Genomic DNA, 71669 nt, shown 5'->3' with positions numbered 1-71669 from the left:
GTGTGTGTGTGCATGTGTGTGTGTGTGTGTGTGGTGACAGAGGGGTGCTTCATGGAGGCAGATGTAGATGAGGTGCTCCTCCACCAAACAGTGTTGGAGTTCTGAACTTATCCACTGGCTCCTCCTTGATCCATTCTCCACTTCCCAGGAGGACTCAGGGTGTGGGAGGGGGACTCACAATGCCCATCTAGTGGTTTGACATGGCAAAGGCAGGGCATCCCCCAGTTTGCTCTCCAAGGCCAGCTTCTGTGAATTACAGCTGGCCGGTACTTTTGGACACTGCATTGTTAGATGCTCCCTATTGGCCCAGGGCTTGGCTTTGGATCTTTGACAGGAGTCCATTCTGGAGACTCCTAGCAGGATCACCACAAGACAACACTGGTCTGAAGGAGCCACCTCTGTGTATAAACAGTGTCCTCTCGGGACTGGCATGCTTTCTTTGTCCCACATCTTGGATTCTGTTCCCTTTGGCAGAACAATGCAACCTGGGCAAGGGTTCTGGGGTCCCAGCAGCCGGATAGTACCCCAGGTCTGCTGAGCTGCTCTTTTAGGTAGATAGAATATTACCTGGTCTTTGAGGAGGAAATGCTCTAGAGTTCAGGGCAGGGGGATCTGACCAGTTCTTATATGTGACAACTGAGGTATCACCCCAGCCCCAGGATGGGCATGAGGGTTCCATGCAGAGGGAATAGCGGGTATGGGCTAGATAGCTGGGGAAGAGGATGTTTCTCTAGAAGGCAGGTCTAGGTTCTGTGAATATGAAGCTAGGGAAAGGGGCAGTTTTGGCAGACGAACCCAGGAAGGTCAGGGTGTCTTTCTTTCATCTATGTGAGTGAGGGAATGCCGACAAAAAGAGCCCTAGGATTTTAATGGGAGGAGAGCTGACCTATGGGAGGGTGGGCCACTGACAGGCCATGTCTAGCCAGCTTGCTCTCAGTCTCTGCCATACCTCCAACTCACCCACAGCCCCATTCTTCCTCTTCCTCTGGGAAGCCTGCTCCTCTCCTTGTTCAGAGAGACCCTGGATGCTTTGGCCCCCAAACTCTTAGCTTTGAACCATTGCTGGGGCAAACTTGGTCTGGAGCCCACATGGTTTCAGGAAGGCTGCATCCTGATCACACCAAGAGCAGGATGCTGTGCCCTGCATGCGGGCTGTGGATCTGGCTGGGCAGTGAAGGATGAGACCTGGGTGAACCCACTTGCTGGAGGGCTGAGCAAAGACCAAAATTTCCCCTGGGTGAGTCTGCAGAGGGAGGAGGGACCTGGAGATACAGAAAGGTACCACAGGAGAGAGACTCCAAAGGGACCACATTGAAGATATCATATGATAGGGAATGGTCCACTCTAAGCTGCCTGGGCAAACAACAGCAACTGAGAAAGAGTTAACACTCACCAGGCACTCTGTGAGCTTTTAATTTGTATAAAGTGTTTCCATGTTTGTGTATGGGTATGCATGGGCAGAGGTCAGAGGTCAATGTTAGGTGTCTTCCTCAATCACTCTTCACTTTGTCTCTGCGAGGCAGGGTCTCTCTCTGAATTTGTTGGTTCAGCTAGGCTGGCTGGCTAGTGAGCCCCAGGAATCCTCCTGTCTACACCTACCAGTGCCAGGCTTATAGGTATATGTAATCATGTATGCTTTTTAAAGTAGGTGCTGGTGGTCTGAACTCAGGCAAAGGAAATCTCCCTGTAGCTTGGAGTTGGTACTTCTGTCAGATTTGAGACCATCACATCATAAGAGTGGGAGAGATGAGGCTGGAGTGATAGTTACCTTGCATGTTGCTCTTCCAGAGGACCGGTTTTGTTTCTGGCACCCACTTCCAGCAGTTCACAACCATTTATAACTGAGAGTCCTGGGGATCTGATGCCTTCTGGCCTCTCTGGTCATCTGAATTCACATGCACAGACACACACATGCAAATTAATATATATTATACACAAATGCTTTGTGTTGCCCACATCTTTATGTCTCCCTAAGGCAGCACCTGTCCAGGGAAACAGATGTCTCATCACTGGCTGCTGTAGCCATATCCTGCAGGATTACACACCCGGGGTGGGGTGGGGGGGCTGGAGGTGGCTCTCACATTCATGGAGTATACTTGCTCTGTATACATAGACGTAGGAAATGGAGTTAGATAGGCTGCTGAACTGGCTGGGTGGATAATAAGCCTGATGACCTGAGTTTGATCTTTGTGGCCTACATGATGGAATGAGAGAACCAACCCCACAGGCTGTTCTCTGACCTCCACAGTGTGCCATAGCATATGCACACACACTGAATGAATGAATGAATGTTAAAGAAGAAAAGAAGGGGAAAATATGGTTAGAAAGCACTGTAGAAATAGATTCTACCAGATCTTTTAAACCTATGTGGGCACTAATTCCCAGGAAGGTGACACCCATGGTCACACAGTAAATTGCATGCAGAAAATCTGTGTATGTGCCAAGTGTCACTGTGTCTGACTGTCACTTGGGAACTAGCTAATGTGCGGCATTTTAGGCCCTTTCTTCAGAGGGTCCAAGGCTGGGGATCTTCCTCGAGGGCCAGAAATCCGTGTGCCAGAGGTCTTCTCTCCGTTCTGGGAGTCTTTCCCTGGAATCGAATGCACTGTGTCATACAGGTGAGTCATCTCCTGAACCACACTTTGGGAAATGTGACATTTGTCCTTGGATACTCAGAATAACCAAGGTACCCTCGCAGGTGACACTAATCTGAGAGTTCAAGGCCCAGGTCGTGCCCACAATTCCTATTGACCACAGCCAAATCTGACCAAATGCACCCAATATCAAAATCTTGCAGCTGGGCCTGATGGTTCATATCTGTAATCCCAGCATTTGGGAAGCTGAGGCAGGAGGATTATCCATGAGTTCCAGCTTAGCTTGAGCTGCACCTCTCTCTGGAGGGTTCAGCCAAGACTCACACATCTGGGCATCTGTCATAGCAGCTTTAAGGGAGGATCCAGCCTCTTCCTGCAGCTGAAAGTGCCAGGGGAACCTGTCTCCCCGCTATCACAGAAAGTTCTGCTTGGGCTGGGCTTGGTATCGGAAAGAAGAAATTAACATTCACTCCTCCCAAAAGCCCAGTTGGCCACTCCAGCACCCAGAATTCCCCCACAACACAAAAGGTTGGTTTGTGAAGCTTCGTAGAGAAGTTCAAGGTCTTGCTGTGGCCGTGTGAATTCATAGGCAGCAAAAGAAAGGCGCTAGCTTGTCTGTCACTGGACAAAATACATGGAATTGCAGAGGAATCACATTGGGTGTGTGAGCTGGAGTTCCCATCTCAAACTCTGAGAGTGGTGGAGCAGGACTCACAGGGCCACACCCTTGGTATTGTTCTGTGTAATTCTCCCGTGATCATCACCATAGGTCACCAGATAAAGCTGCCAGACTAGGAGCTGGCATCTGGGTACAGGATTTGGCCCCTAAGTACAGAAAAGAACTGAAAGGCTCATTGTTTGTTTTTGAGACAATATCTTGCTATGTAGCCTAGGCTAGCCTCAGACTTGAAACCCTCCTGAGTGGCAAGATTGTAGCTGTGAGCCACCATGCCTAGTGAAGACTTCACAGGGTTGTCTCTGATTCCAGCCACTCTTGTGACCCACAATAAGGTCTACAAATACATTGAATGTCTTCACTTTCTTAGCATTTTTTAAATTTTATCTTTAATAGTGTGTATGTGTGTGTGTGTGTGTGTTAGCTTCCTGGAGGTGGAATTACAACAGTTGAGAGCCACCTATAGTAGGTTCTGGGAATGGCTCAAGTCCTCTGCAAGAGTATTAAGCCATCTCTCCAGCCCCACTTTTTCACATTAAGAGCAGGGAACCTGCTATTGAGGAACCACATGTGTCAGCCTGGGAAAAATCAGGCCACAGCTCTCTGTGGTCTGTCCCTAGAAGAACAAAAGAACAGGCACAGGCTAGAATAGTTAGGCTCCAGGGAAAAGCAAGCCTGGATCTTCTCCCTTGTGACTGCACACCATTATGGTTATGGCCCTTTCCAGTACCTGCCTCTGTGCCCTAACCTGGCTCTAAGCCAGGCTGAGTCACGACTGGAAACTTTTCACTGTCTCCTGAAAACATGTCAGAGAGCCCACTGTTCAGGGAAGTGGAGACTCGTTCCTTTATCTGCTCCAATCCCATCTTGCTATGCATGGCAGCTGTCTCTCTTGGTGCAGCACCTTATTGAAGGGAAGGCTCATTTTCCCTTCCAACCCTGCTGTGCCACCTGGAACATGATGTGTTAATCCCGATCCTCCTCCCTCTCCCTCGAGTTGTGAGGCTCTCTCTCCTAACAACGATTATTCTGAAGGCTATTTTTGTGTCAACTCCTTTCTGAGCCCACATTTAATACTTCTAACATGTAGGGTTCACATGATCTCAAAAACAAACAAACAAAAATACCCCAGGGGGCATTGGAATGGCCCCATCGCATGGATGAGGAGACGGTACATAAACATGGCAACTAGGTTTTTAATTTAGACCCTTTTAGGTCTAGAGAGCTTTGCTTCAGAGGATCCTGGTCTTCTCGACACCCAACCTTGGTCAAACAGCGGGGTGTGTCCCAGTTAGTTTGGAAAGCTTTTGACTCTGAGGAAGAAGGCTTGGCTGTCCCAATATGGGACATCAGGCACACAGAGCCATTCATTTGGAATTGCCAAGGACTCTGAGTGCTAAATAAACACCAAGTTTTCAAGTGTCATTCTTTAGATAAAAAGGAAAATAGTTCTATACTTTACTTGCTGTAGTGATAACACATAGGATATAATGAGTTATAGAAAGCATACTAAAATTAATTTAGAATTTTGGTATATAGCCTAGGTTGGCCTTGAACTTGCTGTGTAGCTCAGACTGGCCCTAAGTTCTTGATCCTCCAGCCTTAGGCTCCCAAGTGCAGGGATTGAAGACAGCTTACCCATTTGCTTATTTACTGTGACTATTAGAAAATATAAAATGATATTTGTGATGTCACTTTCTTTCTGGGAACATCCCTTTGCCCTATGGCCCTGGAACCTCTGTGTGGAAAATTTCCTAACTACAATCCTGATTGCCTTGAAGTGACATACAGCATGGGAGGAAGGGACAGGTGACTCATCTTCCTTTGCACACAGAGTCCAGGTTAGAAAGACAACACCTACAGTGTCTTTGGCCATAACTTAATAAGAAGGGAACAGGGGTTGGGGCTATGAGCCAGTACGAGAGTGCTTGCCTAGTGTGTGTGAGGCAAGAAGAAAATTAAAAGACAGAAAAGAGGCTCAGCTACTGTAAGACGTTTCTCCAATTTAAGTGACTGCCGACCAACCCAGGACTGGCATTGTAGAAAATTCTCTGTTCTTGTCTCTTCACACGAAAGAATTCAGTCCAGAGACACAGACAGTTTAAGTTTAAGGAGTTTCTTTAGCAAAGCATTCCGGAGAGACTAGAGTGGGCTGTGCCAGGATGAGCAGCAGAGTGGGTTCCGTGTTGTGACTCTGTGGATTAGAAAGATTTTTCTGAATATTTATTAGGTGAGTGGCATATTCATGAGGTAAAGTCTCTTTCCCTCCCAAATCATGGTGGATGGGAATCACAACTTTAGAGTATTTCTTCCCATGATCCTCTAGGAAAGCTCTCTAAGAAGGTCAAAAAACTGCAAAGTAAATGATACTGTAACGAAGCTGGGGCCTTTGGGGATACAGACTGTTCCGTAGAGCAGAGCACGTGTGTGGGCAAATGTCCTGGCACCTTAGTTTCTAATGTGGTGGGGACAACTAGTTTGCAGCCTCAAGGGTGTTTAACCACAAAGGGGCATTCTGACCGCTGGCAGACAGCTGCCAAGGTGCAGCTGCGGGTTTCCTTACTGCCTCCCAGCCCGCCCCTCTGACGCTCCCCGGGGCCATGGTTGATCTCATTGCTGTCTGATATATCTACAAATACATACATATCCACAAAGAGATGTACATAGGAGTATCTATATACTCTAGACGTGTTTGTGGAGTGTGCATATGCACACATGTTGATGTGTGGATGTTTGCTCAGACATGCATCTGTGGAGGCAAGAAGAGGATACTGTGTGTCTTCCTTTATTACATTTTACTTTTAATGAAGAATTTATGTGCATAAGCATCTGTGTGTATGCACGCTGTCTTAGTCACCGTCCTATTGCTGTGAAGAGAAACCATAACCAAGGCAACTTAGAGAAGAAAACATTTAATTGAGGCGTGTTTACAGCTTCATAGGGTTATTATTGTGATGCCTGGGAGCATGGTGGCAGGCAGGCAGGCAAGCAGGGTGTTGGAGAAGTAGCTGAGAGCTCCTTCTTGATTTGTAGGCAGCAGACAGAGATAGAGAGAGGCTGGTGTAGACTTTTGAAACCTCAAAGCCTTAGTGACACACTTCCTCCAATGAGGCCACACCTCCTAATCCTTCCCAAACAGTTCCACTACCTGGGGACCCAGCTTTTAGACATACAAGCCTATGGGAGCCATTCTCATTGAAACCATCACATATGTGTACTATGTACATGCTTGGGGTCCAGGGAGGCCAGAAGAGAGTGTTGGATCCCTTAAAACCGGAGTCACAGATGGTTGTGAGCCACCATGTGGATGCTGGAACAGAAGTCAGTGTCTATAAAAACAGCAAGTGACTTCTCTAACCGTTTATTTTAATTTTTCTATTTTTTACTTTTGAAACAGGTCTCTCACTGAACCTGGAGCTCAATGATTGGCTTGGAGCCCCGAGGCCCCTGTCTCCACCTCTCAGTGCAGAGATTACAGTTATGTATCACTATACACCACTTCTTATCCGGATTCAAACTTAGGTCCTCATGCTTGCACAGAGAACACTGCACACTGAGCAATCTTTCCAGATTGCTGTTGTTCTTTACATTGACATGAGCATGTGGATGCACACCCACAACTGTACACCCACTCACATAGCCACACACAGACACACACACACCACTGAATTTGAGGAGTGGAGACAAGGACACTCATGGGAGATAGCTAGAAATGACACTGACTCCTCTTTGGGGATCGAGTACATACCACTGTCCCTGCAGATATTTGTGAGTTCAGCAGTCACTGTTGCCAAAGAGCTGCCTCTGCAACCATGCTCACTAAAAGACAAGCCAGCATGAGCAGTTGGTCTGAGAAATTGAGTTCTGAATTTGTCTACATTATCAAGTATAAGGTCGCATGAGAGTCTCCCAGGGAAAACTCAGAGACAGCAAGATGCTTCCAAGCTGAGTGGCTACAGTATGGGACATGCTCCTGACTTACTGTTCTACACACGAGGAAACAAAAGCAAAGAGAGGTTTCGTGATTCCACCAAAGGCAGCACAGGGTAAAAAAAGAGCAAAGATCAAAGACATAACCTTCATGCAAAGCCCAGATGCCTTGCAGCCTATGTAGAGAAGAAGGTCGGGGCCCTTGGAGAGTGAGGCAGGGGCTGCAAAACCAGGCAAAGAGGTTGCAGGCCTAGCAATCCCTGCTCCTGCTGTGTATCTAATTATGGGTTTCCAGGGTTCAGAGTAAAACAGGCCTGGATTAGGGTTTTCTCCTGGCAGACACAGAAGGGGGCTAGCAGGTCCACGTGTGATCTGTTCCTCTGGGTAAGCCCTGTGTTCTTCATGAGACCCCAGCAGAGCTCTGGATCTGGCTGTCCTCAGATCCAGCTGACACTGACTGCAAACAGACTATTTCAAACCTGGAGGAATGGTAACAATGTAAGCCCGAGATGAAGTTGGAGAGTGGGCGGTGCCGGGAGTCTAGCCAAAACCTGCTGGAGCCTGTACATGTCCTCAGCAAATGTTTTCAGTGCCTACTGTGTGTGGGACACCCTACTGTGTGCAAGACTTGGGCTTGAGGCATTTCTGAATTTCTAGCATTGGGTGGGTTCACTCTTTAAGAAGAAAAGGCACCTTTGCCCTCCCTACCACCACGCCCACTCTCTGCTCCCGTCCTTTTGGGCTCCTTGGGACCTGGGAGGGGTAGGGCCAAACAACCTGAGCTGCTATCTCTTGAATGCTGGGCTGGGATAGTATCACCACCCCGCCCCTGTCATCACTTCATGCCTGGCCTTCTGAGGCCAGCTGTCCCCAGGCTGTCCTCAGACTTGGAGCCCTTGACGCTGCCTCTTGCTCTTAGAGTGCATTCCTCTCAGGCTGGAATCTGTACCACGAACAAGACAAACATCTCCAGAGAAGAGTAGGCCAAAGTGGCATGGTGGTGACAGGTGTGCCCTTGAGTCAAGCGTCCCTCAGTGAGGTGATCCTGAGCAAGAGGAGACCCAGGGCCCAGGTACAGGGTGGGTCTTCAATTCTACCTGCCTCCCCCAAGGGCTCTTCCATCCCTGATTCCCAGCCTTGGCACTTTACTATCAAGGGCACAGCCTTTGCCCTGGTGCCCCCTTTCAATCTCTGCTCCAACATTTGGCATGTGGGCAGGCAGCTGGGCTGTGTAGCAGTCAACACTCGTGCACCCATCTGTGACTTTGTCTATCTCTTCGCTGTTCTTCGATGACAGTCAAGTAGACCCAGAGAACAAATGCTTCAGAGCCTTCGATGGCAGCTGGGTATGGAGGTTCATGCCTGTCTTCCCAGGACTTAGGAATCGGAGGCAGAGGGACCGTGAATATCAGGCCAGCCTAGCTACACAATATAATTCTGGCTCAAAGAAAGAAAAAGAAAAAAGAAAGAGGAGAGGGAGGGGAAGAGGGAGGGGGAGGAAGAGATTTTCATTGTGGTCGACTGTGGTAGTAGGACACCTTTGTTGGCATTGGCTGTTGTAGTAAGGAACCTTCGATGGGATTGGCTGTTGTAGTAAGGAACCTTCAATGGGATTGGCTGTTGTAGCAAGGAAACTTCGATGGGATTGGCTGTTGTAGTAAGGAACCTTCAATGGGATTGGCTGTTGTAGGAGGAAACTTCGATGGGATTGGCTGTTGTAGTAAGGAACCTTCGATGGGATTGGCTGTTGTAGTAAGGAACCTTCGATGGGATTGGCTGTTGTAGGAGGAAACTTCGATGGGATTGGCTGTTGTAGAAGGAAACTTCGATGGGATTGGCTGTTGTAGTAAGGAACCTTTGATGGGATTGGCTGTTGTAGGAGGAACTTTCGATGGGATTGGCTGTTGTAGGAGGAAACTTCGATGGGATTGGCTGTTGTAGGAGGAACTTTCGATGGGATTGACTGTTGTAGTAAGGAACCTTTGATGGGATTGGCGTTGCACTGGTGGTGCAGGCGCTGAGATTGCTGTTACCTATAGGGAAGTACTACTTCCTATGAAGACCCAGAATTAAACACGGACAGACGGTCTCTAGCCCTTCCCTACAAATGATCTAACAAACTGCCCTACGGAACTTTCCAACAGGAAGCTGTTTCCAGAGCTGTATGAGCAGTCTGGGCCACTGGCCTTGCATTTTTTTTTGTTTCCCAGATCTTGACAAACACTGGGGTCTTAACCAGAGCTTCCTCCTAGGGTCATGGTGTGGGTGTGTCACTTTTGAGGTCCTGGAAATCCCAAGCATGCTTCAGTGAAGACAAGGCTCCTGGACTGGTGCACAGAAGGGATGTTTCAGAAGAGAACTAAGTGTCGCCTTTCCAGTGACCCTACCCAGAGTGCTCCATGCTGCAGACAGACAGATCTGTGTCTTTCCACAATCGTAGAGAGGATTGAAGTGAGGCAGAGACAGAAAGCTCCTGCAGGTGAGTGTCACTGCAAGACTCAGGCTGTGACTCATTGGTAAAGTGCTTGCCCAGTGTCAATGACACTTTGGATTCCATCCCTAGTGATGCATAAACTGGGTGTAGTAGCACACACCTGTAATCCCAGTACCTAGGAAGTAGAGGCAAAAAGATCATAAATCCAATGTTATCCTTTGATTTAAATTGTGTTTGAGGTCAGCCTGGACTACACAAGAGCCTGTCTTCAAAAAGAAAAGAAAATCCCATCAAAACTCACAAAAAGAGTCACTGAGTGGTTAAAGATAGTAATGAGCCCAGCTGAGCTGCTGGAGGCTCACAGAGCTGAATACAAAGGGGTAAGACAGCTGAGGGGATGTGCAGGCCGAGCTCCCGATGGACCCTGGACAGACACTGGCAATTCAAGCAGAGGGATTTAGCTGAATTGAAGCCCTAGGGGCAGTAGACTGTATCGTGTGTGTGTGTGTGTGTGTGTGTGTGTGTGTTGACAGGTCTCTGGGTCCATTGTCATTAAAGTGTGACTGACAGCCTTATTACTACTTCATAACTGTAATTTTACTGCTGTTATGAATTGTAATGTAAATATCTGTGTTTTCCAATGATCATTCATGAGTAACAAGACTTCGGCTTTTTTGTGTTTTGTTTTTGTTTTTATTTTCAACTTCTCTGTATAGATGGAGGACTTTGCTTTTGAGATCTGAAGGTCAGGACCTCACAGCCATCTTCAGCTATTACAAGTTCATAGATGCCTGCATAACAAGTCCCTGCAGACAGCAGCATTCTACAACGCTAGTGTTACCTCACAGCCCTCCCTGCAGGCCTCGAGCCCGAGTGCTGTGCCTGGGTGGCTTCAGCTCTTCTTTCATAAGGCTCCTCAGGGTGTCGATGAGCTGTCCTCTTAGCCTTTGGATCTGGGGGGTGGGGGTGGGGGTGGGGGCAGACTCTGCTTCCAAACACCACGGTCATTAGAGCCCAGACTGAAGACATAGGCTTACCATCCCTGCCTCTGGGAAGTGGGAGGATGGCAAGTTCAAGGCTTGCCAGGATTGCAGCATAAATTCAAAGTCAGACTGAATAACTTAATGAGACTCGAAAGAAAAAGTTAAAAAGGGGGGGGGGCTGGGGCTGCAGGCCAGGAGCAGAGCATTTGCCCAGCACATGCAAAGCCTTGGGTTCAATTCCCACTATTAAAAAAACCCAAATCACCTGGCTGTTGGAAGACTCTCCATTCACTGCAGTTACTGGAAATTTCTCATTTCCTTGGAAACTCAGTTATGTCATGTGTTTTGTTGGGACAGACAGGTAAAAGGATGTCTTGCTGAAGCAGACACAGGTGAAAGGATGTCTTGCTGAAGCAGACACATAAGAGGACTTGTGATATTTACAAAGAATATAACTATGGCCCATAGACAATGGGAGGAGGCTCCGGCATTGATTCGCCTTGCTCTGCCTTGCTGATCTTCGCTGTAACTCACCAATGAAGTTCTCGTGCTATCTCAGCAGCTTCTTACTGCTGAGGACTCGGGCTCATTATCAGAGACTTGAGGTTTCTTTGGAATCCAACTGCTGCTGCTGATTTCTGAGCTGTGATTGCCTAGTTGAACTAGACTGCTAAATAGCCCCAAAGAACTATTTTTAAATAGGTCCACAACCCCTATTTCCCTATTAACCTTTGTTTCCCACTGTCTCCAGGAGGTGGTGGACTAGAAGGGAGGTTGAAGCATTTAAGAAACATAATTAAAGTAACTTTTGAAAAATCTAAACCTACACCCCTCCCAAAGTTTAAAAAAAAAAAGAAGGTGAGGAGAAGACCCAGCAGATCTCTGGCGTTGGGTATGCAAGACCCTAGGCCTCAATCTCCAGCAAGGAAGTGGTAAAGCAAAAGGGGGGGGGGAGGAAGAGGGAGAGAGAAGAGAAGGCGAATGATGTGTGTGCATTAACTAGTTGCCCCTTTGTACCACAGCTCTTGTGTGTTTTAAGGCAGTGACTGATACAGTCCAGGCTGCTCTTGAGCTCGCAATGGATGAGCTAACCAAGGATGGCCTTGAACTCCTGATTCTCCCACCTCTACCTCCAGAGTGCAGAGTTCACACATGTGTGCTCCATGCAGTTTCTGCAGTGCTGGGGATGGAATCCAGGGCTTAGTGCATACTAGGCCAGCACTCTACCAACTGAGGCCCATTTCCAGGCCTGGTACCACACATCTCTCAACTTTATTTTTCCTGTCTATATGAACCCATCCCCAACCACCCCCCTCTCTAACCACCTCTGGTTGCTGCTCTCTGCCTTCTGCTGAAACATTCTGCTCTAGAGCTGCACCTCCCCCCCCACCTGCAAGCTCCACCCATTCCAGGGATTACACTGGGAGTCAGTGGGGGTGCGGAGCATCTTCTTACAGTTCCACCTCTGCAACTAGCAGCTGTGCCCCCATGCTCGCACTGCCCTGTCTAACCCCTCCCCATCAGGGCTGAGCTAGCCTGAGAATCTGAGATCATAACTTTGAACTCTATACCTCCAGTTGCTGGCCACGAGACCCTAGACAAAATTACCCCCTTTTTGTCTGGGTCTCAGTTTTCTTATTAGCATACTTAGGAGACTGGGGTATTGGAGCTTCTCTTCTGTGGTCACCCTTGGGTATTACCTGGGTGTTTCAGGAAAATATAGCAGGAAGCCTTAGAAGCCCAGGCTGCAATACTGGAGGGTAGGGCCTGGGCAGGGTTTATCACAGAGCCATACAGGTGACTGACAACTGTGAGACTAGGAACTTCCTAAAGTGGCCAGGCAAGACTGTAACAGTCATTGGGACCATCAGGGAGATCATTTCTAAGGTCCTGACCCAGCACTTCTCCCTAGGGCCTGATGGAAGTGGCCAGGGGTGACACTAGGGCCTGATGGAAGTGGCCAGGGGTGACAGACACTTCAGCAGATGCTTTTTTCTTTTTCCCCCCAACATCTCCCAACCTAAGTGCTACCAGTGTGCAGCCAGAGCGTTAAAACTCCCAAGTCTTGTAGATTGGGGACAAGAAAGTGCCAGGAAGAAGCCAGGCATGGTAATGTGTGCTTGTTATTCTATGGAAGGCTGCGGTATGAGGATTGCTGGGGATTTGAAGCTAGCCTGGGTTACCATACATGGTGAAAAAAAGAAAAAGGGGGAGGAGGAAGGAAGGAGGAGGGCAGTCATGCACACATTGGTAATCCCACCACTTGAGAAAAGGAAGCAGGAGGATTAAAAGTTGTTCAAGGTAATCCTTAGTTATAGAGTGAGTTCAAGGCCAATCTGAACTGCATGAGGGGTGTGCAAGCACACGTGTGTGTGTGTGTGTGTGTGTGTGTGTGTGTGTATACATGCACATGCGCATGTGCACGAGCACGCAGGTACCCTTACCTGTGTGCATATGACTGGCAGCCAGAGGCTGACATTAGGGTGCCTCCTCAGTCACTTCACCTTATTTGTTTGAGATCGGACATTTTGGCAAGATAGGCTGACTCTCCAGCTCTGGAGACTGCCTGCTGTCTATGGGCTCCACCCCCACCCCACCATCACCCTGATTCTGATGAGGTTACAGGTTTACCTGCCATGCTTTCCTCCTTATAAGGGGTCTGGGGCAGTCTGGCACACTGAGGGTTTGTGCCCACACTCACCCGAAGCCCCTCTGGACCTAGGAGGGAAGCATCCAGTGCCTGAGTGTCTCTGTGGCAGAAAGCAGAGCTGTGTGGCCCCTGACTGCTCCCCAGCATCTCAGGCCAGGACCGGGCATTGTGTCCCCAGCACAGCCCATTTGACCTCAGCTGTGCTCACTCTGCACAGTTTCCTTCCAAACAAACAGCTTCCCCTTCACAGGGGTTATCAGGTCACAGCCAGGTGGGCAGGGCCGGATTTCTGTCCTGGGTCCTCCCCGGAGGTGGGACAGGGGCCAGCCTGGGGGGTTGAGGCAGGACTGGTGGAGCCTGGATGGTCTTGGCCTGCACCTCTGGGTGGGGCAGGCTGTGCTGCAGCTATCTGCCCAGAACTGCTGCATTTTGAAGAGTTCTGGAGCTACTGCTTGCCAGTGGGCAGTGCTCTGCCACTTAGGTCATTGGGTTATCTTGCCTTCATGCTCCCTTGGCACCCCAGGTTTTTCCTCATCTGAGTCTAGCTGAGCTTAGTAGTGTTTGTTGAATGAATGAATGAATGAATGAAATGGACAGATCACTTTAACAACAGGAATGCATGGCACTGCAGGGGTTCTAAAGTTGTGTGTCACTATTCTGAGCGTGATATGTGACAATTCTAATTGCTTCTAAATGCTCCTATTCTATTCTAAATGCTTCACGACTCGACCTAACTGTGAGCTAGTTAGGAGTAGTCCCATATTACAGGTGAGCAAAGTGAAAGCACAGAGAGGTTAAACCACACATGCGAGGGTACACACATTCACAGTACTTTCAGAATGGAGCCTGTGCTTCTGTCTTTCTGTGTTTCTGCACAGAGCACCCCCATGAATGGAACTTGCAGGAGTGGCCCCCCACGAGCGGACAAATGTGCCCTCCTTTGCAGTTCTGAACCTGGAGGAGGAGAGCAGGGAGTGGCAACTGGCCCAGATGTCAGACAAGCCAGGTCATGCCTTGTGCCCGTCCAAATGGATCAGGCTGACATGTGGGTGGCATGGCCTGACTGGTTGGGTGAGTGTGGAGTGTGGCAGCTGGTGAGAGTCGAAGCCAAAGCCAGTGAGCTGTGACACTCACACTCTGCAGATGGAGGCCCTCCATGCTGATACTGCCTCCTGCCCTGTCTTTAGTTCTTGTCAGTGCTGACTCTGGGACTGGGATCATCCACTCCAGAACCCCCACAGGACCCCAGCATCCTTCCAAGCCCTGAGGAGGTGCCAGGAACAAGGTCACTCCTTGAGGATTTCCCAACAGTGCTGTCCTCTGGTTAGAGGGTGTGGTCACTGTGCTGACCTGGATGAGCAGAAGCCTGGTCAAGAGAAGTGGGCCTGGAGGTCGATAAGGAGAGGCTCCCAGCAGGTGGTGAGAGCTGGGTGTAGTCATTAGGAATGTGGGGACCACAGTCTCTGCACCCTGGCTCTTACTATCCATTTGATTAGCCTGAGTTCTGGTTCCCTCAGATCATGGTATTTACGCCCTAGTGCTGTGGTGAGGATGTAAGAACCTGGGCTGTAGGCACTTAGTATCTAATAGGTGTTCAATCTTTCTTCATGAGGGGGCGGAGCTTAGGGGCAGTGTGTGAGGACTGCCTCGCTTCCTTGTGTGCTTGCCAAGTTTCACTTTCCTAGAAAATGCACAAGAAGGTGGAACAGCAAGATGCCTCCCTCAGTGGTTAAAAGCACTTGCTAGTAAGCCTGAGACTTGAGTTCAATTCCTAGGACACCACATGGTGGAAGAGTTGAACCTATACTTTTCAAGTTATCCTCTGACCTCCCTCACAGATTAATCCAGTAAAATAAGAAAAGAAAAGAAAAGAAAAGAAAAGAAAAGAAAAAGGAGAGGAGAGGAGAGGAGAGGAGAGGAGAGGAGAGGAGAGGAGAGGAGAGGAGAGGAGAGGAGAGGAGAGAAGAGAAGAGAAGAGAAGAGAAGAGAAGAGAAGAGAAGAGAAGAGAAGAGAAGAGAAGAGAAGAGAAGAGAAGAGAAGAAGAGGAGAGAAGAGAAGAGAAGAGAAGAGAGAAAAAGAATAAAGGGAAAGCACAGATGGGCCAGTCTTCTCTAGCCCAATGGTCTGTTACATTAATTTAAAACCTGATTGAGAACAGCCTTAGCAGGCCAGGTGTGGTAACCCATGTTGCTAATCCCAGCACCTGGGAAGCAGAGGCAGGTGAACGTCTGGAGCTTAAGGCCAGCCTCACCTACATAGTGTGCTCCAGGCTAGCCAGGGCTACATAGTGAGCTCCTGTTTCAAAATAAGTCAAGCTATGAGAATGTTTCTAGCTAAGATATTAGTGGCTGCCTAGCAGCTAACAGAACAGTCAATAGCTTGAAAAGCCAAAGGAACATTCGTTGTAAAGCATAAAGGGAAAAGAAGGGTATAGTGTGAGAGGGAAGTTCGAGCTCAGGGGGTCTCCTGAGTCCCCTATGTCTTCTAATGACCCTTCCACTCAGCCTTGGTTATATTAGATGGGGTACACCCTGAAAGAGGGGAGGTGGGAATTAAAGAAAGCCCTAGCATCCCCTTGGGAGATCATTAGGTCCCTTTGACCTCTGCAGAAGGATGGGGTCAACAGAGGCTCTGCATGGGAAGAAGCCCCAGGGTTCCATGGTCCTCTGTGTTTTTCGCCTTGAGTCTTATGAAGTTTCTAGAAGAGGACCCTTGAATATGCCCATCTCAGGACCATCTTCAAGGTCATTCACTGTCTATGCTTCTGTGTGTGTGGAGGGCTTATGAGCACATGTTTGAACCCTTGTGTGTGTGTGTATATATATATATAATTTCATTTCAGAGGTCTTCCTGGTCACTTTGCATCTTGTCGATTGAGATGAGGTCTCAGCTCAACCCAGGCCTGATTGGCACAGTTGCTCTGGAGGGATGTCCCTCTGTCTCTGTCTCTGTCTCTGTCTCTGTCTCTGTCTCTGTCTCTGTCTCTGTCTCTGATTGGCTGCTCTGGATCTCTCTCTGATCTGGAATCAGGCAGGTTTCAAAGGACTTGAACCATTCCCAGTGCACTCTACCTCTTGCTTGCAGATCAAAATGTGAGTTCTCAGCTCTTCCTGATGCCAGAATTTTGCTCCACCATCATGGATTCTAACTCTCTGGGACTGTAACTCCAATTAAATGCTTTCTTTTATAAGGTGCCTTGTGATGGTGCCACTACAATAGAGAAATGCTAAGCCATGGAGTTATCCAATGTGTACCACCACTGCTTTATGCGGTGCTGAGGATCGAACCTGTGACACTCTACCAAATGAACTCCTCCTCAGGCCCTATAGTTTTATTAGACCACAACCACTTCATTCCTTCCTAGCTTGCTTGTGGCAGCAGTTATGCATCTTTCCAAGCAAGATTTTTGTTCTCTGACCCTTTACAGAAAAGAAAAAAAAAAAAAAAAGAAAGAAAGAAAGAAAGAAAGAAAAAAAAGAGCTGATTCTTGGTTTTACTTCATCAACAAGACAGAAGCTTTCTCTGCAATCCCCATATTCAGGAGGCTGAGAGTTCAAAGCCAGCCTGGGCTACACAGTCAGCTCTGTCTCAAAACAAAACAAACAAAACAAGTTAGTGGAATGTAAACAAAAATCCCAGCACTCTGGAGGTGGAGGTGGAGGCAATATAATCAGAATTCAAGGTCATCCTGAGATATCTAAATTCAAGGCCAGCCTGGACTACATAAGATGAAGTCTCAGAATACCACCCTGAACCAAGGAGAACCAAAGCAAAGCAGCCCCCTTTTATATTTTATTTTGTTTTTAGGGGTGTGTGTGTGTGTGTGTGTGTGTGTTTATATGTCACACATTTGTATTGTGTGCAGTGCCCACAGATGTCAGAGTGTGGTGCCAACCCCTGGAACTGGAGTTATAGGTAGTTGGGAGCCACCCTAAGTGGGTGCCGGGAACACAATCATAAGAGCAGCAAGGGCTCTTAACCACAGAGCCATCTCTCCAGCCCAGCTAATGTTTTAATGAAAAACAAACAAAAACAACAAACAAAGCACCCCTCCCCACTTTACTCTAAAATGGACTGTTTTCTGTGCTTTACAGAGACGGTGCTGAGTCTTGCCTATGCCTTACTGCGCACTGAGCTGCACCACCAGCCCTAGGCGTGAAACTTTCCTCTTGATTCCGCCTTGAAGTCCAGCCTGAATGGGAGGAAGTCAGAAAAGTAACAGCACCAGAGGTAAACAATGAGCTGCAGTTCTGAATGGAGGCTGCTGGCCAGCAGGCTTCGGAGCTGAGGCAGGTGGGTCCCCGCAGAGAAAATCCTACAGATCTGCCAGAGCACTCGGAGAGCACTAAAGCACTTACTTGCCTCTCACACAGCCCCTGCCCTGCAGCCTCGAGCAAGCAACTCTCCGGACCTCTTCCCTCTGTGTTAATGTTTATCCTGTTCGCTTGCTCACAGGGTCCCTGGCGGCTCCGGGGACTCGTTGTAAAACACAGTAACTACTGGTGCCTGACTAGCGATTGTGTGGTGTGAGAGTACGCTGTTGACCTTACCCAGATAAATCTCTCCCTGCCACCACTCGGCCTCATTGCCTTCTCTCAAAACTGAGTATCACCTCTGCCCAATGCCTTGCCACTCTGGGCAGGGGAATTTGAAGGAAGCAGAGATGGGGTTGATTCCCTCTGGGTCCAGAGAAGATGTGGCAGGTGCCTTAGTCCCTGTATTATTGTGTGGAGTATGAACAGGCTCATGCTCGGTTTCCAGACTCGAGCCTCTAAGAAGTAGGGCCCGTTGGGAGTAAGTAGGTCATTAGGACAGGCCATTTCAGAGGGTTAGAATCTCTGAGTTCTGGCGACTGTTGACTTTAATTCTTATTAGGAGTCTCCGTCACACACTTCCTCTGCTGTGAAGTCAACCATGCCCTCTCCATCCATGATGGACTGAAACGCCTCTCAAACTATGAGCCCAAATGAGTCTTTGCTCCCTTAATCTGTTTCTGCCCACTACTGGGGCACAGGGATTAAAAAAATCAAACAGTACAGGGCTGAGGAGATGGCTGTGCCTGTAAAGCCCTTATACAATGGCTGGGTGCGGTAGCATGTGCCAGTATCACCAGCTCTGAGGAGGAAGAGATAGGAGGCTCCTTGAGGTTTGTCAAGCTAGTATACTTGGTGTCAGAGACATTCTCTCAAAGCAAGCAAACAAACAAGCAGCAACAAACAACAACAACAACAACAACAACAAACTCACAACAACAACTTGGTAAGATGGCTCAGCAAATAAAGGCCCTTGCTGTCAAGCCTAATGTCCCGAGTTCTAGTCCAGGGACCAGCACCTACATCAGTTAGCTTACAACAGCCTGTAACTCCCCCTTCAGGTGTCTGTCACTCTTCTGGCCTCCGCAGATACCCATACACACTTGCTGAGACCACCAGAAGTTGTAACTGGACAATGGCTACAAGAAGACTTGCATCACGTCTCAAGCTTTTGTGTGCACACTAGTCACCAGAAGATCTTATTAAAATGCAGGTTCTGAGTCAACATAGTGGTCTGGGCTTCTGTTGCTGCCACTGTGGATTGTACCTTCTCAAGACATGTGGCAGTAGCCTGGGTGAAGTCTCTCTTAGCTGGCTATCTATCTCACCACCTCCTCTCTCTTCTCAGCTCATGAGAAGGTCTGGGATTTCCAGCATGAAATGTGGGCCAGTGAAACCCAAGTGGAGCCAAGTAGCAATTGAGGCTGCAGGACACAAAGCCCAACAACCTTCCAGAGCTGTCCTGTTCCCGCATGCCCCAGTTTGTCTGGTTCCAGGAGCTAACAAAGATGGTCCCACTGTATGGATTCAGAGCTGTCCTGGAGGAAAATGAGCTGTTCTCAGGGCCGGAAAGTCTGGGTTCCTTTTGGTTAGCAACTTGTCTTCATTCTTGTACCAGGCTCACTATGCACAGTTCAACATCTGCTTTACACAGCCCTCCACCTCTGTCTCTTGGTCTCTGTCTCTCTATCTCTCTCTTCTTCCCTCCCTCTCAACCTTCCCTCCCTTCCAGACACATAGAGCAGCCATGAAATTCAACTGAAGTTAAAGGTAGCTGGATTGAGCAGACATGCTCCTCCTCCCCCGTGACCCACCTTTCTCTCTTCCTCCAAGAAACCTCTCTGCATAGAATTCTAGCTCCAGTGTTACTCCCCCCACCCCCGCATGTCACTTTTGATGCTCAATCACCATACCCATATTTGACTGAAGGACTAAAGCAAGATTTCTCCAAATGTGGTTCCCAGGGCCGGGAAGATGGCTTGGTGAGTAAAGTGCTTGGTCTGCAAGCTTAAGGACTGGAGTTTGGATCTGCCTTAAGATTCCCTTTGAAATCCAGATAGAAGGAGTGAGTACATGAGCCAGCACCCCAGAAAAAGCCAGGGGTGGCATGTACTGGGGGTAAGGAGAGACAGGAGGAGCCCTGGGGCTGCTTTCTAGTCTTATGCTCAGTCAGTGAGCTCAGGCTAAGGAGAGACCCTGATTCCAGGTGGAGAGTGGCGGAGGGAGACACTGGATCTTTATCTCTGGCCTTCACATGCACACTTGTTCACACATAGCCACACATATGGGCTTATACCACACACACACACACACACACACTCGTCCATTCATCACAACATCACCATCTCTCTGCGAAGGAGGGAACTGTTAGATATACAGACTCCTGAGCTCTGCCCAGACTCTTGGAGATTTCACCAGCGTCCTTGGGAACAGTGGAAAGTTTGCATGGCTGATGACTCGGGAACTGGGTGTAAACAGCTTATATCTTTTCCTCCTGTTCTTCTATCCAGGTTGTGCTCTCTTTGTGTCCACCCTATTGTGTCAGTGTCTCTGAGCATCCACTGCCTTAAGCGTCCCTTCGGGATCTAGGTAGGAGGAGTGAATACAGGAGCTTCTCATGTGGTTAGGTGTTGAAGGGACACGCCCTGCACCCTGGATACTCTGGCCATCTCACCCACTCTCAAGCATACCTCAATATACAGTTGTCCAGAGAATCTATCTGTAGAGCCTCAGCTGAGCCAGTGGGAGCCAGTGGGGCTCCAGACCCCCATCCAAGAAGCATCCTATACCATCAGACATGCCCAGTTGAGAGCCAGGCCTTCACATTTGGTCCCAGAGAAGTGTTCGTTGCATCTGACTCCCTGTAAATAATATGGGCTTTCTCTAGACATCCCATCATTGGAAACTTTGAGTCTCTTTGGGTTATTCTTTTCCTAGATCCAGAATTACTCCAAAGTGTGAATGGAGGCTAAGGACTTATCTCAGCTGGTACAATGTTTATTTCCTATGCAGGAGGCCCCGGGTTCAATTCCTAGCAGCACATAAACTTGGTGTGATAGTGTTTTCTATAACCCCAGAACTTGGGAGGTGGAGACAGCAGGATAAGAAGTTCAATGTTATTAGCAGCTACATAGTGAGTAGGAGGCCAGCCTGGAATATATGATGATACTCTGACTTAAACCTAACTTAACCAAACTGAACCAAACCTAAGCAAACCTAAACAAACCAATCAAACCAAACCTAAAGTAAGCTAGGTAAAGTATGAGTGGATCACATATTCTGGGTTACTGGGGGACTGCTTACTGGGCACCTACCTTCTGGAACCAAGGCAGGCCTGGGACTCAGACAAGGGTTCCTCTCCTGCCTTCATAGCTGGACCCTTCATTGGATGGCAGGTGTGTGTGTGTGTGTGTGTGTGTGTAAGTGTCCAGGTACCAGATGTGATTCCTCACTTGCCTCCTCTGCATAGCAATTCAGTGGAAATCTGTCACATCTGGCACAAGCTGCCAACCTTCCTTTTTCTTGATCATCTCTCTAGCCCCATTTTGGCTTTGCCTTCTCCGACCTCTCCCACACCCCTTTTCCCAGGCCTTTGCACCCACAGAGTCTTGTCTACTGAACTAACTCTCACCATTCAAATGTCAGGCTTGACTTCTGACCCAGTGTACTTGAGGAAGCCCTCCCTGATAACTTGTGGGACTGCAGAGTGACAGTTAATACCGACTCTCAATCTGGCAGGATCTGGAATCATTTGGGGAAAAAAACTTTTACGTGTCTGAGGGATTGTCCAGATTGGTTAACTGCAGTGGGGAGGCCCACCAGATTGGTTAATTGCAGTGGGGAGGCCCAGCCTAATCTGGTTGGCACCATTCTGTGTGATGGGATTGTGGCGGGAATAAAAGGAAAAAGGTCAGCTGAGCTCCAGCATTCTTCTGTGTTCTTGACTAAAGAGGTGACATAACCTGCTGCCCCAAGCTCCTGTGGCCATAGCTTCGCTGTCAGGACGGACAATTCCTCACACTGCCAGCCCAAACAAACCTCCTCCTCCTTAAGCTGTGCTTGTCAGGTATCCAAGGGAGCAGTGAGACCAGCAGCTGACACATGAAGTGAATTCCCCTAATGCAGCCCCATAAACAAACTGCAGGGTCCTTTTGTCATAGTCTGCTGTTGTGTGGCTGAGGGGTTGCAATTCATTACCTCTGGGGTGACCACCATCGGTTTCCCTGGATACTTACACACACACACACACACACACACACACACACACACACACACCTGCTGTCCAATGAAGGGTCCAGCTATGAAGGCAGGAGAGGAACCCTTGTCTGAGTCCCAGGCTTATCTGGATTCCAGAATGTAGGTGCTCAGTAAGCAGTCCTCCAGAGGGCCAGAGCAGCCTGCATCACCTCCTGTGATTCAGTCCTGGAGAGTCACATGGTCACATCCATCATATTCTATTGCTGGAGCAGATGCCAACTGATGGCATGCCTCTCAAAAGGCTGAGTGTCAGAGAACATGAAGACATATTTAAAAACAATCATGGCCAGGCAGTGGTGGCGCACGCCTTTAATCTCAGCCCTTGGGAGGCAGAGGCAGGCGGATTTCTGAGTTTGAGGCCAGACTGGTCTACAGAGTGAGTTCCAGGACAGCCAGGACTACACAGAGAAATCCTGTCTCAAAAAACTAAAAAAAAGTAAGAAAAACAAACAAAAACAATCACATGTTCCCAAGAGCTTGAAATCCACCTATCAACCACCCATCTGTCCGTATATCACCTACCCACATATCCATCCATCCATCCATCCATCCATCATCCTTCTATCCAAAGATGAATGGCATCTTGATGCTCACTGTGCATCAGATTGGTGACTAAAGAGTGAAAGATAAACAAGGCCTCTGCTCTCAAGAAGTGCATTTTTGTTGGAGAGTGAAGATGATACACGTGAAAGTGTGTGTATGAGTGTGTATGTGTGTGCTAGTGTGTATGTGAATGTGTATACATGTGTGAATGTGTGAGTATATGTGTATATATATATATGTATGTACGTATGTGAGTACATGTGAGTGTTGTGTGAGTTAGTGTGTGTGTGTGTATGTGTGTGTGCGTGTGTGAGTGTGTATGTGTGTATGTGAGTGTGTGCTAGTGTGTATGTGAATGTGTATACATGTGTGAATGTGTGAGTATATGTGTATATATATGTATGTATGTGTGTGAGTGTTGTGTGTTAGTGTATGTGTGTGTGTCTGTAAAACATCATATAGGTATTTTCAGACTGCCATGATTTCACAGTTCAGATGTAGTCTGTCCCCTCAAGGGAAAAAGCGTTCCATGTTCTAACCACAGTGTGGCTTTGTGAGAAGTCCGTGGGAACTTTAAGGGGCAGGGCTTAGGGAATGTGTCTGGGGCTCTGCCCTTGGCAGAAATTCGTTTTTTTTTCTCCTGGGAGATCTGACTGGGAACACACCTGGCTCTACCCCTCTTGTTTGTTCCTCCCTTCTTGCTGGCTCCTCCCCTCCTGCCAGCCTCCTTTTTACTGCAAGTCTTGTCCTCTTGCACAGGCTCCCACATTGTAATGCTGTCATCCTAGAAGACTTCACCAGAGCTGAGCTGATACCTACATGAACTTCCAGAACTGTGAGCTAAAAATACGCCTCCTCACCGAGTTACCTGTGGTGGTTTGAATGTCATTGGCTCCTATAGGCCCATAGGGAATGGCATCATTGGAAGGTGTGGCCTTGTTGAAGTATGTCATTGTGGTGATGGGCTTTGGATCTTATATGCTCAAGCTACACTCAATGTTGAAAGACATTTTCCTGCTGCCTCTGGATCAAGATGTAGAACTCTCAGCTCCTTCTCTAGCACCTGCACAGTGCTATGCTTCCCACCATGATGATAATGGACTAACTTCTAAAACTGTAAGCCAGCCTCAATTAAATGCTTTCCTATGTAAGAGTTGCTATGGTCATGGTGTCCCTTCACAGCAATAAAACCCAAACTACGACATTATTCAACCTCAAGAAAAATAAACCTTTAAAAAGGGGACAGTGGAGGGGAGGACAGGAGAGATGGCTCAGCAGTTAAGAGCACTGACTTCTCATCCAGAGGTCCTGAGTTCAATTCCCAGCAACCACATGGCAGCTCACAACCATCTGTAATGAGAACTGATGTCCTCTTCTGTGTTTGAAGACAGTGAAGTGTAGTTGTATATATTAAATATATATATATATATATATATGTATATATATATATATATATATATATATATATATATATATAGTTACTCAGCCTCAGGTGTTTTGTTACAGTTTTGAAAAATGAAGGAATACAACTGCTATGGAAGAAAAGTCTTTTGAATGGGCACACTGTAGGTACTGGCTGCTGGAGACAGAAGCCAGAGTCTGGAGACCAAGGCTACCTAATCCTGGATGTCTAACCTCTGGGTGGGATTGGGGAAGAAACACAGATTATAAACAGAAGTATTTCATTTCCTTCTAGGAATGGAGTCCCTCCGCAAACAAAGCAAACCAAACAACAACAACAACAACAGCAAAACCAAGCAAACAAAAAGCAAAGTCCTGATGATTCTGGGTGCTATGTTCTGAAGGAGTCACACAAAGGCATTCTCTTCAGGATCTCCTGGCATAGAGCTCTATAATGAGCAGTGGAAGGGTGACAGCCTAGCTACTGAATTAGCTCCCTTATCTTTAGGAAGGTTCATGGAGATTGGTTATAGATATTTCTGCCATTCTATTACAGACAGAAAAATCACATCTTGCAGGTGCGGCCCCATGTCCAACTCACAGGAAGAATCCATGAGACCCAGAGCTCACAGCCTGAAGCCAGTGCCTTGAAGGGCTTGTATCTTCTAGTCTCTGCTGGAAGCCACTGTCTGCAACCTGCCCCTCATAGATGGTAGAGGGAAGTGGGTAATAAAGAGGAAAGGGTCTCAAGACAACATAGCACAGTGGTATTGAGTCTATGTACATCAGGACCTGGAAGGGCCTATGGCCCTGCCTGCCAGTCTTTCATGTTTTATATAAAACACATAAAACATGTTTTATGGTGTTTTGAAGCAGCATCTTAATGTAGCCCAGGCTAACTTCAGGTTTACTACATAGACAAAGATAACTTCAAATTTCTGATCCCCCTGTCTCCACCTAAGTGTCAATCACACTCCAGATTTTTCTGTGAATTCCTCATCTGAGGACCCTTCTCTATCTTGGAGAGAGTAGCCAAGAGGTGGATTACATAGGAAACTTGGAAGGCTTTTGTTCTGTTCCTGTAACCAGAAGCATAGAAAGCTAATGTTAAAGCAAACTGTCACGGTGCTGCAGCTAGTGGGAGATCCATGCAGTGCAGCTGAGGAAATGTTAGTCTGCAGAAGCCGGCTCCTCAGCCCAGCCCTGCTCTTCCCTGAGATCAGGCAGCTTTCAAAGGGAGGTGGTTCCATCGGGTGATGATTGATATCAGTTGTCAACCTGACAGCATCTAGAATCATCTAAAGGCAAACCTCTGGGGAGGCCTGTGAGGATCTTTCTGGACTGAGTTCATTGAAGTGGGAAGAGTCACCTTAAAGTAGGTGGCACTGTCCCACGGATGGTTAAAGAGGAAAAAGAGAACAGAGCACCAGCATTACTTCTCTTGGTCCACACTGTGGGTGCAGGGTGACTCGCTGCCAGCTCACATTCCAGCCATGATGGATTCTGGCCTCAAGCTGTGAGCCAGTTAAACTTCTCTCCCTTAAGTTGCTCTGCAAGATGCCTTGTTAAGAGCAAACAGAAAGTAATAGGCTCAACCAGCCTTTGTTTCCGAGTAAAGATGACATGGACCATGTGTCTCATTCAATCCACGATGAACTCAAGACACACATAAGAGGTATGGACATTTGTAAGTCACTGGGATTGGGATTTGAGATCTTACTTATGCTAATGGATGCAAAGGCAAGGACTGGGACTCAGCCTTCAGACCTGAGTGATCCAAAGTTTACTCCATTCTTTGTGTGTCAGCTGTCTACCGCTGTGTAACAAACTGCTCCACAATTTAGTGGCCCCAAGCAGCACGTGTTCATTATTTCACAGTCTGAGTGGATCTTGGTTGTGAGCAGGGCTTAGCTAATCCCTCTACCTCAGTTTCTCTAGGGTTCCATTATGATGTTGACCACAGCTGGGTCTTCTCTGGAGTTTCAGCTGGGGAAGGATTCACTTCAAAGCTCACATGGTGTTGGGGCATTGTGGTCCTTTACAGGGCAGGCGAATCTGTGATCAAATTTGTCCCAGGTTTAGCTAACTCTCTGCATTCCTTTTGAGAACAAAGAAGAGCCAACAAAGAAACATTGATAAGAAACTGACAGGAATCTGAAATGTATCTGCTGGACCATGGCTAGTGAGAGGCTGGGTGGCAGTGGCATAAACTTTTAATCCCAGCACTCCAGAGGCAGAGGCAGGAGGATCTCTGTGAGTTTGAGGCCAGCCTGGTTACAGGCTGAGCTCTAGGACACCCAGGGCCACACAGAGAAATCCCATCTTGAAAAACAATCCAAAAAGGGGTGTGGTGTGGGGCAAGCTGAAGTTTTCAGTTCTTGCTTAGGTGTTGGCTGGAACGTCTGCTAGTCTTTACCAAGTGAGGTCATTAATGAGCCAGCTCACCATACAGAAGGATGTAAGCCTAGAAGGCAACAGAGAAAGTTGGCTGGTGAGACAGATGCTGCAGTATTTCGCAACTTAGTCAAGTGATACAAGTTACATTTAACATGCTCACTAGAAATAACTCATAATATCCAGCCTGCTGTTGGGGACAACAGATGATGAATAAATACCAGGCTCCTCCTCAGGCATTAGAGGTCAGCACAGTAGCCTAGACACCAAACTCTTCTCTAAAGAAACGGTCCTCGAATGGAAGTCAGTGAACCCTGTGGCATCTGCGAGAACTCAACTCCCCAGCCATGATGCTTGAACCACACCCAACTTTGATTAGTCCCTAATGACACTGTGAACATAAACCACAATTGCTTTAAAGTCTCCATCCTTTGGGACAAGACTCTATGCTGTCTTCAAGACCTACTCTGCTAGGTGGTGCACGAGGTGGTTCCTATAGATTATCCACCTAGAACCATGTAGGGTATGAGCCTCTGGGCGTGGTGGCCCGAGGTATTCTAAATTGAATGAACTGAGGTGGGAAAACCTACACTTGACTGTAGGCAGCACCCCACAGTGTGACCAGCTGCACACTCCTGTTGCCATGACTCCCTGGTCATGACAGACTATACCCTCACACCAGGAACCAAAATAACCCCTTCCTTAAGTTGTTTTGTCAGGTATTGTCACAGCCACAGACACGTAACAAATGCAGGCTGCTTATGCCTGTGACCAGATTTGCTCCAGGCTTACCCAGCTCTGTGCATTCCATTGGAGAAAAAGAGGAGTCAACAGAAACATTGACAAGAAACTGAAGGGACTCTGAAGTGCATCTGCTGGACTACGGCCAGTGAGAGATCATTACATTCTCTAGCTCTCTTTCTTTTTCTCTTCTGAGAGACGGTCTTCTACATCTAGCTCTGTCTGGCCTGGAGCATGTTATGTAGATCAGGCTGGACTGTCATGGAGATCTGTCTACCTCTGCCTTTTGAGGGCTGGGATGTAAGGCATGAACCATCAAGCCTAACCTGTCTCTCTAAGAAGAAAATATGTGATGTGGTGTGTGTGTGTGATTCTATATACATGTGTGCACGTACACATATGGAGGCCAGAAGAGGGTTTCAGATGCCCCCCTCTGTCACTCTCAACCTATTCCTTTGAGGCAAGGTCTCTCTGAGCATGGGGCTTTTGCTAGGTTAGAAGCGAGTACTCCCCAACCATCCTCCTGTCTCTGCCCCCATCTGATCTGCAGTTATAGGTGTTTCCAGGGATACCCAGTTAGTTACCTGGGCGCTGAAACCTAAACTCCAATTCTCATAATTGTGGATGAAATACCCTTAAGGCAGAGCTATGTCTATAGACTATCTCTTTCCCCAACCCTAAGCCAACCTTTCATGTATTCTTTCTCCATGGCTTTCCATGTCTTCAGATGTCCTGTCTCCAAGCAAGATGATCCTGTTACTAACTAGCTCTTTACAAATAGCCAAGAAGTCACAGTGGCATACAGAAACAACCTCACTGCAGCTCTGGGGCCTCAGGGCAGGAAATTCTACAACTTACCCAGTGTAGCTCTGACCCAAGGAGCTTTCATTTATTTGGGGCCACTTGGGTACCAGAATGCTCTTTTACTGATTTCAAATGGCAAAACTGTGAAAGGAGCCCAAAGGCTTCCAGCTTTCACAAGTGCTTTGTTGTTAATTACTCATTGGCTGAAGCAAATCACGTGGTCCAGCCCGAGCTCCAGCTTGTGAGAGAATGTGCCCCTCCCACCTAAGGCAGGTAGAGAGACTTGTGCACTACCTCATCAAAGTTTTGGGAGTGAGAACTCCATGAGACACACTTTTCTGCCCCCCTCCAACCCCCCGCACATGTTGGGGTCTCAAGTTAGCTATTGAGATGCCAGGAGTAAGCGTACTGCATATATAGGGCAGGCTTCTGCTTCCCCCTGGAGAGAGCGGTATAAGAGAAAATAACTAGCAAACAGCAGGAGAAGGGAACAGGTGGGTGAGGCTTCTCAGAGGGTCTGGAAAAGGGAGAGGCTCAACCCGCCCATTCCTTTCTTCAGTCCTGTTCTTCCCAGTTCAGGACACACCCATCAGCAGGAGGCCCTGGGAGGAGGCAACACCCAACTACCAACTCTCTTGGTCTCGATCCATCGGCAGCCATTCTGCCTGAGCTCTGGTAGCGCTCTTCTCTAGGCCACCTTTTGGTCACTGCTTCCGCTGACCTTTGTCATAGACCTTAATCTTTGGGCTGTAGCCCCTTCAGTCAACACCGCCTGGCTTCAGTTTGCTAACACTTTTATTTTGGTGCTGTTTATATTTGTAAGTTTGTCTTCTATTTTTAGAAGATGGCACTGGCTTCCTGTTTGCAATATGGGGCAAATAAATATAATATATATATTCAAATAAATATATATTCAATATATATAAAAGGGGTTGATGCGGTCGGCCTGGGTTTAAAGCCATGTTGTCATTCTTATTGGGCCTTTGTGCAGGGTCCTTTCATAGCTTCTTTGCTGATAAAATCTGGCTGTCTTTTTCAGGGCTGTTGTGTTACATTCCAGCTAACGTTTGTCAAGCAAGAAACTTGACTAATATCCCGAAGCCCTGGGTTCCATCCCCAACACCACAAAAGCTGAGAGTGGGCTTTACGCCTGTCTTTAGTACACTTGGGGTAAAGGCAGGGGGATCGGAAAGAAGTTCAAGGTCATCCTTGGTTATTTAGTAACAAGTTGGAGGCCAGCTTAGGCTACATGAAACCTTGTCTCAATAGCAACAACAGTAATAAGCTAATGTTTGTAAGGTATTTGGCTAGTGGTTAGTAAATAATAGTAGCCACTGGAACTCTCCCTTCTTGCAAAGCCTTTGGGTTTTTTTGTTTTGTTTTGTTATTTTGTTTTTGGTTTTTTTTTTTTTTGGTTTTTTTTTTGTTTGTTTGTTTTTGTTGTTTTCAAGATGACCATGGGACAGACAGGCCTTAGCTCAAGGTAATGTCTCCTGACCCCTGTGCAATGACTCTCTTGCTTGGGGAATGAGTCTTCATTTGCCTTGACCATACAAGTGAGATCCTAGACCAATTTTATCAACCGGAGGCCTGGAGGAGTGACCCTTCGGATTTGGGAGTGTCATGTCCCCCAAGGAATCTCTAACTTTGACCTGGTGAGAGCTTCCTTCTAGAGAGATCTGCAACTGGATTTCAAATGATGTTGGTCAACATGGACATGTAGCAGCCTGGCTTGCTGTGGTAGGGGTGGTGGTATTTGCCATGTGTACCTGTTACCCTAGCACTTGGAGGGTTACAAGTTTAAAGACAGCCTGAGTTGCATTAAAGATCTTGTCTCAACAAATAATAAGTAAATAAATAAAATAAACCAAGAGCTGGTATGATGGCTGTCATTGTTAGCTCAGCTGTCAACTTGACACAAACCCAGAGACACCTGGGAGGAGGAGACAGAGATTGAACAATTGCCTCCATCAGACTGGTCTGTGGGCATGGTGGTGGTGTATTTTCCTGACCACCATTGTGGGCAAGCCATCCCTGGATCCTTTCCCAGGTCCAGGTGGGCCTGGACTACATAAGGTACTGAGCAAGTCAAAGGATGCAGTCTAGTCATCAGCCCTCCTCCACAGTCTGCACCAGCTCCTGCCCCAGGTTCCCACCTGAGCTCTGCTTTCCTGAAGTGTGAGGTGCAACCAATCCTTTCTTCTCTGTGTTGTTTTTGGACCTGGTGTTTATCACAGCAACAGGGGCAGAGGATAATAAGGACACTTGCCACTAGATGTGAGGACCTGAGTTCTGTCCCCAGGATCTATACAGTGGAAGGTTCTCTCTGATCTCCATGTGTGCTCTCCATACACACAAGCGAATAAGTAAGTGAACAAATGTAATAAAAAAAATACTGAAAACAGAAATAACTGATGTGGCAAGATGGCTCTGACAACAGGTGAAGGCACTTGCTGTCCAAGCCTGGTGGCCTGGTGATCCTCAGGAGCATTGCAAAGAAGGAAGGAGAAAATCAGCTCTTCAAAATGCATGCACACGCGCGCGCGCGCGCGCACACGAGAGAGAGAGAGAGAGAGAGAGAGAGAGAGAGAGAGAGAGAGAGAGAGAGAGAGAGAGAGAGAGAGAGAGAGAGAGAGAGAGAGAGATTAAAAGTGCTTAAGAAAAGAAAAAGAGGAAGCAAGGATACAATGCCCAATTGAGACCACAACTTGGATCCTCTACATCAATCAAACTTCTCAGTATTTAAGATTACAGGCCTGGCCAGGCTTGAAGGAATCTTAAGACTGGTCCTGATGGTGGTCTTACTTCGGGGAAGGAACTCTGATTTTTCAGTTATGGCTTGGCTCATACCAACTCAGCCTCTCCAGGAGGCACGAAGTGTGGCCTTTAGGCCTCAGGACAAGGTCCCACCATGCCTTCCTTTTCTATCATAGGAAACTGAGGCAGGAGAGATTAACAACTAGCTAAATTAGTAAGAGACAGAGAGGGCTGCTCGGAAAGAAGTGGAAATCTCAGGGTCCTGACCCTGCAGTCAGAAGAGGGGCGGCAGAGAGGAGAAGGACAGCGATGATCCCAGCAGGAGACTTCCAGCTCCCTCGAACTTTACAGAGTGCCGCTGGACAGCCCAGCAAGGGGAAGGTGGGGTCCCCCGGACTCCCGTGGTCCCGCCCTCAGGATCGGCGGCTCCTGACATCACCAGCAGGGAGGCGGGCTAGGGAGAGGGCGGCAGGGAGGAGGCTCGGCAGCCCGGAGGGCGGAGGACGCCGCGCAGTCCCAGCCCCGAGCTTCAAAACAGCCGGCGCCTCGCCCCACGCGCAGCCCGCCACTTTGTCCAGACGCCCGTGCCCGGTGAGTTGGGGGCGCGACCAGGGACTGCGGTGACGTCGGGGTTCCGGAATGACAGGGGAGCAGTCTGCCCTCTTTAGGAATCGGCACAGGCCAGGGGGTCCGTGCTTGACGGGGAAGGGTTGGGGGGCGGTTCGTGCGGCAGCCCCGTTGCTCCTTCTCCAGATTTCTGGGGCGCAGACCTTCCCTTTGGTGTCCCCCAAGGCTACCCTGCCACCCCTGGGTGGCATTCGCCACCTTTTGCGTCCAAGTGGGCGGGAAAAGTCTGGGAAAGAGTCAGGGCGGATCCCCTCTCCACCACCGCTGGAACTCCAGAGTAGCCCAATTGTTGCCTGTGGTACTCAGCGTCTGATTCCCAAGCAGTACCAATCAGACAGGACCTGGTCCGCCGGTCCCCGAGGGCCGCGCGCTCCTCCGGGTCTGGGCTCCGTGGCGCCCTACAGCGGCGAGGGGCAGCTTCCTTGAGTTCTTAACGGTGTCCCAGCCTGGGGGGTAAGCTCCAAGGATGGCCCCCCTGCCTGCTCTTGACTACTGTGGCAGATCTGTGGGCTTTAAAGGGAAGAAGGGATGGCACCCATGATTCCACGGGAAAAGGAGGTATAACTGAGTGTGCATGCGAAGCTTGGAGAAGGACTGAAGCGGCTAGGCTCTGTTCAGGAGGGTCCCACTACTATGAGGCATCTAGAACCTAAGTTCAAAGGCAATACAGAGTGGGTGGTGATCATTGCCAGGCGATGGAGATGGCTGGGATTTTGGACTATTTAACAGGTACAGATTTAATTGCGGATGATGGAACGTTTTGAGTATAGATAGTGGTGGGTGTCACTCAACATTGCTGGTTCATTTCAGGCCATGTGCTTGTAGAATTACAAATGGTTTACATCATAAATGCTGTGCTCTTACCACAATAAGAGGCACAAGAGATGCCTCTAGCCGCCTCTGCTTGAGCATTCCGAATCAGAGAGAAATCCCAAAACCTAGACACGGAGGCTGACCACCTCTCCCTGGAATGTCACTTTCAAATAAAGTTAGGGGTTCAGTAGGATGGATCCATGCAGGTTACAGGAGAGGCCCAAGGGAAGAGGATGTGGAAGGCCAATGGGAGTATGCATTGGGCTTCTTGCGCCTCCTCCCAGAGAGCCTTATTCTGGGCTGTCCCAGGCACAGCACACCCTCCTGGAGACACCTGGCCTAGAGACCTGGCAGAGTTAGCTACTCAAGGCTGTCAAGTCACACCTTCACCCTATCTTCCCCGTGTCTCCACTCATTCCCACCAGGAGATACCTCAGTGGGCTGCAGGAAATGGGGAGAGACCTTTTAAGAGGTGTGGGTTCCCTGCAAGGTATTGGGCAGATAGATACCCAGCCCACAGCCCAGGGAGGCACTAGGGGTGGCCAAAAGGTGCAGAACCTGTTTTTCCTCCAAGGGGTTTTGGATCTTTACCACCTCCACCCCCACAAGAATGGAGAATCAGAGAGAGCCGGTCACACAGCCTGGAGCCTTCTCTGTCCCTCAAATGCAGAAGCTGAGGTTGGCCTGCAATCTGGGCAAGGGTGTTTGTGTGGGAAGCTGGGGAAGGAGCCAATAGGGAGGGGGAGGGCAGAGCAGGGCGGGGAGGTGCCGCCCCACCAACAAGAGAGGCCCCCTCTCAAGCTCACTCTGCCCCAAGGGAGAATTTAATTGTAAATACAGAGCATATTTATTTAGCAGCTCCAAACACACACACACACACACCCTCCTTACAGGTAATGACATCTAGATCCCGTTCTCTCCTTTGTCTTATCTTCACCATAGGCACTAACCACCAGGAGGGCCAGTTTGCCAGTGTTTCTTGTTTATGCCCAGGTACATACTGCCACTCTACTGCCTGTGGTCTCCTTCCCTCTTCCCAGAGCCTCCCTGCTCATCAGTGAATCTACTCTGAGGGACACCACAGGAACTATATAAATACCTTTCTAGGGCACATGGAATGGCTTAGGACCTTGAGGCTGACCAGGAGTCAGGAGTCCAGTCACATCCCAGGGGACAGCTAATTGTATATTTGCATGTTGCAACATGTGACTGGTGCCCATGTCTGTTATCAAGTGGGAGCTCTGACACGGGTTTCAAAACCGAAGGTGGGGCAGCTCTTTCAAAAGCCATGGGTAGCTCAACTGGAGCCCCAAAGTAGGCTTGGGTCCCTGTTCTGGGATTGGGGAGCAGACTCTTTTGGAGGAGTAAACTAAAGGTTGGCAGAAGAGAGGCTGGAGCGGGAGTGTGTGCTCCTCTGTGCTACAAGGAACCAGAGTTTGAGCCTGGGGAAAGATAGGGTCCCTGGGGAGAGGATGAGAAGAGAAGGTACCCCTGCCTCACCCCATCACTAGTAAGGTGTTCTCTCCTTCTCTGCAGGTGTTGCCCCAAGACCATGATTTAGGTGGGATATAGACAGCCTTTGTCAGAATCAGGGATTGAGCACATCTGACTCTTGTTAGGCCCAGGAGAGCTCTAAAAATATCAGAGGCAGGGCTGCCACCCAGCCAGAGCGCTCGCGGGTAACCTGACACCTCAAGTGAGGCTGGTGGTTGGGACAGATAATGATGACAACAGAGGACCTCTGGATTCTAGAGACACTTGGGCTCCTCCAGGCTAGTCAACCTGGGGACAAATGCCTGCAAGGGGTGGGGGGAGCACTCTCTGCATTCACTGGGGTGTGCAAAATAGTGAAGAATTTCAGAACTTGAATTTAGAAAGCTCCACTTTGGCAGCGAGTCACATGGTATGAGTTGGTGGCAGACCTAGGCTTCTCTCTGGACATAGACCCCAGCTGAGGAGTTCAATGACCAGGAAGGGGTCCGTGGGTTCACAGACTCATGCCATGAGGGACTCTTGTGGCATAAGTCATTTGTCTAGTATTCCAGTGGAGGAATGTTAGGGGAAACACTCAAGGACTGGGTCCCTTTCCCTAGAGCATCTGGGGATTTTTAGTCCCAGATGCTGGGCTCATCTTGGAGCAGAATGTAGGGAGGAGGGAGGCTGGAAAGAAACCAAATAGATGGTCCTTCCTTTTCCCGGCTGAGATACTGCCTTCCCTTAGTAAGTTCTCATCCGATTTGGAACTGAGCTCCTGGCCAGCACTTTCCTTGGGCAGCCAGGCTTCTGTTCCTTGGGGACTGAGGTCTCCAGACCAGACAGCTGCTCCTTTCTTGCCAGGATTGACTGCACCAGCTTCTAGAAGCTTCCTAGATCTTAGGGTCCAGAACTGAGTGATGGGTCGCCAGTGTGGTGTTTGGTATTAATACTATTCTCAGAAATCTAGGATGCAAAATAGTGGTTATGATGCAGGCTTAGACCTCATTACAAATTGCTCCTATACTAAGGTTGGTTCCCCAGTAACAGAGTCCTCGTGTAAGATTTTCCTTCCTTTTTAAAAATGTTATTGTGCTTATCTGGTATGTATATGTATGTGTTGGCATGTACACATCTCACGGCACACGTGTATGGATGTTGGTTCTCTCCTTCTACCCTATGGGTCCTAGGAATTGGACTCGGGTCTTCAGGCTAGACTTGGTGGCAAGTGCCTTTACCTACTGAGCCATCTTGCTGGCCCTCAACATTTCCTCCTGTTGTGCTGTCACCAACCCACCTTGTCACTTTAGCTTTCTTTAAAATGAAAGGTATTTTTAAACATTTTACTGAGTAAATGTGGCATGAGATGATTTTCCTGTAGGTGTTACGCATTTCTGCTGGTGCCCAGGATAATTTTAAAATAAAAGGTCTATGGCCTGACATAGAAAGAAGAAAGACTAACTATATGTTCTCCTTGGTTGGCATCTGAAAAAAACTCGAAGTGGCACATGAGTCCATAGCTTCACAGGTGCTGCATGGTGTCAGATGAAAGGTGATGGTTTTTAAAATTTTAAACACTTAAAAAAAATAAAGTTGTTAATAAGCACAGGTGATCTTCAAGTTTGGCAAAAATGTTAGTGCTCTGTGGCTGCTTTTTCAGAAGGTCATTGTCTAATGGGGACCGGAATGAACACATTTCACACATATTTAGTATAACATTGTAAATGTATGGGAATTTCATATATTCATACAATGTATTCTGATACTTTATTTTTATTTATTTATTTTTTAGTTTTTAATTTTTTTATTATTATTTTTTTGAGACAGGGTTTCTCTGTGTAGCCCTGGCTGTCCTGGTACTCACTCTGTAGACCAGGCTGTCCTTGAACTCAGAAATCTGTTTGCCTCTGCCTCCCAAGTGCTGGGATTAAAGTCGTACACCACCACTGCCTGGCTAGTCTGATACTTTAAATGATCTACTACTACTACTACTACTACTACTACGTGTGTGTGTGTGTGTGTGTGTGTGTGTGTGTTGTGTGAAATCACATACATGTCATTATGTGCATGTAGCAGAGGATAACTTTTAGGAGTTGGTTCTCCTGCTACCATGTGAATGTTATTAAGCAGCTGTCTTCTATGAGCAATCTGGCAGGGGAATGCCCTGTCTTCCAAGGCAACTATCATCTAGTGCTGAGTCAAGGTGTACCTGCCATTCCAGAGAAGCTTGTAATATGATGTGCTAGGATTTCCTTAAGCCTATGGGGCTGGACATAGTATTCTCCAGGTAGCCATGCTTCTGGGGACAGTAACTACAATATCCTTCAGGTGTTTTACAGAATATTTTATAGCATTAAGAAGAACAAGTTTGGGCTGTCAAGATGACTTATGGGGAAAGGTGCTCTACACAAGGCTGCATTAATGATCTTTGTTTTGTTTGCAGAGACAGCGTCTCTCTGTATAGCTTTGGCTGTCCTGAAACTCACTCTGTAGACCAGGCTGACCCCCAGCTCACAGAGATCTGCCTGCCTCTGCCTCCTGATTGCTGGGACTAAAGGTGTGCACCACTGCTTCCCAGTGCATTACTGAATTTTTTAAAATAAAATTATTGTGATGTGGAGATAGCTCCATCAGAAAACAAGAGCAAAACAGATTTGAGTTTGACTCCCAAGATGCACATTAAAAACAACAACAACAAGAAAAAACAAAACAAACAAACAAAAGACTGAATGTGCTTGCCTTCCTAGTGCTGGCCAGCAGAGGTAGTGGATCCCTGGGGCTTGCTGGTTGGCCAACCTAGCCTATTGCTAAGTCCAGACTAGTGAGAGACTCTGTCTCAAAAGAAAAGAAAAGAAGAGAGGGAAGGAAGGAGGGAGAAGTTAACATATTGAGGTCCCCTGGCCTCACATGCACATGAGCCACTTGTATCTGCACACACATGAACACATACACGAATACACATACACACACATGATCAAAACATTATGTGAGGGACAGTAAAATGGATGACTGGGTAAACAGTTCTTGCTGTGGAAGCATAATGGCCTGAATTAGAGTCTCAGGATCCATGGTGGAAAGGAAGAACCAACCCTGGAAGTTGACCTCTGATGTCCACATATATGCTGAAGCACATGTGCGCCCGCGCCCACCACACACACACACACACACACACACACACACACACACACACACACAGAACAACTACCAAAACAGCTATATATCAAAGCATGTACTATTTATATAAAAATAAACAGAATTCCCACTGCATGCTCTGTGCCCTCATATGACTTGTGTTTATTAAAGGGACAATGCTCAGAAGCGAGCATCATCTAGATTAGCCACTGAGGAAAGGGAGGCCAAGGAACTGGTATAGCTGAATGAGTGCAGGGCTTCCTGTTTCATCTGTAGCAGGGAGCTGTGTCTGAATCTTAGAAAGACCAATGAGTTGGTCTTTCCTGCACTGGGGGAGCAGTGGGTTTCACAGGGTGCTCATGGCTGTGTGGGGGGTGTGGTTCAGCTGGATAAAGGCAATCACGGTCATCTGGGAACAAGACGGTGAGTTGAGCTGTCATCTAGCCCTGTGGGCATCTCTGTGGTATGGCACATGGTGGATGCCCAGTACATAAGTTCTGTTCTGGCTGCTGTGGATGAATACTAGCAGTGGTTTGGAGAAGAAAGACTAACTAGTACTTGTGTGGCAGTCATCCAAGCAGGTGACAGCATCAGGATTAGGTGTTCAGGGGTTGGCAGAAATCTCAAGCAGATGGGTGAAGACTTGAGTCTCACACTAAGCTTAGCTTGGCATTATTTAAAGCAGGAGAAAATGGCCCCTACTTAGCAGTGTTATCAGCAGTAATGACAGTAATTATCGTTGCTGCCTTTAGAGCAGTTTGCTGGCCACGTGCGGAACCTCCCTGCACTCATTTAAGGGTAGAAACTGTTATTATCTCTGTTCTCATGAATGAGCCTGTCAAGGAACATGCTCCAATCTCACAGCTTGCAAGTTAGGATCTGCTGCTGGGGCTCCCGGGAGCCATCAGACACACCAATCTCCCTTCGATTCTTTCTGTCAAAACTTGACATATGCTTTTTCCTCTTGAAATAATATGGTCTTTTGGGTCCAGAATGTTCTTTTGTTCTGCAAGTCCTAATGGGCATCCTGGATGTCAAATATAGGTGATCTTCATCCTCCAGGGCTAGGACAAGATGACATGTCACCTCTTTCTTTTGCTTCTTAGTGCACTCTGTATGTGGAAGTGTGTGTGTGTGTTGGTATGTATGTGCATACGGCCAAAAATGACCTCTCCTGTTGTTCCTCAGGTGTTGTCCACCTTGGTTTTTGAGGCAAGGTCTCTCACTAGTTTGGAACCTTCTAAGTAGACTGACTGGATGGCCAGTGAACCTCTCAACACTTGGATTATAAGCATGCACCAGTATTCAAAGCCTTTTTAAAAAAACAAATTCTGGGGATTGAACTCAGGTCTTCCTATGCAAGGCAACCACTTTTTATAAGCTGAGCCATCTCCTAGCCCGTCCTTTACACCAACCTTCGAAGACAGTTAATGTCATGAGATAATGTGTTCTTTTTTAAGTCCAAAGGTGGCAGGGAAACCTTTTGTCACTATAGAATGTGTCCTAAAGTCCAGTCAGATGACTATGGACCCAAGTACCTAAGGAGGCTGAGAACGAATTTCCTAGCCCTTAGTGAGCCCACTAACAGCATCACTGACTGGCTATGGCTGCCAGCACCTGCCTTTCACTTTTCCCTGCAGGCCCTATTTCTGACCCCCTCCCCTCTCGCTCACCAGGGCCACCATCTTGGCCTAGACACCGCCGTCTTTCTCATTGATAGACTATCCAAACTTTTGATTCCTTTCTATCCTTTGTTTTATCTTCACAGTAGGCACAGAGGGGTTGTCCCCACGTCTGCCCTGGCCCTGAGAGCCACCTTCCATACTTGCCCAGAAGGATCAGAGGCAAAGCTGGCAAGTGGCTCTCACCCACCCTCCTGAGAGACTTCAGTGGTTTCAATTGCTTCTAAAATAAAGCTTCCCCCTACCCCCCACCCCAAATGAGACTTTGCATGATCTGGCTCCAAAGTCTTTGGCTGGCTGCCCATCAGAAACCGCCCAGAGAGCAGTGATAAAATGCAATTCCCAGTTCCCACTGGCAGGAGTGACATCAGCCCCTTGGGAGGGTATGACTACTCACAGGTGGTTTTTCAGGTCCCCCAGGAGTGCTGGGCACAGACTGCCTCCTTTCTCGAATTCATCAGCTTCTGTTGATATTCAGCCCTTGGCCACCTTTGTGTGTGGTCACTGGACTTTATTTAGTTCCTCTGACTCACTTTGGTGGTCCTGTGGATTGAACCCAGCGCTGCTCAATGCTAGACAAGAGCTCGGTCACTGAACTACATCCTGGCCCTCCTCCCCCTCCTCCTCCTCCTGTTCCTCCGCCTCCCCCTCCCTCTCCTCCTCCTCCTTTTTTTTTTTTTTTTTTTTTTTTTTGGTTTTTCGAGATAGGGTTTCTCTGTACAGCCCTGGCTGTCCTGGAACTCACTTTGTAGAACAGGCTGGCCTCGAACTCAGAAATCTTCCTGCCTCTGCCTCCTGAGTGCTGGGATTAAAGGTGTGTACCACCACACCCGGTTTGTTCTTCTTTTTAAAAGTTTGACACTGAATCTAAATTGCCCAGGCTGGCTTTGAACTGATAGCCTCCAGATCTGAGATTATGGGCTCCTCTTAGGATATCCTGTAGCCTGTGATACCCTGGAATTCAGCTGGAAAGCAGACTGACTTCACATTCTAATGCAGTGGGAAGACTGGTCATCTTTCTGTCTCCACCTCTGGAGCAGTGAGATTACAGGCATTTATCACCCTACCTGGGCTATGCAAAGTAGACAGGTCCCTGCAGAATCCAACTCTTGGTTTGTTTGGGTTTTTTTTTTGTAGTTGTTTTTTTTTTTTTTTTTTTTTTAAGGATTTATTTATTTATTTATTTTATATATAAGTACACTGTATCTGTCTTCTGACACTCCAGAAGAGGGAGTCAGATCTCATTACATATGGTTGTGAGCCACCATGTGGTTGCTGGGATTTGAACTCAGGACCTTCAGAAGAAGTCAGTGCTCTTAACCGCTGAGCCATCTCTCCAGCCCCTTTTGTTTTGTTTTGAGACAGGGTTTCACTGTGTAGTGCTGGCTATCCTGGAACTCACTCTGTAGACTAGGCTAGCCTTGAGCTCAAGGATCCATCTATCTGCCCTCTGAGTGCTGGGATTAAAGGCGTGCACCACCAGCAGGCTCCAGCTTGTAACCCCCTTACCATTGCTTTTACAGTGGCTAGCTTTCCTTCCTTTCCCCTGCTGTGAGCAGTGGGTGCTCCCTCCTTTCAGAGGAGCACATTCTTTAGGGCACACTCCCTTCCTGGTCACTTTCAGTGGCATTGTGTTGAGTGTCTAGGGATGGCAGGCACAGGGACCTTGCTTCTGTGTCCGCAGAATTCATGGTTGCATCCCCCATGCCAGCACAGGTACACAGGCCTTCTTGGGCCCCTAGGGAGGAGTCTCAGAAGGGAGGGAATGGAAGATAGCAGAGATGACAGCCAGGATTAGGGCTGTTGCCACCCCCCACCCCATATACACACTTCGCTCTGCTGGGGTCACAGCAAACCATGTGACACCTGTTTATGTCCTGGAGACACAAGGTCACTCTTCCAAGCCAGGGCCTAAAGAGGCTGAATCACAGGCACGGAAGGGTAGAGCCCAAGTACCTGAAGCCACTTAGAGATGATCTCTATAGTAAACAAGAAATATTCAAAAGCAAACAAAGGTGACATGTCATATTTACTCTTGGGTGTTCCTAAAATGCCATGAGACAGCATGACAGAGGGATACACCTGTAACTCCTCACTTGGGGGGCGAAAGCAGAAATCAGGGGATTTCTGAGGTACATAGCCAGTTCAAGGGCAGCCCGGGCTATGTGAGATTCTGCTGGGGAGAAGAAGAAGAAGAAGAAAAGAACACATGTAAACTTAATCTGTTTTAAAGGGAAATCTGAACAGTAAGTGATGCAAGGGAACGTTTGACACTCACGGTGTCTACCCTGGATCCATCACTGGCTGAGGACCTGTCTTCCCAGCTGCTGAAAGCATGGAATGATAGTCCCTCAGATTCCCCAATATCCATCCTCTGGAAGCTGTGCTGTCACCCCTGTCCCAGGTCTGTGCTTCTGGACACAGGAGTAAGGCCCAGGCACTGAGTCTCAGGGTTGGGCAAAACTAGTGCTGCTCACCTTCTGGAACCTCCTGTAGGCTTGGCACAGGTGGGTCTTCAGCAAGCCCAGCTTGCTTCCCTTGCCTCCTGTCACTTTTCACCAGAGGAGTCTTAAAGACTGCTCCCATGGCACCCAGTCTTTGCTGCCACTCAGGGACTGACATGTGCACGTACAGCTTGCCTCCAGTCCCTCAGCCTGCTGAGGAGTCCAGGTCCACTTAGCTTAGCAGGTGCTTACCTGCCCCAGGATACTTAGAGACAGAGTTGGTTGGAGATAGAGGAGGTGAAAATGGGCCAGATAAAGAGCTTGCCTTCCTTGACAGTGTTAATGGTAGGTGTGCACCAATGGGGTCTTGGTATTAGAAACATAAACCAAGCCAATCTGGGTGGTACAGACTTGTAATTCCAGCTGTTTGGGGTTCAAGGCCAGTCTGGGCTACAGAGAAAATTCCTGGTCAGCCTGAATAATGTAGTGAGACAGCAAGAATAAAGCTGTAGATGCATGGGGGCATTGGGCAAGGACCCACCTGGCATGGGAGGGCCTGGAATTCTATCCACCACAGTGAAAAAACAAAACAAAACAAAACTCCCAGAAGACACCATTCTTTCCTGAGTCTCAAAAGAACACTGTGTCTGGGAGGCTCAGTTTCTTTTTATATATATAGTATATAAAAGTATAAACTCTTTATAAATTGTATACATATTCTAAATGCAACCTCAGTTCATAATATAGGGCAACTGGTCCTTAAAATATTATTCCTTGAGGACCAGTGATTGCCCAATGGGTCAAGACAGCTGCTGAGCCAGCCTGGCAACCCAAGTTCAATTACTGGACTCCACATAAAGGAGGCAGGAGAGCACAGACCCCATATAGTTGACCTCTGACCTCTACATGTGTGCCGTGTGATGCTCGCACACCCATACACAGTAATCAATGTAATAAAAATTCTTAAGAGTGGTCAGTGGACAACCTTCAGGAGGCAGAGTTCTCCTTTGTCCTGCAGATCTTAGGGATCAGACTCAGTCTTCAGCCCACTGCCGTCTCTGCCTGCAGATTCCCTTATTTATTGAAGTTCAGCCTTTTGAGCTACTTGGGCCTTCAGCTGATCAGACAAGACCTATCCACATCTGGAAAGGCTCTCTGGTTGCTCCAAAGCCGATGGGTTCAAATGTGGATCTTATCGCAATTTCCTTCTCAGCAACACCCAGACTAACTTAACACACTCCAGACAAAACCATAACACACTCCCACTGGACCTGATAGCTCTGGTCTGAAATTCTCCTATTCAGGAGACTGAAGCGGGAGAAACACTAGTTTTGCTCAAGACTAGCTTCAGTAGCTGAGTAAGACCCTATCTCAGAATTTATTTTTTACACTGTAGGTCAGGGAACCTGGAGGTGTGGTTCAGTGGTAGGGTGTTTGCCCAGCATGCCGGCAGTTCAGTCCTCAGTACCACAAAGAACAGCAGAAACGGAGTTCCCACTGGCTGCTTCTTTGCTTTGATTAGACTTACTTAAGTCTGTGTGGATGTGGCCGGGCACTGGCTTGACAAAGCACATGTGTAAAGGTCAGAGAACAGCTTGTAAGAGTCAGTCGGTTTTCCTTCTCCTGTGTGGGTTCTGAGGACTGAACTAGAATGGTCAGGCATGGAGCAAGTGTCTTTACCCACCTAGCCATTTTACTGCCCCCTCCCCAACACTTTAATGGGACCAGGCATGTAGCATTAAGTAAAGCAAAATCTTTCTTCAATTCCCCTTCGACCCTTCAAGAGGACATCTTGGCTTGGCGCTAACACATTTGAAAACTTCCCATCCACACTTAGCATCTTGTTTAAGCAGAGAACTAGCTGGCCTGGCACTTGGACCTTCTTCAGCAGTGAGGGATTTGTCTGGATGCCCATAGGTGGCCTTGCTTCTATGTGACTCCCAACGCACGTTTGAGGGGCTTTCCTTAGTGACCAGATGCTTCCTCTTATAAAGCTGCAGGCTTCAGAAGTGAGCAAATGTCTGACTGATCATTGCACAGTACTTGGACATTAGGGACAAGATGCCCTGTGGGCAGATGTTCATGTGGGCCCGCTAGGGTGATTCCTAAACATCCCTGTTGTCCCCATGACAGCTGCCTGTTTCCTGTCCCCCTAAAGATAGCCCAGAGGGTTTACTCTCCTGGTGACTGCCCTGCAAGGGTACTGGGCAAATAAAGTTGGCAGTGGGAAAAGCCAGGAGATGGGAGAGGGGATTCCAAGGAGTTTATGCAAAACACATCTCTAGGTCCAAAGCAAATGACAGCAGTGGCCCACGGAACATAAGCTCTGGTTGCCCTGAATGATGCTTTCCAGTGGAAGTGGTTAGATGAGCTCTTTGTAGTCACAGAACAACAGGAGGTCACCAATCAAGGCATTTTTCTAGATACACTGGTGAGGGTGGCAGATAGGTACCAGAGGTGAGCTCTGCAAGAGGTCTCACTGTCTGCTGACATTCTCGGATCCTGTGGTTGGTGGCTGCCACTCTGACAAGCTTGAGCTCCAAAAGGATTCACCTGACAGTCACAAGATGTCCGGTCTAACACCCATGAATTGCTGTCAGGAGGACTAAAGACAGAGCAAGGTAATCTAGACTCGCCACATTCCAGCTCTCTACAATCAAGGTGCTCTCTCAGTCAGCCTCGTGGATCTTTACCATGGGTGTGGCTTTGTTTGTGGTACCTCTGCTCTCAAGGGTCTACTTCCTGACTGGTGATGACCGCAGGCCCATAGCATAGCCATGAGCCAGCTCTGGTAAGATCACTTTTATCTAACTATCTCCCAGTAGTCCCGATGTCACCCACACTGTTTTTGAATGAGGAAACCAAGGCACAACAGTTATACAATAGACCCATTCAGTCTACCCGGCTCCAGTCTGTGGCTGTCTATTATTATTATTATTATTATTATTATTATTATTATTATTATTATTATTATTATTTATTATACAAGTCTTTGGTAAACCTCTGCTGGTGTCAATCTTGCTATATAGCCAAGAATGGTATCGAATTCTTGATCCTCCTGCCTCAACTTCCCAAGTTCTTGGGCATGTACCACTATGTATGTCCAGTCTTATGTGGTGTTGAGGATCAAACCCAGATCTTTGTGCTAGGCAAGTGCTGTAGCACCTTAGCCACATCCCCAGCCCAGCCTGTGTCTGAACCCCCTTTTGCAGGAGTTACTTCCTGCCCCTGGACTGATTCATGGCTCCTTCCTCTATTGACTTATTAGTTAATCAGATGGATACCTGGTTTCCTAAATGAGCTGCCTGCAAAACCCATCTACAGAAGTGACAGCTCTTGTCCCTTATGAAAGAGGAAGTGGCTATCAAAAGGAATTAATCTGGGATTACTTCCAAGTCACTAATAGGAAGTGCTCTAGAATGAAAAGAATATTGCTAATGGGTGCATGTACTTGGAGCACCCTGAATCTGGGGCTTACCCACCCCTAGGAACCCCTTCCAAGCCAGCCCCCAACACACACACACACACACACACACACACACCTGTAAGCACCCTCTGTGGGATGCCTGCTGGGTTTACTGAATAGTGTTAATTACAGGGAGCCCCTTGGATGCCAGGGTGAGCTCTGTCATTGTCTCGGGCAGGAAGCAGTCGCTGGTGGAATAACAGTAATTATTCAACAAGTATTGTGTGTGAGGTCATCTGGCTGTGATACTTGTCATCCTGGATTGTTGAGGGTATTTATCTATGATAGAGGAGGGCTGACCTCCACACTCAAGGGTTTAGAGTAACCGTGCTCCCTGCTAGAACCTCCACAAGTATTAAGTATTAAGTAAACTTAACAAGTATTTGCTGAGCAGCCTTGCCACTGGGGGAGATGTGAAGTGGTTTCTGTCCTTGAGGAACTCTGACTGGAATAAAGCAGTGTTGTCTCTGAGTATCCATCAGCTCTTGCTGTATAAAAATCTTCCCAGAGGGTAACAGCTTCAACAGAAAACACGGCTTTTTTGGTTTATGATTTCCCAGGTGGGCACTCTGGGATGTGCTCAGTTGGGCTCTGGGAAGGAGAGAAAAGTTAGGGTTTGAGTCTCTGTGTACAGCTAGGGTAGGGATGTCTTTACCAGAATAGCCTGTCTGTCAACCATGTGGCCTTATATACTTCAGCTAGCCAGTCTGGCCTTTTCCAGGCCCTCAGGACAGAGGACAAGGAGTGGGGACATATGCACCTCTTAAAGCTGTGGGTTCGAATCTGGGCAGCTTTCTTTCTGCCACTTTTTGTAGATAAACAAGTAGCCAGATCAGCTGGGGTTCCATGGTGGGATGGATCCTGCACGGCTGTTACTTTTACATTCCTGACAGGAACAGCTGAAGGGGAGAAAGGTCTGTTTGACTTATGATGTCAGAGGGATTTCAACCTATGGCGATGGGGAGGGTGTGGCAATAGGAGTGTGTGGCCCAAGTTCCTTGGTCTTAGTGGACTGGGCGGCAGACAGTATGAAGGAACTCAGGAAGGCCAGGCTCTCATCTTTAAAGACTCACTCCTCCTTACCTCTTTCCAGCCAGGCCCACCTCCTGGATCCCACAGTGTGGGACCTAGTGAGTAAACGTGCTTGCCACCAAACCTGACAACCTGAGTCTGAATCTCAAACTTTACACACACTCATTCCCAATAGTTGTCCTTCCACCTACACACACACAGACACAGATACACACACACAGACACACACACACAGAGACACAGACACACAGAGACACACACACACAGACATACACACAGAGACACAGAGACACACACAGAGACACAGATACACACAGACACAGACACAGACACACACACACACACACACACACACACACACACACACATGCTCCCGCTCTAATTTGCTGAAACTATTAACCTTTTCCTTCATGCACATGAGGGACTCTGGGACTCTGGTCTCTCTCTCTCTCTCTCTCTCTCTCTCTCTCTCTCTCTCTCTGTCTCTCTCTGTCTCTCTCTCTGTCTCTCTCTCTCTCTCAATTATAATGAAATTATAATATTTTTCTGTTTCCTTTTCTCCCTCTAAACCCTTCCGTATACCACTCCTTGCTCTCCTTCAAATCCATGGCTTTTTTTTCCCACTAATTGTTATTGCATGCATGCATGAATATATATATATATATTTACTCTTAATCAGCCCATGTGATTTTACTGTTATATGTTTTCAGGGCTGTCCATTCTTATAGGGTTGTCCAGTCATGTCAGCCTTTCACAATGGCCAGTGGAAGGGACGGTTGTTGCTCTCTGTTAGGCTTCCTGGAATTGGTGTTATTCCCCTTTAAATGTTTGGCTGAGTTAACTAGTGAGTCAGTCTGGGCCTGGGGCTTTTTCCCCATGGCTGCCCCACAGCTCTTCAGGTCTGTTAAGCTTCTGCCAGCCAGAGGTTCAGCTCCTGCTGGGCACATGCTCCCCTTGCATAGGTTCATCTCAGCATCTTGGGGCATTCTCTGGTGTTAACCTTGGAGACCAAGCTTGGGTGTTATTTATTTCACCCAGGGCCTACCATACCACTGTGTTCACTGGCAAGCCACATCTGTTTATTTATGTACTCTTGGACTTCCTGCGGCTAGAACCTCCTAGATGCACAGAACTCACAGTATTTAGGTATTCACATGTCACCGAGTACCTGGTATACCGCAGGCGCTCAATCAGTGTTCATTTCATGAACAGTGGTTCCTTTGGGAGAGTCTGGTATACTTGGGCAATGCACATTGGCTGTCCTTATTGCTGATGTCATGGTTACTCTGCCACTGGGCTGGAAGACCTACAGGGGTGCAGACAAGCCATTCAGTCTCTGTGGCTTCTGCACTGGGACTCTGCCAAATTCCAGTGTCCTGCCTGTGGCCATTTCTGGACAGTGCCAAATACTGGCCTTTAGCCCAGAGCCCCAGAGTGAAGCCTGAGCATGAAGCTAGACTGTCCAGGGCCTGTGGGCTTCCACTGTCCCTAAGGCATCCCAGAAGCCTCGACATTCCCTCTGGCTGGTGTCCAGACACCAGCCCAGGAGGCTGCATTGTGCTCTGTTTTCCTGAAAACAGAGGCCAGAGCCACTCTCGGCTGGCATGCTAAGGGAGTGCAAGAGGCCTGGGCTCTAGGCGCCTGGGGTGGAGGCACAAGCTCAGGGTGGGTACCAGATTTCCTCAGTTGTTGGGCCCAGCGTTTCTCTGGCTCACCCTTCCCAGTGCTAGGCCAGTACCCGTGGGGCAAGACTATGGGTGGAGGGATTTGTACTTGAGGACTGCCCAGATCTCATCAGCTAACTTAGGTCTGCCTTAGAAGGCCCCACACCTCCAGCCTGCTCTTGTGTCTATCTGTCTATCTTCTGGTAATCGTCCTAGCCCAGGCCTTGGTGTCAGTTATAGGGAGGTGTGGTAGAAAGGAACAGGAGGGACAGAGCAGCCATCCAAACAGTAGATCCTCCCTAGCCGCTTGGTTTCTCTGCACAAATGTAGCCTGTGCCAAAGCCACTTCCTCTTGGCGAAAGTTGAGGTCCTGGGCTCCTGCCTTGGGGATTATATTAAGGAAGGACAGGAGGAGACCCTGTGCTGCCTGTAGAACAGTCCTGAGCCCTCCCCATCAACAGCACCTCGCTAACAGTACCCCACAATTCTTGGCAAGGTAAGAGTGGCATCTGGAGAGTAGTGTCATTGGAGGGCCAGTGAGCCCTTCTGTGCTTTCCTTGGTCTCTGAATCTGTGAAGGAGCAGGAGAGAGAAGGACACAGAAACACAGAAAAGGACCAAGGGTTGGGTCTTGCTCCGAAGCCTTCAGAAGCCTCAGTTTGTCATCTGTGAAATGGAGCTAATGAGCCCTTGCTCAGCTAGCTTCATGAAGCTTGACACCAAGACAGGCTGTGTAAACACAGCTCCACCCTTCATCACAGGGAGTCTGGTTTCATGTGGGATGGATCCTCTGGGCACTCAGCTCCTTGAATCTGTTCTAGTTCCTGCAGGTCGTGCAGTTCTAGCCGCCCACAGTGGGATTTGCTGGTCGTCCCTGAAGTGTGTAGATGGCTCAGCCTGGGGCAGCAGCCACCGCTGAGGCTGCACATGGGAAGAGTCTGGGGAGGACAGAGCCAGGAGAGGGACAGAGTGGAAATGCCCTCTGTGAGGGGTGGACTTGTATCTAGGCCTCTGCAATCAAGGCCTGGGTTATTTTTTTTTAAAAATGTAGGAAGAACATACAAAGAAGTATGGAAAATGAAGGAACAGAGACAAAGAGAGATGGGCTGGCATTCTTGGAGAAAAAAGAAGGCAAAATGATGACGGCTAGAACTGCACGACCTGCAGGAACTAGAACAGATTCAAGGAGCTGAGTGCCCAGAGGATCCATCCCACATGAAACTAGACTCCCTGTGATGAAGGGTGGAGCAGACAGGGATGACAGTTAGCTGCACAGAGACACTTAGGTGATAGGAGAGGGGTAGGGGTGTTGTGTGAAAGGGGAGGAACCTTGAGTGCAGCAGAAATGAGCCAGAGCTACTTCAGCCCAGTGGAGGGAGAGAACCCCTCCTGAAAGTTGTCCCTGATCAGCACGGTGAGCCCCAACACACTAAATCAACAAAGAAGGTAACAGGCTGTCAAGATGGCTTAGCAGGTAAAGGTGACTGCCTCTGGTCCTGTCTACCTGCCTTGGGAGTTCTGGAAAGAGAGAGAACCGGCTCCCATAGTTAGCCTCTGATTGCCACAAGCTCGCTGGGACGGGGCCCATGCCCAGGGTCACATGTAAAATAAACAAATGTAGTAGGCATTTTAAAAGGAAGTTAATAAGGGGCTGAGGAGACAGCTCAGTGGTGAAGTGCTTGCCTTGCAAGCCAGAGGGCCAGAGTTCAGATCCCAGAATTCATATGAAAACCAGTCAGGAGCTGTAATCATGGTGTTAAATACCTCCCACCTCTCCCCCTTTCCTATCCCCTTCCCTCTCCTCCCCTCTCCATCACTTCCCTCCTCTCTCTCCTCCCCTCTCTTTCCCTCCTCTACCCCCTTCCTTCCTCCACCCCCTCCTCTCCTATCCCTTCCCTCTCTTGTTTCCTCTCTCATGTCTTTCTTCTTCCCTTTTCCTTTTTTTGGGACAGGCCTTCCTGTAACCCGAGCTGGCCTCAGACTCACTATCGATGCCACCAAAGCTGGTTTTGAGCTCCTAGTCCTCCCACAACTACCTCATCACAAAGCTTAACATAGTAATTTTCTCCAATTAATTGTTTTAAAACCTGAATGGGTTTGTTTGAAAGGATGCTGTGTATCACTACTATAAACGGTATTATGAGAAAGAAAGACTAAAAGATGTTATTAAATTCTAGATACCAGCAGTGTGGGGTGGGCTGGGGAGGGGGCAATGGAGACAAGGTTGACAGTCAGCTATGTCTTTTTCCACGGGGTATTCAGAAAGGCTAGAGTGTGCTCTTTCACACTACGTGAGGAATTAGTGTTAGCTAATGCCACGCTGGTGTACATCCAAAATCAGGCAGTCAAGATGACCCACTGAGTAAAAGTGCTGACTGCCAAGCTTGATGACCTGAGGACGCACGCTGAGCCCACAGCTGAAGACAAGAACCAAATCCCAAGAGTTGACCTCTGACTTCTACATTGCATGGTACATGTGCCCTCCCACAAATACACACCAAAATAGTGAAGAAATCAGGTTTTGTCTGAATACCATACTCTTGAAAAGTGGCTAAAGCTTCCATCCGTTTTTTTTGTTTGTTTTTTTTTTTTTTTTTTTTTAGAGTTTTCAGTTTTGTATGTGTGCATGTTTGTGTTATGTGTTATGTTCTCTGAAGACCACCATTACAGTCTTGGAGTTCTGTCCTGGTGACCCGGCCTTGGGGCACATGGCAGTGCCGTGGCATTCAGCCTGGCTAGGGAGCTTTTATTGGAAGGTCAGGAGTGCAGTTATTTGGAGTCAGTGTAGCACTGGGCGTAATGCAGCCTCCACAAAGGGGAATTTGTCCCTTAGTGGAGAATTGGAGGAATCTCTGAGCCGGCCACTTCAGGAATGGCTGCCCGGACCTCCCTGAATGTCTTCTGTGGCTTTACATCTCCTGGGTCGTGTGATGATTTCTAGGCTCAGAGACGAGTCGGTGTGGGCCCACAAGCCTCAGTCAGTTCCAGAGGGAATAATGGAGGGGCAAGCAGCATGTCAGCGAGAGAGAACTGGCAGAGGGGGTAGCGCCTGTGTCCAGGGCATATCCATCAGAGAAGCCGACAGGACAGTTGGTGCCACTCAAGCTTTTGAGGTGAGCACTTCATGAAGGCTGGGTCCTCACACTATCTGAGGACATCTCCGTGACCGTGCTATAACGTAGGGGTACAAATCTGAGTAGAGAAGCCAGACACAAAAGATCACAAACTATGCCATTCCGTTGTCAAGTGTCCATGTAGTCCAGTCCAGAGACTTAGGGTTGGGTGGGTGAGGAACGATGGCGTAGTGGGTACCCGTTTCATGTTAGAGCAGCAGGTTGCTCTAGAACTGGGGAGCGGTAATGGAGATGCAGTGTTTGAACATAAAGCCACAAGGGGCAAGTTGTATTTTATTCATATTTTACCACAATAAAGCATCTTTCCCTGAAAATATTATGCATGTAGTAACAAGTCTTTCCCTGTGTGTGTTACGCATGTCTGTGTGTGGACCCCCTCGCTGGTCCTTGTGCACTCGTGTATGGCCAGAGCTCAGTATTAGTTGTCTTCTCCCATCAATCTCCACCTTGTTTTCCAAGACAGGATTTCCCGTGAACCTGGAGTTCACCATTTTGGCTAGACTGGCTAGCCGACCCTCAGGCTCTGGCCATCACCTCCCCATTTCGTGGGGTGGGGGTGGGAGTTAACAGGTACACTGTGTCCTGTCCACTTTTCATGGGGACCTCGACTCAGGCCACCCTGCTGGTGCAGCCCCTGCCTACAGATGGTTCTGTGACTGTTTCCTTCTCTTATCTCTGGTTTTCTTTCTGTCTCTTTCTCTATCTCTGTGTGTATCGTTTTATCTCTCAACCTCTGTCTCTGTCTTTCTGTGACACACACACACATACACATACACACACACATATACACACATATACATACATACACACATACACACACATATACACACACATACACACATACACACATATACACACATACACACATATACACACACATACACACACACATACACACATACACATACACACATACACACACATACACACATATACACACACATACACACATACACACACATATACACACATACACACACATACACACATATACACACATATACACACATATACACACACATACACACATACACACACATATACACACATACACACACATACACACATATACACACACATACACACATACACACACATACACACATATACACACATATACATACACACACATATACACACATACACACACATACACACATATACACACACATACATACATACACACACATACACACACATACACACACATACACACACATACACACATATACAGACATATACACACACATACACACACACACATACACACACACACATACACACACAGAGTTCTGAGCTCAAGCTCCAGGATCTGACACATCTAGGCCAGCCCTCTGCCACCGAGCTAGACCTCCATCCCCAGAGTGCTTTGTGATTACAAAAGAAAAGGAAGTGACTTCGACAGACCATAACCAGCTGACCAGCTCCCTACCAAGTAAGGGACAGAAGGACACTCTGTGTCTGCTTGTGGGATGCACTGATGCCACATTTCTTAGGTAGCATTCCTGCTAAGAAAACAGCCTGCACTAAATCACGGGTGCGATAAGTCTTAGCTGGGAACTTGGTGAGATCTTGAATCACCAGGGAGACAGATCTCTGGCCATGTCTGTGGGATTGTCTTCTCTAGGTTACTTGAGGTGGGAAGACATCCACTTTGGGTGGCACCATTCCTTGGTCCTTCAATGCACAAGAAGAAGAGCTGACCACAGGCATCCATTCCTTTTTGCTTCTTTGCTCACACATGGAGTGGCCTGTCTTTCCTGAGTGTGGTATAGGACTTTGGCTTCATTTCGAAGTTGCTTCCTGTTCTGTATGATTGAGATTGTCCTATCAGAGTTTAAAAACAATTACCCAGAAATCTCAGGGGCTAAATATCCAGTTTTGTCAATCATAATCTCAATCCAAGGTATGAGGTTTCAGTGCCACCTTGCTATACTGGCCCACCCAAAATGCCCATCCTAAGGGATTCTGGGAAGTGTAGTCTTCCTGTGAGACCAGAGAGGAAAGTGAAATAAAACCTACCTACCATACATTGTATGAATATTTCAGGAGCCAACATTCTTCAAATGTATATGTAAACTGAACTCTGTGGCACAAACCTTTAATTACAGCACTTGGGAGGCAGAGGCAGGTGGATCTCTGTGAATTCCAGGCTAGCCTGGTCTACAGTGAATCCTAGGCCAGCCAGGACTACATACTGAGACCCTGTCTCAAAGAACAAAAAGCAAAAGCACCAAAAAAATGTATGTATGTACACATATGGTTTGTGATAGTGTATATGCATGCCACTGTACAAACGTGGCAGTCAGAGGACAACTTTGTGGAGTCAATTCTCTCCCTTCACTTGGAAGTGGGGTCTAGGGGTTGAACTCAGGTCACCAGGTTTCCATTCTTGGTGTGACAAGTACTTGTAGATCCATGTGTTTGGGCTCTGTTGCTTTTGAGACAGGGCCTCGTGTAACTCAGGCTGGCCTCTGGGACTCATCATGTCACTAAGGATTTGCAATTATAACCCTCCCTCCTCCACGTCCCAAATGCTGGGATTAGAGGCAGGTGCCCCATGCTTATGCAGTGGTGGGACATCAAATCCTGGGCCTCCTGCATGCAAAGCAAGACATCTACAGGTCTCAGCTCTGAAGTAGAGAGAGATTTGAATTGAACTCACTGCCTCTGCTCCACTTAGATCCAGCACTGCAGAGCCCTCCAGACTTTGCTATGGTGAAGGCTCCAAGCAGGAAGATGGGAAGAGCTGTCATACATTTTCTGAGATCCTGTTAAAAGTCGTTGATTCGAGTTTTGTCTTGTTGACAGGTTTGGATTTGTCCCTCGCCATCTTTGTCTCCTCATCTCTCTTTGGACTTCCTGCTGCCCCCTTGGCCTTCACTGCCCTGTGAACATGTTGGTGATTCTTGCCTTCATCATTGTCTTCCACATCGTGTCCACGGCACTCCTGTTCATTTCTACCATTGACAATGTAAGTTCCTGTTCCTGTCAGCCACTGAGGAGTCCATAGGTTGGGGTGGAGTACAGGGAGCAAGCGACTGTGATCTGGGGTGTCCTTTCTCTGGAATATCTCATCCCGGGCATCCTGAGCTCAGGTCTAGATGAGGTCCTGTAAAACAGGGCAGTTGAGGTGATGTTCAACTCCTTGAAGCCCCCAAGGATGAGCAGAGCTGTCCTGCAGTTCTCAGTTTCCACACCATTGTCATGTGGAGTTAGAAAGTTCTTCTGTTTCTCTATTAAATATTTTTATTTTATTCTTTACATTTATTTACTTTATCTTATGTTTATGAATATTTTCCCTGTGTGCTTTTGTGTATACCAACTGTGGTCCAAAAAAGATCTTGATGCTCTGGAACTGGAATCACAAATGGTTGTGAGCACCATATGGGCTCTGGAAATTGAACTTGGGTCCTTTACAAGTGCTCTTGGCTGAACCATCTCTGAACCATCTCTCCAGCTCCTATTTTACCTTTTACATTAGAATACAAAATAAGTTCTCCAAAGCTTTGCCTGAGCTAATATCTAAAATACATTAAAAACTGCAAAACTTTTAAACACATACACAGACATACACACTCAAGTGTACACATGCACACAAAGACACATACACTTACACACAAGGGTGAATTCAGCTCTCATGTGGTTCTTAGCCTACACACACACACACACACACACACACACACACACAGAGAGAGAGAGAGAGAGAGAGAGAGAGAGAGTTAATAAATGGATCAATAAATCCACCAGGGTAATGAAAATTAAATCTCCTGTGAGCTTTCACCTCACCCTTATCAGAACGACTCTATCAGGAAACAAATGACAACATTCTATTCGGTGGTGTAGCCACGGGTAAGTTGCCTGATTCCAGTGAACAACCCCACCCACACTCATGCAGACATGTCCAATTAAACTCAGTGGGTCACACAACTATCAGAAAGACCTGAGAGTACAAAAGAACTTGTTGGAAAGAAGAAGGGATGCTGTGGGGAAGGAAGAGGAGGGCTGAGAGGGAGGAAAGGGCATCCGTGTATATATGAAGTACTCAAAGAAGTTAAAGAAAACAAACAAGATCTCCCAAGACTTTGAGGTGAGAGAGCGTGGGAGGAGAGGATGCTAGGATGTGAGTGAGGTAGATGCAAGGGGAGGTCGTGGTGTAGGGATGGCCAAGCGCAGGTCAGGAGGAGGAAAGAGAAGAGCAGGAGAAGCAATCAGCACAGATTTACTTTGACAGTGCCAGAGTGAAACCTAATACTGTATGTCTTTTTGTTTTTTTAAATATATACTTTTTAAAAAGGATTTATTTTTTTATTTATGAGTACATTGTAGCTGTCTTCAGACACACCAGAAGAGGGCATCAGATCCCATTACGGATGGTTGTGAGCCACCATGTGGTTGCTGGGAATTGAACTCAGGACCTTTGGAAGAGCAATCAGTGCTCTTAACCTCTGAGCCATCTCTCCAGGCCCATACTGTATGTCTTGATTATTTTCTAAATAAGGTAAAACTAGAACTGCCACAAGCTCAGCTATACTACACATCCAGGAGGGAGCACTCCCAAAGGTGCTGTATCCTACCCCAGAGATGCCCACACACAGGATGCTTACTGCTGTTGTAGTCACAATGGCTAACGGTTGTGGTAATTCATGTGAAGGCCATCTGGTGCCCTGCAGATGGTCTAACAACATCCTTGGCCTTCCTCACTGGGTATCAGTCTTGCTTGAATGCAGAGTTGAAGGAATGTTTTCTCCAGATGTTGACAGCTCCCCTACAGGGAGTAAAATCAGTCTGTATGACCTACCCAGGGCATCTCTTCCTGGTCTCCTGCATCTTCTTACTAGGCAGACCCCTGTATGAGGAGCTTACTCACGGACTCCCAGTAGATCTCATGAGTGGAACTTTCTAAACTCTCCACAGGCCCCTAACATATAACTTGTTCCTCCCGAGTCCAGCTGGCAGCTGTATTATAATAGCAAGAGAATATTTGATTCCCTCTTGGCCTCGGGTAGGAGGTGATGCTTCTAACAGAGATCTGGTCCTGACCCAAAGGCTGAGCTTCATCTCATCATTTCAAACTGCAGAGACTTAAAGGGAAGAAAACTGCTCAGAAGGCACAAGTCAGTTGGGGATCTCTAGGAGTGTGTGTGTGTGTGTGTGTGTGTGTGTGTGTGTGTGTGTGTGGTGTGGTGTGTGTGTATGTGTGGTGTATTGTCTGATAATGCATATGTGTATGTGTTTGTGTGATGTGTATGTGTATTTGTGTGGTGTGTGTGTGTGTGTGTGTATTTGTGGTGTCTGTATGTGTATGATAGCTATATATGCATGTGTATTTGTGTGGTATGTGTATGTGTCATGTATGTGTGTGTGTAAAATTTAGATTGGCTGACATGAGCTGAGTGGGACAACAGCAGCTGCCTCACACTGGAGAGATTATGGACCCCATAGTTGCTCAGATCACAAGGCTGGATGCCTCAGCAGCCCCAGCAAGGCACTGAAGTTTGGAGGACTCCTGGAGAGCTGTTGGTTCTCAGTCCAGGATGGATGACCAAAAACACTGCATTCCCACATCAGCAAAGGGTGGGAGCAGGGTTAGACACTATCACTCAGGAAAAAAAGGGGCGTGTACAAACAGACAGACAGACATACCAGACAGACACACACACACCACAGACAGACAGATATACCAAACAGACAGACAGACAGAGAGACAGACACACCACAGATAGATACACCAGACAGACAGACAGACAGACAGACAAACACACACACACACCACAGATAGACAGATACATCAGACAGACAGATACACACAACACAGATGGATGGATACACCACACACACACACACACACACACACACACACACACACACACACACACACACACTGCCTTCCTTCAGCTTGCTTCCATGCAGGATACCAGCTCACTGGGTAGATAGCTCTGCCCATATTCAGAGCAGGCCTTATTTTCTTCTGTTACTCTTTCGTGTCAGCCCTCTTTGGAAACACCCTCATAGACACTTAGAAATGTGTTCAGATTCCCCTAGACATCTCCTTGTCTAACCAAGTGGATGGCCGTGGTCATATATCCCAGGAGTTAACATGCACTGTGCATATGGCACCCAGGGCTGCCCACATATCTACCCGGTGTTAATTGTAACAGCAGCAACATTAATCACTCCATCTGTCAGTCTGATGACCCCCTTGGCAGCATTCAGCCTCCTTGTGTGCATCATCCTGGGTTGTCTGGGAGGTAGGGACTTGCCTCTGATGGTTCCCAGAGAAGGAATTGAACCCCCAGTTGGTCCTGGCCCTTGCTACACTGTAGTAGGATTTAGAGCCAGGACTGGAAACATCCCAGAAACTCCTGGTTCTCGACTCTGCCAAGGGATGTGAACATGGTTTGCCTGTTGGAGGGTCTTGCTGAGCTGCTGAGTGGCCTAGGCTGTAGTCACACAGACACCTTGGCTTGAAGTATTTGGAGTTGCCAAGAAAAGGTACTGAATTTTGTTCTAGAATTGTCGTTTTTGTTTGTTTCCTGCATTGAGTCCTTTGAGATTCCAGCAAGGTCCCGAGCTTAGTTGAAAGGACTGGACAGGCCTTGGGGCAGGAATATGCTCCCACACCCAGGCGTTTCTGTTAGCTTGTCACTGAGAGGACAGGTGGAAGTGTGGCAGCCATGAGACAGCCTGTGAGACAGGACATCTTGATACCGTGCTGCCCGTGGACACCTGTAGGCTTAGTGGGTGTGCAGGAGGTGCCCGGCCTTTAAGGCAGGAAAAGGAGAGGGCTGCTGCGAGGGAAAGCTAAGGCAACGAGAATATCCACTGGTCGCAGGACGCTCAGCTTTTAGTTTTATTTTAATTCTTTATTGTTTGAACACTTTAACATTTAAGCATTTATTTATATTTTTTATTCCTGTGGGGGTGGGGCGCTCACCATGACACATGTGTAGAGGCCGGAGGACAACTTTCTGGAGTTGGTTCTTTCCTTCCCCCATGTGGTTCCAAGTTCAGGTCATTGGGCTAAGGAGGCTCTTCATTCCTCAGCCATCTCACAGCCCAGGGAAACTTTTTTGAAATTAATTTTTAGGTTTAAAGAGCAGTGGGATTAATGGAGGCATCTTCATACCCGTGCAATGTTAGACTTTGTTTTCATGGTTCTCCCTCCCTCTGGCCTCCTTCTCCTCCCTCCCTCTGCCCTTCCTTCCCCTCCCTCCCTCTGCCCTTCCTTCCCCTCTCTCCCTCTGCCCTTCCCTCCCCTCCCTCCCTCTTCCCTTCCTTCTCCTCCCTTCCTCTGCCCTCCCTTCCCCTCCCTGCCTCTGCCCTCCCATCCCCTCCCTCCCTCTGCCCTCCCTTCCCCTCCCTCCCTCTGCCCTTCCTTCTCCATCCTGCCTCTGCCCTTCCTTCCCCTCCCTCCCTCTGTCCTCCCTTCCTCTCCCTCCCACTGCCCTCCCTTCCCTTCCCCTTCCTCCCTCTGCCCTTCCTTCCCCTCCCTCCCTCTGCCCTTCCTTCTCCATCCTCCCTCTGCCCTCCTTCCCCTCCCTCCCTCTGCCCTTCCTTCTCCATCCTGCCTCTGTCCTCCCTTCCCCTCCCTCCCTCTGCCCTCCCTTCCTCTCCCTCCCACTGCCCTCCCTTCCCTTCCCCTTCCTCCCTCTGCCCTTCCTTCCCCTCCCTCCCTCTGCCCTTCCTTCCCCTCCCTCCCTCTGCCCTTCCTTCTCCATCCTGCCTCTGCCCTCCCTTCCCCTCCCTCCCTCTGTCCTCCCTTCCCCTCCCTCCCTCTGCCCTCCCTTCCCCTCCCTCCCTCTGCCCTCCCTTCCCCTCCCTCCCTCTGCCCTTCCTTCCCCTCCCTCCCTCTGCCCTTCCTTCTCCTCCCTCCCTCTGCCCTTCCTTCCCCTCCCTCCCTCTGCCCTTCCTTCCCCTCCCTCCCTCTGCCCTTCCTTCCCTCTCCCCTTCTCCAGCTGGGCCTTTCTCCTTTCACAGTTAGCACCCTGCCTCTGCTCATCACGTGAATTCAGTTATGTTCTATTTCCCACCTCTTCCGGGTTCTGATCCGGTCCTAATCCCATGGCCTATAACCACACACACACAGATACACGCATGCATACACAGCTCTGAATCCAGTTCTTCATGTAAGAGAAACTCGAGTGTTTGTCTCCCCGAGCCTCACTCGTGTGCTCACCTATTTTCCTCCAAATGTTATGATTTTATTTTTTTCTTCTGTGTACATGTGCCATGTTTTCTTATCCACCCATCAGATCTCCTGGCCCCTTGATGTCACCCTTTCTTCTCCACATTCCCCATGCCATTCTGGTAGAACTGGCCTCCACTGACCCTCAGGATATTTCTCCCATGGGTCATGAGAACACGAGCCACCTCAGATCCCTCTGAAGACCTGGCATCCCATGGGACTCAGCAGAGACCCAGAACCGATCTGAGGCCTCTTGACTCACAAGTGTGCATTTGAACCAAGTCCTCAGGAGACTCACTTGTGGTCTGCCCTTGAGAAGCCATGAGTGCTGAGGGCCCAGCAGGACTCAGGATCTGCACGTCCCTAACCAGCAGCTTCCATTCCCTTCGCAGGCTTGGTGGGTAGGAGACAGCTTCTCTGCTGACCTCTGGAGAGTGTGCACAAATAGCACAAACTGTACCGAGATCAATGACCTGACCGACTCTGAAGAGTTTAAAGGTGAGTGTGGGTGGCTGGGGCATCACCATTCCCATATCCCCTCTCTCCTGAGACTTGGCAGACCCAGCCAGGTCAGGTCCATCTCAGCAGATCCAGGCCTATCTGCTTGCTCTCTGTCCCTGTATGTCATGCCGACGGAGCCCCAGGAACAGTCAGCGATGGTGATAAACTGGACCCATCAAGACAGCTTGCTGAGTCCAGAAGCAGTGTTTTTGGGCCTCTGCTCTTGGTGTTCCATGCCTCTCTGTGGGAATTCCTGTATTATAGCTCTTTAAATCAGGAATCCGTGAACTACCAGCTAAATGCAGCCCAAGATCTGCTTTGGTGTGGCCCATGAGCTAAGAATGGTTTTAACATTTTAAAAGAGTTGTAAAAAGAACAAAATCCTCAAAACAAAAAAGGAGGAGAAATAATAATAATAATAATAATAATAATGTGACCAGAAGCTTGAAATAATTTATTGCCTGGCTCTTTCCTGTAAAAAAAAACTTGTGCCAGCTCCGGTTTCTTCCACATGTAAATTTATTTCCTAAGTAAATGTATCTGAGCCGTACTGTATCATCAGTGGTAAACTGGTGTCACAAGCCATGAAAACAGGAGGAAAGGCTAAATTAAAAGCCAAAGACCCTCAGTGAAGTCTAACCCAACTGACTCCCTCTGTCTCTGTTTGTCAGAGGCCATGACACACACGTGGACCTCAGAGAGAACTGTGGGAGTCAGTTCTCCATGGCTCCAACTCAGGTTGTCCAGCATGGTTGTGGACGGTGGAGGAGCCTTAGCCAGTGAGCTCTCTCTGGCCCACCCTCTCCTTACTGATTTTTTTGTGCTAAACAAAACCAAAATTTAAGCAACTCAAATGCAGCTGTAGCCCCTGCAGCTGTGCAGGGACCAGTCCTGAAACCCTGCAAGGATTCCCCAAGGCTGTGGAAGGGTGCACACCACCTCTACACTGTAGTTTCTAGATGACTTACAACACCCAATACAATCTCTGCATGTCGTTTCATTGTGTGACCCAGTATGGTGCGTGGCAGATTCAGATTTTGATTTCTGGAACTTTCTGGGTTCTCCCTTCAACTGACACACCTCAGAAATAGCCCAAGACTACAGACACTGCTGCTATGGGGGCCTGGCTGTCTTGGCAGGTATTATGAGGTGGTAACCCTGCAAGTGAGCCCATTCCTGAGGCCTTCATGAACCCTGAGACCACAGCAAGGTAACAGTCCTCCCCTGACTGACTTCCTGCTTTTGGTGGCCTGGCTGGGTTTCACCCACACGGACATCATGGCCACCAGCAGCACACTCTGCAGCTCATTGCCAAGGAACCTATTCTAAAAGCACAGAGTCATTTCTTCTCACAAAACCAGTTTCTACAGTTGCTTCGTCACAGGATATGAATCACCTGGGGTATTTGCTAAAAATATATTATCTTGGCACCAACCCCAGAGGAACGGAGGCTGAGTGAGGAATCTGTATTTTAAATAAGCCATCCTAGGTGGCTCCTTGGAAAATTTAGTAAGTAATGTTCAAAGCCACAGGGTCACAACCTTGGCCCACTTTGAAATTCCCTAGGAGACTTTAGAAGTGTTCTCAGTGCCTGATGTTCCAGTTTATTTTGTCTCAGGAAAGTCTGGTAATATTTTTAAGAATACAGCCATCATTTACAAGCATGGAAATGCATACTTCTTAAGGGCTCCTTGGTGCAACGAGTTTTGACAATTCTTTCTAATCCTAGCAAACTACCACTGAAAGCCAAGCAGAGGACGTTCCTAACACCCCACAAGGTCCTTTGGCCCATTCCCCTCAATTCCTAGCCAGAGACCTCCCCCCCCAATAGCTTATTTACCCCTGATCCTGGACTTTGAGAAGTAATGTGTTCTGTTGGAGAGTACATTTGTTTGCCATAAGGAAACAGGAAGCAGGACCAGGTGTTTTCTGTGGGGCCCAGATGTGCAGCTTAATGTGAGCGATAAGGTCCATTGCTGTTAATGCCTTACCCAGCCCTTACAATTGAAGCTCCCTCCAGCCATCAGGCAAACTAAAAAGGTTGAGCCCTGGCTGTTGCTCTTTTCCTGAGCCAAATAGATAGGAGCTGCAATCCAGAGCAGGGAGAAGCCAGAGTCTTGGTTCTGGCTTCATCTTCTGTTCAAGTTGGTATTTGATCAACTGCCTAGCTGGAGGAGAAGAGCGAGGTAGTCTGGCAGACTGCCAGGGTGGCCAGGTATGTTCAGTCTGTGACCCACGGAGCACAGTGACTAGGAATGGGGCCCAACACAATGCTGTGGACTCACTTAAGACATGAGCTTACCTTGGTGTCAGATCTCAGTGTGAAGTTTATAGATGACAACCCTTTGTCACAGTGCCCAGTAGTTGGATGGACATGCTTGGCTGCAGACAGTCCTATAACCCTTGTGTGAAGCCTTCATCTTCTGCCCACAGGTTATTCTGTGATACAGGCGGTGCAGGCCACCATGATCCTCTCCACCATCCTCTCCTGCATCTCCTTCCTCATCTTTCTGCTCCAGCTCTTCCGCCTCAAGCAGGGAGAGAGGTTCGTCCTGACGTCCATCATCCAGCTCATGTCCTGTAAGTGAACCTGGAAGCAGCGTGCACTGCCTGTACATACACGAGACAGCCTGTGCTGCCTACACACAGAGATAGCCTGTACTGCCTGTACACATATGAGACAGCCTGTGCTGCCTATAAACACACACACACACACACACACACACACACACACACACACACACACACACACACGACAGCCAGGAAGTGACTCTTTAGAGCATACATTATTCGAAAGGGGACAAAACCAGAGCAAAACCTGCTCTCCTCCTCCTTTTCTTGGGCTCCTCTAGTGTAGGGCAAACAATAAATCAATTCCAAGTTCAGGCATGGCTTTCTGGCCAGGTAGCTCTCATCTCTGAGATCCACCTTTCCTCCTCCTCATCTCTTGCACACACTAAGACCATGAAGTCTTGAGTTCCTTCTCGGTCACCACTTTGGATGGCATGTAGATTTATGGTTAACTCAGAACAAACAGACCATTAGCAGGTGACACACAGACTCCTTCCTGCAAAGAGAAGCTCTTCTCCTGTAGCCTGTGCTGCACCTCTGCATTGTATCCCACCAAAATCACTGAAGGAGGGAAGTTGGGGAACACCCAGAAAGGAGAAGCTGGCACACACTCAATATGGAGGAGTTTGGATTTAGGGGGGAAGGGAAGGTGTTCCCAGAGCTTGAAGCCTGAGCTTGGGTACCATGTGTTGTCTGGGTATGGAGTGGAAGGAACAGTTTGGCAGGCAAAGGTGCTGGGATGAAGAAGCAGAGCTGTGAGGGCTGGAATGAGGAGGGCAGACCGAACGGGCTCTCGTAAGCCATGGAAGGGACTTGAGGTCTGTATCCTAAGCTGGTGGGAAGCCATTAACAAGTGTGAGGCCACGTCCAGATTCTAGTGTGGCCTGCAATATTTCTGAACCCTGTCTTTGTTCCTGGCAGGTCTGTGTGTCATGATCGGAGCTTCCATCTATACAGACCGGCGCCAAGACCTTCACCAACAGAACGGAAATCTCTATTACCTACTGAAAGAAGGCAGTTACGGCTACTCTTTCATCCTGGCCTGGGTGGCCTTTGCCTTCACTTTCATCAGTGGCCTCATGTACATGATCCTGAGGAAGCGTAAATAAGTGTCAGAAGTCTGACCACTCTCCCACAGGGTGGCATCCATGGCCACATAACCATTTTGTATATAATCATTTTTTGTGTTTTTTCTAGCAAACATATTGTTTCCTTTAAAAGCTTTTATGAAGAAGAAGAAGAAGAAGAAGAAGAAGAAGAAGAAGAAGAAGAAGAAGAAGAAGAAGAAGAAGAAAGAAAGAAAGAAAGAAAGAAAGAAAGAAAGAAAGAAAGAAAGAAAGAAAGAAAGAAAGAAAGAATAGAAACAGAGAAGAGGAGTTTCTGCATTCTTGGGATCACAAACCAGACCATGAAAGCTGGCATTCAGAATGCCTGCCTACCAAAAGTCTCAGCAAGGCCCAGCAAGCTCCACAGGATGCTTCTCCAGGGTGGCTCTGTGGTGTGGGTATGGCCAAAGGTGGGGAAAGCCAGTCTTTGGGAGCAGACTCTTTGCAGGAATCTGCCCTTCCCTCTTGCCCTGCCCACTCCACTCTGACAGCCACAGGTAGAACGATGAGGGCCCAAATGTGGGACATCTATGCTCAGATATTAAACCTAAGCTCACGTAAGAAGTGGGCAAAGACTGGCCCTGGTTTGTCTGTAAGGGACCCAGAGTTTCCCAACCCCCCTGCCATGAGTTAGGTCATCACACCAATTTGTTGATGTTTGCTCCTGTTTGCCTTAAGGAGAGTAACCCTTGCTTGACCCAGATGTCATGTTTAGGCACTAAGTGTCCATAGGTCATTCCGTAGGGCATCTAGTACACGTCGGTTCACAAGTCTACTTCCAAGACCCTCGGAATCCTTCATCGAAGGGCTGGGCCTGGGTGTCTGATGAGCTCCCTGCAATATGGTTAAATGCATTAAAACTGGAGGTCAGAGCCCTAGAACCGGGGGAGCAGAGCCACCCTGTAAATGTTACCAGGCTAATCCCAATGAGATGCCCCCACTGCTAGCCACGTCTCAGCCTCCATCAGCTCTTGCTGCCTCTTCCACAGCTGCTTACATCTGGGACACTTGTGCCCCATTCCCAGGCCATACAAGCCTGGAAGGTGGGCTGGGCAGCCTCCTCCCTGACCTACATGGGAAGGTCTCTCCTTTTCTTCCCACCCTTTTTGCTAATGTGGATGCTTCCATTAATCCTCTGTTTCTGGAGCCTTGGAAGACCTGTCTTCCATTCATTCATCCACCCATCCATCATTCAGCATGAATGCGTCTTGTCACGTGTTGGGTGCAAGGGATACTCTTTCAAAACAATCCCTCACGAGACTCACAGTCTAGTGAAGAACACACGCCAGAAACCAATTAGAGAAACTACCAACCATGATGGAACATCAGGGATTCAAAACCTCCGGGGTGAGAGGGGGCCTACTTTCTCTGTGTTCATCTAAGTGCGTTGATGGCTCTCGATTGCTCTGAACAGAGGTCCACTTGGTCCAGTGCTATTAACTGGGTAGTGCCCATGGGGTTTCATCAGAGAATACTACTGTAGAGCATTCTATACTCCCCACAGGGAGACAGGAAAGGATTCCCAGAGCCATGGCTCTTAAGATGGTCCTCGAAGGAAAATCCAGTCATTTCCAAGTGGGCCTGAACCCTGAGGCTATGGGGAGGTCTTCAGTAGTCCTGGAAGAGTGACGTCCACACCTGAGTCCCAGGAGCTCTGTGATGGCAACCTCCTCCCTTGGACACCCTTTTTCCATTTTTGAGCATCGAGTTGGAGAGGTGATTCTGGGACATGGTGTGCTGTTTAAACACATTCACATGTAAGCTGCCTGAGGGGAGGGGATGTTTGCCTCTAGCTCAGTCCCAGTGGAGCCGGGGGATGATGAGTCTGAGTGGCTTTAGGGCCATCATTGACACCACCTCAGTACAAATGGACTCCCCTCCCTTCCTCCCTCTCTTCTATCCTCCTTTCCTTCCTTCCCTTAGCAGGGCTGCCAAGGTGATATGGGACAGTGACAGGACAAATGATCGCCTGTTGCCTTAATGAACTTTCCACAGCTCACTGCTGGCTAGGTCGTAGAGTTTCTCCATGTCTTGTGAGGCCCAAGGAAGGAGGCCAATCTAAAGTGTCCTCCATACCTTCCCCTTGGGGGCTTTTCTGTAATAGTTGTTTAAAAATTGTTCTGATGATCATGATGGAAACAGACAGACCACCTTAGAACCAGAGGCCTGAAAAAGCCTGACCTGACCAGCACAGATTCCCACTTCAGAACCCCAGGGCTATGGAAGTGCCCTTGTCCAACGCTATGGGAATAGTCCTGTGGGTTGTCTCTGTTTGCCACTGTGACCAGCATTCCAGTGCCTACAGCCACCTGTGCCTACAGCCACCTGTGCCATGAGAAGTGCCTCTCCTGCTCTATGCCCTGCATTTGGGATGCTAAGAAGAGGTGAGGGTGTGAGAGAGAACAGACCCACCCTTCTCCTAGGTAGGAGCAGCTCTCAATTGGTGCTCATCACTAGTTATCAAAGAACAGCAGAGACAGCTGCGTTCCTTATCCAAGAAGCAAGTATTAGGACCAAAACCTGTCACTGTATTTAAAGGAACTTTAGTTTGCGTATCTTACATTTTTATAAAGTACTGTAATTCAGGGGGTGGGGTATGCAACAGAGACAGACTAACCCATGTTTGTCATTTGCATTAAAATTATTTTGGGTCTCTGTTTAAAGAATTTGGATAATTGTATGGTGTTTGTTTGTGATCCGGGATGCGGGGGAAGCAAGATTCTTCTTGCCCCTTCCTACCCTCTGCCCCTTCCTACCCTCTGCCCCTTCCTACCCTCTGCCCCTTCCTACCCTCTGCCCCTTCCTACCCTCTGCCCCTTCCTACCCTCTGCCCCTTCTTACCCTCTGCCCCTTCCTACCCTCTGCCCCTTCCTACCCTCTGCCCCTTCCTACCCTCTGCCCCTTCCTACCCTCTGCCCCTTCCTACCCTCTGCTAATGCCTGTGGGCCTGGTATACCTGAAAAATGGGCTGACATTCTAGAATGTTCCCTATGAACTAAAGCTGGATGTGGATAGCTGAATGTGGACCTACTATGCCCAAATACAGACTCACTACGCACAAGCACTCCCTCCTCAGGAGCTTTATCAGTAAACCCACCCAGGTGGGGTTATTGGTGGCTGGCACTTTTTGGTGCCTATTTTGTGGGTTCTTTCTTTCACCCTTCTCCATCCCTTTTCCTCCACCCCTTCAGCCCCTTAACACTAGATAGGAGAGAATAAAGGAGAGGAAAGAGGGTGATGGTATAACTAGACTACTTCCTGATGATTAAGAGCATCAAATTCTTTTCAGGGAGCTTAATCTTCCCTGTAAGAATATTATCTTTTTCTTCTTTGCTTACCAGACAGTGACCAACAGCAACAACCCTCACTGCCTCTCCGGGCCATAGCATTTATATACCCTCTGAAAAGTCCAGAATCCCAAATACTACACAATCGCAGAAACAAGCTGCAGCTGACAAAATCGTGTCCCTACCAGAGCATGAGGCAAATCATAGTCAGCTTCTGTGGACAGTCTGAAGCATCTTCATATCCCACACCTGGGATTAAAGGAGAAACATAATATTTCTGTTTTTCAAAGACACCAAAAATTCCAAAATTGTCATTTATCATATAGCAAGGCAGAGTTTTGTTTCCCAAAAGTAGATGTGACAGGAAAGTGCTATGGAAGCTGAGAAATTAATGTTGACTCTTGTTTGGAGACAGGTATGGGTTTGGGAGTAGCGGGATTTAAGGTGTGTGTGTGGGGGAGTGGGTGGTACTCAATGAGGGGCAGGTTCAGGAGCAGGGATTAGATACCCAGTCGGGCATTAGATACTCAGTGGTCTGAGGGGGTGGTTGAGTACACCCTCGATGACATGAGGGGTGGTTATAATCAGTTCTTGTCCCATGGTGATCTTATCTGCGTCCTTGACCAGCAAAGCAGCAGCTGCTACAATATGCAGGGAAGCTGGCCACCCTCATGCAACAGATTCCAATTCCTTAGACAGATAGGCCACTGGCCTCTTCCAAGAGTCAGTACTCTTTTGGCTATGCCTTTGTTTTCACCCACATACAAGTGGGAAAGCTTATTGATGTCTGGCAGGGCAAGTGCTGGGGCCTCAAGTAGTGCTTCCTTGAGCCCATGAAAAGCTTTGCCCATCTCCAAAGTCCAGTTTAAGGTACTCTCCTGCCCCCTAGTGGCATCATAGAGAGGCTCTGCAATCTCCGTGAATCCTGGTACTCAGTCTGCAGAGTCCTGATGAAGCCAGGAACTCATGAATTTGATGCCAGGTCTTGAGAACGGAAATGTTGAGAATCATTTCTTTAGCCTAGGATAGCAGATGTTGCCCCCTCCCTTGAGTATGTTCTGGAGGTATGTTACCTCATTTTGGCAGAGCTGTGCTTTTTTTTTTTTTTTTTTTTTTTTTTTTTTTTTTTCAAACACCAAATATCCCATCCGGTTTAGCTCTCTGACTGAGCAAAGGACACCAGTTGCCAAAAGGCAAGTCTCTTCGTCTGGGGCAGCTACAATATACTGCATCGATATACTGCAAGAGAGTTATTTGGGGGTGGGCTTGCTTGTACTCACCCAGGTCTTCAGGCAATGCTTCATCAAAGATGGTAGGCGAGTCCTTGAATCCTTGTGGCAGCCTGGTCCACGTTAGCTGCCCGTTGAATCTGCTCTCTGGGTCGCTCCATTCGAAAGTGAACAAAGGCTGACTAGCTGGGGCTAGTGGCAAACTAAAGAAGGCACCCTTAAGATTCAATATGGCATAGACATCTCGTTTGGGAGGCAAACTGCTCAGTAGGGTGTAAGGGCACCATGGGATGAATATCTTCTACCCTGTTATTGACTTCCCTTAAGTCTTGCATGGGCTGGTAGCCATTGGAGTGAGGTTTTCTTACTGAAAAAGGGGTGTGTTCCAGGCAGGTTGGCAAGGACCCAGTACCCCCTGCTCCTAGAGTCAAATTATGTGTTGCATTATTCCCAGTCTTGCCTCCCTAGACATGAGGTATTGGCACCCTAGCTGGGCTGGCATTGACCGTTAGCTGCACCAGGATTGGGGCACAATGTCTAGCCAGCTCCAAGGGATTTTTTTCTCAGCCCATACCCCTGGGATTTCTTCCCATAACCTCTCTAGATATGGGTCCTTATTGATGTCTGGAGGAGATATGACATAGTTTATATTCTTCTAATGCCACAGTCAGTCCATGTATTTTTATTCAGGACCTGTACTCCCTCAGGGCTGAGATGGATCTGCACCCCCATTTTGGTTAGGAGGTCTTGGCTTAAGAGCAGATATGGGCAGCCTGGGATCACCATAGAAGAGTGAGTTACACGTCCCATTCCTAGATCTACTTTCCTTCGGGTAGTTCATGAATATTGATCAGTCTTAGTAGCCCCTTGGATCCATGATTTTGTTTTAATTGGATAGGGATCCCATGGGTTGTTTCAGGATTGAATGTGCCCTGATATCTACCAGGAAATCTATTCGCTTCCCTCTACCTTTAGGTTTCCCCAGGGGTAAGCCCCGACACCCTCAGTCAGTCAGTTCTTTATCTCCAACTCTTGGAGCATTCTTTCTCCCAGTGGCCTGTTTCTCTATAGTATGCACATTGATTCTTTTGGAGACAGGGCCTCCACTCCAAATGAGATAATGAGATTGTCCATCCTTTCTGGGAAGGGTCTGCTTCCCTCTCCTTTTTCATATGCTATATTCTTCAACTCATGGGCATCAGACCTCTCTCTTCCAGTACCTGCTAAAGGCACCTTGGCGGGTTCCCTAGTCTACCTACCCTCCAGCGCCTCCCTGTTGTTAAAGACATTTTTTGGCTCTAGCCATGCGCTTACCTTCAAATCCTCCCAGTTGCTGGAGTTTTCAGTGGACGTGTGGTGCTGCCTGGTTGACAAATGCCAGGATCACAGTTCACAGCAGACTGACTTTCCCTTGCTCCTGGATCCAGAGACATATTGATGGGTAGGCTCCCATCAACCTCTCCAGAAATGCCCCTGGATAGTGATCAGCTCCTTACCTTGTATAACTTGTGCTATCTTAGTCAAATTATTGGGCTTCTTAGCGGCCTCATGGAGACCCCTCAGAGAATCTGGCAATGGACTTTTAGCCTCTCGTCACCTAAAGGGTTGTTGGGATCCCAGTCAAGATGGATCAAGGGAAAACCGTGTCAGTGCTGGTCTGTACAGTGGTGGGCTGACTATTTGCACCCATAACCAGTTTCTGGGATGCCACTGTCACCCATTCTCATTCCTCAGTCATGAAGAATACCTGCCATAGCTGTTGGCAGTCATCCTAAGTGGACTCACGAGAAACCATTAGAGTCTAATATGTCTATGAGCGTGGAGGGTTTCTCTGAAAACTTGGGACTCTGCATCTTCCAGCTGTATAGATCACTAGTGGGAAAGGAGATGTGTATCCTGTACTGTACTTGCTGGTTGTGTGTGTCAACTTGACACAGGCTGGAGTTATTACAGAGAAAGGAGCCTCCCTTGAGGAAAGCCTCCATGAGATCCAGCTGTAAGGCATTTTCTCAATAAGTGATCAAGGGGGAAAGGCCCCTTGTGAGTGGTACCATCTCTGGGCTGGTAGTCTTGAGTTCTATAAGAAAGCAAGCTGAGCAAGCCAGGGGAAGCAAGCCAGTAAAGAACATCCCTCCATGGCCTCTGCATCAGCTCCTGCTTCCTGACCTGCTGGAGTTCTAGTTCTGACATCCTTTGGTGATGAACAGCAATGTGGAAGTGTAAGCTGAATAAACCCTTTCCTCCTCAACTTGCTTCTTGCTTGTGCAGGAATAAAAACCCTGACTAAGACATGTACTGTCTGCCTTGCCCATAAGGGTGGGAGGTGGGGCAGTCACCGGCAAGGGCAGTGCAATTGTGGTGGAACCTGCCTGCCTTGCTATGCAGGCTCATGAGTGAGGAGGGCTAACTAAATTCCCTCTTACTTCCTCAGGGCCTGGATTAGCATCTGCCATTTGCAAGGGAGGAGCCTGCACCAGGACAGAGTGATAAGGCATAGGGAGAAGTCTTTTTTTTTTTTTTTAAGATTTATTTATTTTATGTATGTGAGTATACCGTTACTCTCTTCAGACACACCAGAAGAGGGCATTGGATCCCATTACGGATGGTTGTGAGCCACCATGTGGTTGCTGGGAACTGAACTCAGGACCTCTGGAAGAGCAGTCTCTGGAAGTGCTTTTAACCACTGAGCCATCTCTCCAGCAGGAAGTTGTCTTCTTCTGTAGCCAAGGGTAACCAGCTTACATTTCTTTAATGGCTCCTTGAGCTGTGAGATCACTGGGGTAGGTGGTAGGAAAGGCCTTAGCCAGACAGGGGGACTCCCCACCAGATGTTGCCAGACAGTGGAACCTGGTCAGGGCTCCCAGGATTTACATATATGATACTTTTAAGGTGGTAAGGTGGAAAGTGCCTCCCTTTGGTCATCTCACATTGAAAGCTGGCCATTCTTTCCCACAAAAAGCAATCAGTCTCCCAGACGATAGAGTTAGGCCTAAAGTCCCCAGCAGGTGTTTGAAGTCCTGAAGTGTGACTGGATAAGGTCCACTGGGCAGAGCTAGCAGTGTGACCCATGGTAGTTCTCAAGAAAATAGAAAAAGAACAAATAAAACACAAACACAGAAACATGAAGCCTTCAGGGGTCCAGGAAAGAAACCAAAAGGAAGCTGATGGCAGCCTGTCCCAAAAAATGGGCTCTGCCAATCAGGAGGATCCCGCCAGTCTCTCCACCAAAGCCTGTGTCAGACTGATGTTCCAACTGAAAGGAGCTCAGAGGCAGCAGCCTATCCTCAGAGAAGACTCCACAGACTGGAAAGAACAGGCTAACTTCTTCCAAGACCTGGGTCCGAATGGAGCTGTCTCCAGCTGAAGGGGCCTGGGAAGCATCCTCTGAGATAAAAAGGATTTCAGGGAAAGGCCAAGAAAATACCAAGGCAACCAGGTAACTCCTGTACATAACACCAAGGTAGGGGCACAAAGAATGGCAAAGCTCTTCTTGGCTGGTCCAAAAACGTTGAATAAGAGAGAGTAAATGAAGGTATGTGTGTAAGGCGGAGTCCTAGTCCATAACTCTTGGTGTCGTGAGTGTCTGTCTCTTATTGCTAAGAACTGCCTGACATACAACATCCCCACAGGGGAGTTGGTTGGAAATGGATAAAGCATTTGAAATCAGAATAAACTTCTGGGGCAGGAGGTCATCAGAGTGTGAGAAGCTGAACCTCTGATAGCTTAGTTCTCCTGATGCTAGAATGGGAAATAATTGGGGGTGGGGGGGAAGGAGCTCTAATGAAACAGATTCCCCAAGTTAAGGGAGACAACAGCTCCCCTGGCTAGTCCAGAGGCTCCCAGACCCCATTCAATATTCACAGATCCATCTGGTCTCAGCCCACATTATTTTTGGGTGGGACAAAATGGCACCAAGGTCATTTTCTCCTTCCTCTATTTCTTTGCCTTTTTCTAGCCCACATGCCTAGACGGTATCTGCTGTCTCCTGTCTCCATAGAACTTATGCCCTGATGGGAGATGGGTTCCAAAAGTAGTCGTGTTGTTTTGTTACTATCTTGGCAGGACAACCCTGTCAAGGTAGAGCTGATCCTGTCATTTGACCACTGTAGTGGCTATTCCTGGTTGTCAACTTGACTATATCTGGAATGAACTACAATCCAGAAATGGAAGGGTGGCCTGTGATCCTAATCTGGAGGCTGGGAGATACAAGCTTCTGACCTGGATCTTGGCATGGAGGTCTTGAGGCACAGTGGTTATGAATCCCAGATTTAAGACAGGGAGATCTCTGAGTTCAAGATCATCTGGGATAAAGCAAGTCCCAGGTCCAGGCGTGGTCACACACACCTTTAATCTGGGCCACACCTTCTGCTGGAGACCTACATAAGGACATTGGAAGAAGGAAGATCTCCTCCCTCTCCCCTCCCCTCCCCCTCCCCCTCCCTCCCTCTGCCTGCTTGCCGTGTGGGACTGAGCAACTGCTAGATCCTTGGACTTCTATTCACAGCCTCTAAGTCACCAACAAATTCCCTTACTATATAGAGACTACCCATAAGTTCTATGACTCTAGAGAACCCAGACTAAGACAGCCACCATCTGGGTTACTGACATCATCAAGATGGTGGTGATCATATGACTTCACTGCTATCTTGGTTAATGCACCACATGACATCAATCAACTAAAGTGGTGTCCCCTGTAATCCTTGCTGATACCACTGAGAGCTACCTGAACCACAGGCATACTACGGTCACACCTCCTGACCCTCTTCCTTTTCCTTTCTTTCTGTTTTTCACTTTGCCTGGTGAGATCATGGAATCGGAGACCCGGAAGAGACTACAACCTGGG

At 48.1% G+C, this 71669-nt stretch overlaps 1 protein-coding gene across 1 annotated transcript; it reads left to right on the top strand.

Moving 5' to 3' along the window:
• Positions 1-30949: 30949 nt before the first annotated feature.
• On the top strand, positions 30950-64228 carry Emp2 (epithelial membrane protein 2). The gene is made up of 5 exons (XM_021185412.2): positions 30950-31069; positions 52756-52918; positions 58525-58630; positions 61067-61213; positions 62126-64228. The coding sequence occupies exons 2-5, from the start codon at positions 52841-52843 to the stop codon at positions 62311-62313; spliced, it is 519 nt and encodes a 172-aa protein (XP_021041071.1). The 5' UTR covers positions 30950-31069; positions 52756-52840; the 3' UTR covers positions 62314-64228.
• The last annotated feature ends 7441 nt before the right edge of the window (positions 64229-71669 follow it).

This window comes from Mus caroli, unplaced genomic scaffold, assembly GCF_978045245.1.
Source record: "Mus caroli unplaced genomic scaffold, Mus_caroli_1 scaffold_17, whole genome shotgun sequence".
NCBI classification, from domain to species: domain Eukaryota; kingdom Metazoa; phylum Chordata; class Mammalia; order Rodentia; family Muridae; genus Mus; species Mus caroli.
The sequence above is the reverse complement of the archived record's forward strand: the minus strand, read 5'-3'. Positions and strand labels throughout refer to the sequence as shown.

What these genes read in the sequence shown, in the direction of transcription:
- Emp2 (XM_021185412.2), top strand. Translation starts at nt 52,841, where the DNA reads ATGTTGGTGATTCTTGCCTTCATCATTGTCTTCCACATCGTGTCCACG. An exon ending in TCATTTCTACCATTGACAAT is followed by an intron (nt 52,919 to 58,524) that starts GTAAGTTCCTGT and finishes TTCCCTTCGCAG; the next exon opens with GCTTGGTGGGTAGGAGACAG. An exon ending in CGACTCTGAAGAGTTTAAAG is followed by an intron (nt 58,631 to 61,066) that starts GTGAGTGTGGGT and finishes TTCTGCCCACAG; the next exon opens with GTTATTCTGTGATACAGGCG.